At 36.1% G+C, this 67509-nt stretch overlaps 11 protein-coding genes and 1 long non-coding RNA gene across 25 annotated transcripts in view; 5 read left to right on the top strand and 7 right to left on the bottom strand.

Annotated features, from left to right (window-relative positions):
- LOC111803534 (kinesin-like protein KIN-14A) overlaps positions 1-15940 on the bottom strand; it is a 16010-nt gene extending 70 nt beyond the window's left edge. Inside the window, exons 1-23 of the mRNA XM_023687986.1 lie at positions 15418-15940; positions 14502-14625; positions 14154-14240; positions 13909-14079; positions 13662-13768; positions 11879-12010; positions 11600-11775; positions 10691-10852; positions 10185-10276; positions 8974-9125; positions 8246-8419; positions 7393-7539; positions 7147-7296; positions 6406-6477; positions 5287-5342; positions 4971-5196; positions 4369-4560; positions 4079-4270; positions 3358-3708; positions 2249-2347; positions 1690-1830; positions 1445-1603; positions 1-734 (exon numbers count right to left, since the gene is read on the bottom strand). The exon at positions 1-734 is cut by the window's left edge and continues 70 nt beyond it. Coding sequence (XP_023543754.1) covers positions 279-734; positions 1445-1603; positions 1690-1830; positions 2249-2347; positions 3358-3708; positions 4079-4270; positions 4369-4560; positions 4971-5196; positions 5287-5342; positions 6406-6477; positions 7147-7296; positions 7393-7539; positions 8246-8419; positions 8974-9125; positions 10185-10276; positions 10691-10852; positions 11600-11775; positions 11879-12010; positions 13662-13768; positions 13909-14079; positions 14154-14240; positions 14502-14625; positions 15418-15630 — 3831 coding nt within the window. The 5' untranslated portion in view covers positions 15631-15940 and the 3' untranslated portion in view covers positions 1-278. The remainder of the gene's footprint in view (positions 735-1444; positions 1604-1689; positions 1831-2248; positions 2348-3357; positions 3709-4078; positions 4271-4368; positions 4561-4970; positions 5197-5286; positions 5343-6405; positions 6478-7146; positions 7297-7392; positions 7540-8245; positions 8420-8973; positions 9126-10184; positions 10277-10690; positions 10853-11599; positions 11776-11878; positions 12011-13661; positions 13769-13908; positions 14080-14153; positions 14241-14501; positions 14626-15417) is intronic.
- A 3297-nt stretch (positions 15941-19237) lies between these two features.
- LOC111803891 (MADS-box protein SVP-like) lies at positions 19238-24458 on the top strand. Of its 6 annotated transcripts, none has more exons than XR_002816442.1 (11): positions 19238-19364; positions 19468-19618; positions 19722-19957; positions 20511-20589; positions 21262-21326; positions 21981-22080; positions 22156-22197; positions 22332-22370; positions 22458-22615; positions 22715-22790; positions 24347-24458. XR_002816442.1 is itself a non-coding variant. In XM_023688503.1 (11 exons), the coding sequence occupies exons 3-10, from the start codon at positions 19776-19778 to the stop codon at positions 22731-22733; spliced, it is 684 nt and encodes a 227-aa protein (XP_023544271.1). In that variant the 5' UTR covers positions 19238-19364; positions 19468-19618; positions 19722-19775; the 3' UTR covers positions 22734-22771; positions 24347-24458. The 6 variants fall into 6 exon arrangements, 4 of the variants coding, with proteins under 4 accessions (XP_023544271.1, XP_023544270.1, XP_023544268.1 ...); XR_002816441.1 differs by lacking the exon at positions 24347-24458 and adding an exon at positions 22900-23072; XM_023688503.1 differs by having other exon boundaries at positions 22715-22771.
- Positions 24459-25639: 1181 nt separating this feature from the next.
- LOC111803890 (O-fucosyltransferase 39-like) lies at positions 25640-29975 on the top strand. The gene is made up of 10 exons (XM_023688499.1): positions 25640-25914; positions 26503-26565; positions 26671-26752; positions 26880-26950; positions 27033-27121; positions 27225-27428; positions 27975-28242; positions 28740-28967; positions 29085-29282; positions 29422-29975. The coding sequence occupies exons 1-10, from the start codon at positions 25792-25794 to the stop codon at positions 29629-29631; spliced, it is 1536 nt and encodes a 511-aa protein (XP_023544267.1). The 5' UTR covers positions 25640-25791; the 3' UTR covers positions 29632-29975.
- Positions 29976-30069: 94 nt separating this feature from the next.
- Positions 30070-34663, bottom strand: LOC111803889 (uncharacterized protein At4g38062). Its single transcript, XM_023688498.1, has 2 exons — positions 34516-34663; positions 30070-33472 (listed from the first exon to the last, which is right to left on the bottom strand). The coding sequence occupies exons 1-2, from the start codon at positions 34520-34522 to the stop codon at positions 30330-30332; spliced, it is 3150 nt and encodes a 1049-aa protein (XP_023544266.1). The 5' UTR covers positions 34523-34663; the 3' UTR covers positions 30070-30329.
- A 2148-nt stretch (positions 34664-36811) lies between these two features.
- Positions 36812-41026, top strand: LOC111803923. Of its 3 annotated transcripts, none has more exons than XR_002816445.1 (3): positions 36812-37957; positions 38625-39028; positions 39209-39470. XR_002816445.1 is itself a non-coding variant. In XM_023688541.1 (2 exons), exons 1-2 carry the CDS (start codon positions 37504-37506, stop codon positions 39265-39267), a joined length of 513 nt encoding a protein of 170 aa, XP_023544309.1. In that variant the 5' UTR covers positions 36814-37503; the 3' UTR covers positions 39268-39470. The 3 variants fall into 3 exon arrangements, 1 of the variants encoding a protein (XP_023544309.1); XR_002816444.1 differs by lacking the exon at positions 38625-39028 and adding an exon at positions 39775-41026 and having other exon boundaries at positions 36814-37957; positions 39209-39392; XM_023688541.1 differs by lacking the exon at positions 38625-39028 and having other exon boundaries at positions 36814-37957.
- Positions 39460-39995, bottom strand: LOC111803925. The gene is made up of 2 exons (XR_002816446.1): positions 39903-39995; positions 39460-39809 (listed from the first exon to the last, which is right to left on the bottom strand). It is a non-coding gene; the product is annotated as an uncharacterized LOC111803925 (long non-coding RNA).
- Positions 40559-41022, top strand: LOC111803924 (protein SKIP34). Its single transcript, XM_023688542.1, has one exon. It carries the CDS (start codon positions 40585-40587, stop codon positions 40873-40875), a length of 291 nt encoding a protein of 96 aa, XP_023544310.1. The 5' UTR covers positions 40559-40584; the 3' UTR covers positions 40876-41022.
- Positions 41027-41693: 667 nt separating the features above from the next.
- On the bottom strand, positions 41694-42698 carry LOC111803474. Its single transcript, XM_023687894.1, has one exon. It carries the CDS (start codon positions 42515-42517, stop codon positions 41882-41884), a length of 636 nt encoding a protein of 211 aa, XP_023543662.1. The 5' UTR covers positions 42518-42698; the 3' UTR covers positions 41694-41881.
- A 323-nt stretch (positions 42699-43021) lies between these two features.
- LOC111803473 (methylmalonate-semialdehyde dehydrogenase [acylating], mitochondrial-like) lies at positions 43022-53000 on the bottom strand. Of its 7 annotated transcripts, none has more exons than XM_023687886.1 (21): positions 52911-53000; positions 52510-52658; positions 51726-52283; positions 51179-51273; positions 51017-51088; positions 50770-50931; positions 50607-50685; positions 50357-50511; positions 49033-49096; positions 48153-48232; positions 47730-47795; positions 47350-47400; positions 47110-47261; positions 46200-46290; positions 45846-45926; positions 45661-45738; positions 45475-45510; positions 45345-45388; positions 44935-45013; positions 44626-44674; positions 43022-44486 (listed from the first exon to the last, which is right to left on the bottom strand). In XM_023687886.1, exons 3-21 carry the CDS (start codon positions 52258-52260, stop codon positions 43372-43374), a joined length of 3084 nt encoding a protein of 1027 aa, XP_023543654.1. In that variant the 5' UTR covers positions 52261-52283; positions 52510-52658; positions 52911-53000; the 3' UTR covers positions 43022-43371. The 7 variants fall into 7 exon arrangements, with proteins under 7 accessions (XP_023543654.1, XP_023543660.1, XP_023543659.1 ...); XM_023687892.1 differs by having other exon boundaries at positions 43022-44477; XM_023687891.1 differs by having other exon boundaries at positions 51017-51085.
- Positions 53001-54597: 1597 nt separating this feature from the next.
- Positions 54598-55873, bottom strand: LOC111804321 (dof zinc finger protein DOF5.7-like). The gene has a single exon (XM_023689081.1). It carries the CDS (start codon positions 55647-55649, stop codon positions 54702-54704), a length of 948 nt encoding a protein of 315 aa, XP_023544849.1. The 5' UTR covers positions 55650-55873; the 3' UTR covers positions 54598-54701.
- A 3228-nt stretch (positions 55874-59101) lies between these two features.
- LOC111803046 (probable mannitol dehydrogenase) lies at positions 59102-61172 on the top strand. The gene is made up of 5 exons (XM_023687297.1): positions 59102-59335; positions 59689-59802; positions 59904-60417; positions 60504-60657; positions 60873-61172. Exons 1-5 carry the CDS (start codon positions 59238-59240, stop codon positions 61076-61078), a joined length of 1086 nt encoding a protein of 361 aa, XP_023543065.1. The 5' UTR covers positions 59102-59237; the 3' UTR covers positions 61079-61172.
- A 46-nt stretch (positions 61173-61218) lies between these two features.
- On the bottom strand, positions 61219-64921 carry LOC111803045 (rhamnogalacturonate lyase-like). The gene is made up of 11 exons (XM_023687296.1): positions 64856-64921; positions 64664-64742; positions 64435-64556; positions 63812-63862; positions 63565-63681; positions 63371-63490; positions 63153-63288; positions 62899-63069; positions 62401-62507; positions 62209-62299; positions 61219-62130 (listed from the first exon to the last, which is right to left on the bottom strand). The coding sequence occupies exons 1-11, from the start codon at positions 64912-64914 to the stop codon at positions 61336-61338; spliced, it is 1848 nt and encodes a 615-aa protein (XP_023543064.1). The 5' UTR covers positions 64915-64921; the 3' UTR covers positions 61219-61335.
- Between the last annotated feature and the right edge of the window lie 2588 nt (positions 64922-67509).

Raw genomic sequence — 67509 nt, 5'->3', positions numbered from 1 at the left:
ATTATGTCTTGTAATCGACATTTTGACAGTATTTCTAGAGAAGTGACATTGATTTGAACAACAATTACAGCCAATTCGACATGTGAAGTGTGAGGTAGATGTCTACAAATACAGATATTTTGCTTAGAGCAACAAAGACAACATAAATTACAATATAACAACTCTAAATACCGTGGACAACCTAAGGAGTTTCCTCAAAATAATGTGAACACACAGGCCAGGCAGCAGCATGTCAAAGTATACGGCTGCCGAAAGAATGGGAGGTACAAACTTCGTATTCATGGTCTTACATCTTTCAATACTCCCCCCTTTTCAAGCTCACCAACAAGATCCTTTAACGATGGGACTTTCATGGCTAGAGTTCTGTAGAGCCGAGAGTACCGTGCTCGGGTTCCATCTGCAGTTCTTGCCAAAGCAAGTAAGCTCAGAGCCTCTGGGAGCTGGGAAAATACTTGTTTGATATCCTCCAAGCTCATGTTTTCTAAAACAGATGGTCTGGGAACAACTCTCACAATTTCACCACCTTTTGGTTCCTGAACATGGGCATCTGCCTTGATGACCAATTCCGAATTGGAGTTTGCGCCACACTTGATGATAAAAGGTGTTGTTGAGCCTGTATTGAACTGCAGAACGTTCCACTGTGCTACGTCAACTTCTGCACCAGAACTCGAGTCCACTGACAGTCTGCGGTTGTGTGATGTTGCGTGATAGATGTCATCTTCTTCTGGAGTTAACTGCAGTAAATAAGATTAGAAAAAATGTTTAGATATAAGTATGATAGATCCAGGCTCCAGCTAATGTACTATAATCAATCCAAGATTTGAAGGAGCCATATGTCTTCCAACATCTGAGATAAAGTTCACTCTGTAATTGGTATTTTAGAAGTAAAAGAAAAGTGGTAAATTCGAGTTAAAGTTCTATTTCCAAAATGTTACGTGTTCGGAGGAGACGTTGAATAAGTACTGTTCCTATGAAATGTTTTGAAGTTGAGATCAAAAGAGAGGGAGGTGTTTAAAACAAAAACCAAATTTAAACTCACAAGAAATCCACCATAAAATGCTACAGAAAAAGGGAAGTAACAAAATCCTTTGATGCAACGACAAAACCAAGTCATTCATAACCAACGTATAGTTTAAAAGAATTGGACAAGCTAGTTTTTTATTGAATTATTATTGTTTTTTTATAATTACGACATCATAATGATGAGTGAAAGATCCCCCCCCCCCCCCCCCCCCCCCCCCCNTGCCCTGTTGTAGGCTTAAATAGTTCTACGTCAATGCCAACGAACAACTATTTGACCCAATTTCCGAATGAGAAGAGTCAAATTCAATTCAAACATAGATACAAAAAAGGAAAAGAAAAAAAAAGCCGATGAACTCACTCATACAACAAGAAAGCATGTAGTACAAACAATTCAATACAAAAATTTAAAAGATTCACATACCTCAACTATCTGACGACTATCTGTAATTTGCCTCCTAGCACACGGATGATCAATCTCAAGAAGAGAAGGCATCTGTTCTGTCAATTCATCAAGGGATGCAAGCAGTGCTTTTTTCTTACTTCTACTCAAGGCATTTACAGAGGCTTGTCTCCCAATATCCTGTTTCAATAAACATCTTTGTAAATGTCGGTTTCTGACACAGAAACAAGACAAGAAAAAATGAAAGACATTTATGTGTAGATTACCTTTACTTGCTTCAAAATGCCATCAAGGGAAATGAGAGAGGCAAGTCTTGCATCTTCAACAGCAGTAGAGGGATTTTGGATAGGTGAACCACCATCTTCCAGCATAAGTAAAGCTATATCATTTTTCATTTGTTGTAAAATCTGACAACATTAGTTTTACATATCAGAAGATGCTCGAATATAGGAAATTAAAGAATGAAAAAAGTTACATAGATAACATTGACAAATTAGCATTTATAGAAATGCCAAATCATCTGTAATTTTTTCGTTTGTAGTAAAATCTGACAACAAAAATGCAGATCAGAATATGCTAAAATGTAATCAAGTAGACTAAAGAAACATCGATAACATTGGCATTTAAGCATTAATAGCAAATGTTTATTTGCAGAATAGAACCAACATGGAAGAACAGGACATAGAAAGAAAGCATGAGAGATGAGTATTTGTTTCTTGCCACCAAACGTGGAAATGTGCTCTTTAAGGTGTTAAGCTTGTCACAAGTAATAAATGGACCAAGTATATAGGAGAGTGAAATAGAAATTATGAAGTTATGAAGTACCTTTCTTCTTTTATGATCGACTGACTCAAGAGCTGATCGCAACTTTGTAACTTGAGCCGCATCTTCTGCCTCTTCCATAGCCAAGGTACCAGCAATGTCCTNCAAACATAGATACAAAAAAGGAAAAGAAAAAAAAAGCCGATGAACTCACTCATACAACAAGAAAGCATGTNTAGAAAAATGTACGTAAATGTCCAAAATATCATGGTCTGTTTACCACTACCCTGTTGAGGTAGCAAAATCCAGCAGGGGAGTTAGATAGGAACGTAAGATTTATTACTCAGGTTCACACACACACACACACACACACACACACACACACACACACACACANAAAAAAAGAAGAAGAATCATCAATCCTCATCCACGTGAAGACAGGACACAACGTTGAAGATGCTACAGTGTTGCAAAAAATAGAAATCCTACTGGATGTGCTTAGGTGAAAAGACAAGAATGTAGTGGTATTTTCCCATGCAGCAATCATGAAAGAGCACCACTCTTGTTCTGAACAAGACAGCAATTGATATCGGGCAAAGTTTTTCTTTTGTCCTTGTACAATGTTCTTTTTTGAAAAATATGAACATAAAAACATTAGTGGCTTTAAACTCATGAAATATTTAAGACCGTAGGCAAGTAGTCCGATGAAATTTGAACAATAATATTCCAGTTGCATCTAAATGAATTTGAGCAAGTTTGATTTATTTATAAGAATTTGGTGACATTTGAAAATTATGATTTAGGCAGCTGAGAAAATAATGACTTTTCTCGACTCTAAAAAAATGAAAGGAATTTCCATCCTCGAATAAGTTGAGGATATTAAAATGGATTCCTATTAATATTGTGTGGATCAATCAATTCACACTGCTTATGATTTGCCATGTAAAAAGTCTAAGACTAGATCAAAAAACAAAACTTTTTACTCGACGGAAGTTATCTTTCAAAATATTTTCACAAGCAATAACACGGTGAAAAAATCAATCCAAGCATTTATTCAAAACAATTGACGTGTTAAATAGTAGTAAACTTAATAAGTTTTTGAAGACAATTAATGATGAGACCAAGATCCTTCGATTTTCCATGAAAAGATTCAAAATGAGATCAAAATGCACCTTCAAGTGCTGCAATTGGGAAGAATAGACCCGTTTTGTATACTCAGAGAGAAGCTGGCCAAGAGCATCGGTAGAAGGAGGCATTGCAGCACCAAGTCCACCCATCCACCCATCCATGATTGCTGTTGACAGGAGTTCTAGCTGACCAGTTGCCCCCCCTGCAGCATCGTCTCCAGTAACAGACAAATATTCAAAGTTCTCTATAAGCCATGACCTAATCTGACGCTGCAGCTCGCCAGCTGGAGTGTGTACAAATAAAGCAGCCAGAGCCTTATTTCCAACAGCAAAGCTTTTTGCATCCTCGTTAATTTCTCTCAGCTTTCCAGCTGTCACTTGCAGCCTCGGAGAATCCTGTCCAATACAGTTCAAAGTAGTGAGCACAGATGTATCGTAATAATATACAATGGACTTCCTGAAAATGTAGAAAACCATTATTTTCTTGTGTTAAGTAACAAGTGGAACAGAATATAGGAAGTTGGAAGCATATTATCCAGATGGGAGGGACCTGAAGACAGCGTGGTCTCATGATAATGCATTAAAAATTGTATCATGAAGTACTTCCCAATTCATCTCCTGCCACCAGCATGTGTGCAGGAATGCACATAACAGTTTTTCTTGGTATCTCTTTCGGAAAGAGAAAGTGGAATATATTCATATTGACTATCCCCATGCATTAGTTCAGACTGGTGGGAAGATAACAAAACGATGATAAAAACACTACCTGATCAAGACCCCGAATTTTGGATACTACTGATGAAAATCTGGACTTTTTTTCTGGCCTAAGATTCACTTTAAAGCCTTGGATCTGCTCATCAATATATCGCACGGGAGATCTTCCTGGACTGCTACCCCTGCTGGAGCTTCTACTGCGTCCAGTACTTGCCTTCTCAAGAAAACACTCAACAGGAGAGACCTGCAATAAAAAAGATACAAGGACTGAACATGATGCGAAGTCAAAGAAAATGTACAGCGGAGAAGAGAACGATGGAAACACATTAAATATTTAAAAACCTTGATGGATTGCAGCTCCGGTGACCTAGCAAGCAAAGATCTTATGTACAATATTCTAACTCGTGAAACAAGCATCGTGTCCATCACCCTTCTTGGTTCCATCTTACAGATGAAAGAGAAAACAGCATCTCTTATTTCAGCGAGTATTTCATGCTCCCTAGAAGCACCTGCTTTAATAACTGCAGCTAAGATCTGCAAGATTTATTTCCAATCAATTGACTAAAAAGTTCCTCTCATTATACTCCAGTGATATCATCAACCTCATGCTGGAAGGAAAGTGGTATAGAAAAAAAAAAAATAAATAAATAAAATAGGTAAGGAGACACAATAAGAACCTTGTACAAAATTCTATACTGTGCCTATGTCCCCACACAGCTCCCACCAGAGAAACGTAGCTCATGACAAAACTGATTTAGCACTACAGCTAATTAATGAAAATCTCTTGTCCTCAAATCAGAACCAGCTTTACTAACGCAGGTTTATAAATAATTGGTTTTAATGAAAATAAATAAATAAAGATACCGTTAATACTTTTAACCAATAAGACTAGAAATATGGATATCAATATTTAGTATCCCTTCTAAAATTAAACTTATATATACCAGCATTAAAAGCTTGTTTGCACCATCTGAAATAGCAGCAGGGCTGTCATACTGTTCAGGGTTGAAATCATTCAGAGCAGATGTAAGATACTCTCCTGCTGGGGTAGTTTTAACTTTATCAGAACCAGCTTTAACTAAGGCAAGATTCCCCTCAGCTTTGTCTACAGCTGATGGAGAAGGAACAATAGCCATCGAGCTCCCTTTACTCTTGTCATTGGTATCATTTCTGTTTCAGCAACCAGGAAGTTCAAAGCATATATGAAGTAGCAAGTAATTGAACTGAAAGCATTTACAAACTTCAGATTTGACTAAATACCTGCGAGGATCCTGAGGTTGAACAATCCCAGAACCTTGGGGTAATGTACTTGGCAACTAGAAGTCAAATAAATAAAAACACCAATATAAGTAATAGCTTAGTACCATACAGAATACTATTAATAATTGAAATAGCCCATAAAATACCATACACTAAATAGGCATGGTAACGCTACTGGCTAAACAAACCTAACTAGTAAAATTTCTCATAAGCCGAATGATTTGTAGAAATCCTGTTGATATAAATAAAATCCAATGGGCGATGATGATAGCCATAACTCTCTAAATAAAATTACACATTTCAAAATTCTATCACATCCCACATTGCTGCCGCTTGGTTGTATTGTTAGAACTCAAAGGCTCAATTGTAGAACCTATAGAACAGATCCTGTCAAAATAAGGCCATGCTGCTTTGTTGTATTATTTGTAGGATGACAGTGGAGGACCTCGTTCATATTCACCAGAGATGTGATTTCGCCGATGTTTGGACTTGTTTCTTTGAGGCGTTCGGCTTTTGTTTTGCCAACTCTCAAGGGTTGTTTCTATGACAATTTGAAAATTGTACTATCTTGTAGGGTTTTTGAAGCGAGGACAATAATAGAATCTTTAGAGGGCAGGAGAGATCTTCTGGCGATATTTGATTCAGTGTTAAAATCTATATTTCTTTTTGAGCTTCAGTGACAATGTCTTTTTGTAATTACCCTCAACATTTTATTTTTCCTTGATTGAAGCCCCTTTTTGTAGTTTGGCTTCCTTGCGTGGGCTTTACTTTTGTATGCTCACGTATTCTTTCAATTTTCTCAATGGAAATTCGGTTATTCATTAAAAAAAATGTTAAGCACATTGCCTTTGAACAAGCTACTGAAAAATGTCCTTGTATTCCAGTGTGCTCAACTATACGTACCTATAGTACAAAAAATATATAGAAACCCTTGAAGTACAGAGTAGCATGCTTCATGCCAAATCAACATAGGACACTAGCCAGACTTTTAGACAAATGGAAGCTCAAAGAGAACAACAAACCTTTTTATAAATGAACATAACTAAGCAGAAATTCAAGTATCAGAATCTGTTTAAACCTGTACCGGGGAAATTCAGATCTCGAAGAGATGATGTTTACCTGGGGTGATCCAACCAAAGTTGCTTTCTCTGTCAAGCGATCAAACAATTTTTCGTTTTCTTCATGTAATCTCTGCAAAAATAGCACAAATTCAAACCCCAGGTACAAAACAACTTGATTGGAGCATGAGCGTGTCAACTAGCTAATGAACTAGAAATTGAATTCAAACTAGTTAGATATTACACGAAAACATAAAAAATAGGCCAACAGCCTAAAACAATATTGAAGTACAGAACTCTAGGAATTTAGAAAGAAAAAAAAATTCCAGGGGTCAACATGCAATAGATGAAAAAGGCAGTTCATCTTATTATGTATGTACTCTTATCAGTGACCTATTAAGAAACAATAATTTAATCCAAGAAGAAGTTCAAATTTTATGGATTCACGTCGTCAAATCAATAGCTTAGGGACTATCGACAGAAAGGAATATATAATATATCTTTGATGAAAAACAAGTTGTTTAGGAGGAGAGATTAGATCCCTCTTAAAAATTTCGTATGACTTGTAATGAATTCTTGTTGGGACACTGTTTTTACTTCTCAAATTTTTATTTGGAAGGTTGTTTGGTAATTTAAAGTGTTTATTCTTGTGGGAGGCGATCTATACTCCTAAAGACAGTTTTCTTTTAATTGTTAGTTTGTATCTCTTCAAATATCAATGAAAGTTTCTTCTTCTTTTTCGAAAGAGAAAACAACATTCTTATCAAAGATATCAGCCAACATATAATTTCAGAGAACAGACCTCAATAAGAGCATCACGTTTTTTGAGCTCTTCTTCAAGCTTCTTGCTTACTGCAGAAGAATCCATGCCATCTCCAGTGGCCTTGGATGGTTCTGTGCTCAATGACGATCTGACTTCATTCACTTGCGACTCTATGCTTTTAATCTTTGACTACATGGACACAAAAATTATACCATTTCCATCACTTAAAAAATAATAGAGTTACAATTATTCAGGTCAAGAGTCCTGATATGAAAAAGAACCAACCTGCAAAATCTGAATGGTTGAATCTCTCTGTTGTATCTGAAGTTTCTGCTCTTGCTCCAAATGCAAGAGTTGAGCTACTTGATTTTTAAGCTGAGCACTTTGTTCCTTTTCTGTCTTAAGATTTTCTGCGAGTGAAATGTTTTCCACCTACATCAAATAGAACACAATTCAGCGATATTGATGCTTGACGTAATATGACACAACTAACATCAACGTGTGGACACAAAAGACAGAATTATTTTGAAATTAAAGCAAAAATGCTGCCTGAAAGAAAAGTTTAATAGAAAAACGAGACATCAAAATAGTCGACAGTAAGAGAACAAGATATAATTAGTTTCATAAAATGTCGATCAAACCCTTATGACAGAAAAAAAGAACATAAAAGGAAGACAGGATTCAAGCACTAAAAAGGGCTTCACCTGATGAATAAGTATACACGCCTCACTTCAGAAAAATATATGAGTAAACTATTACATTAATCTTTTGAACACAAGCATGGTTCAAATTGTACAATAGTTTGCAATGATTTTTTGGAGTATAACATCAGGCTGACCATCAATTGATATAAATTAATGAAAATAATAATACAATTCTTTTACTTCCGGTGGTATCTATAACAAAATGGTGTAAATTGTTAATCTATGCTTCAGTAGAAGGACATTTTTTATAAGACAGCCAGACTGAAAAAGAAGAAGATTTGTGTTTATACATCCCAAAACTCAAACGAACTCCATTATTCATCCTAAACCTTCCATTTCATAGTTGACATGTAAAAAGCAAGGTAGAAAAAGGAGAGACCAAACTGATTCCGTTGAATAATGTAACTGTGCAAGAAAACACATGAGTTAAGAACCTTTAAATCTGATTGCAGAGTAGAAGAAACTTTCCACGCCTTCTGAACTTCATTGAAGAGTAAAACACACTGGTCATTAGCATCTTCAAGTGCACTTTTCAGTCCCAAAACCTCTTGTTTTAGATCCTGAATTTCTTTTTCCTTGTCATATAACTCCTTACGTGCATCATTTGCCTATAAGAATTAGCAGGAATGAAATTGTGAACAAGACAGATGTACTCTTAAAATACTTCCATTTGGAGCCCACAGTTGCCCCACCAACGATGCAGGTTACATCATGTATTTTATTGTACTATAGATGTAAATATCATTTTCTTCTTCTTCTTCTTCTTCTTCTTTTTTTATTTTTTAAGTAGAAACCAAGCTTTCATTAGAATAAGAGAAAGAATACAAAAAGGAGTTACTATAATGAATGGTAGAATGATGCGTACTTTTACATATGCATCCTCAGAAACCTATTACTGCTTAATCAATCAAAAAGTAAAAGACCTTTTCAATGATATTTAGAAGTACTATTTAAGTCTTCAGATCAGCTCCTGAGCCTGGACCAAAGATAAACATGAGTTACTCTCCTATCTTATATCTTGTTTTTACTCCAATGTTAAAGTTATATCTTTCTCTTTGATGATTAATCTTCTTTCACAGAAGATTGTAACACACCAGGTGATGACAGTACTGAATATCATCTAGACATGTAGCCACATTTAATAAAATATATTCACACTTACAATATCTCTCCATTTTTTAATTGTATCTCGATTTCCAAGACTTAATACAGCATTCCGTGCTCTTGCAGAGAAGTTTAATGATGAAAGTGTCTCTGACAGATTTGAAGCATTTGGGCTGAGGTGGAGAATCATCAAAGTTTTTGAACTCCCGCCTACATAAATTGAACATATTAAGCAAAAGGAACCAGGTCTAAATCATTCCAGCAGCCTTTGGATAACAATATAGACCATTAAGTGAAAATTTGAAAGCAAAAGAAATTGCTTGGGATGAGAACAAGGCGATAAGCCTGAAAGAAAACTTTTCACCCAGTAATACGAGTACCACATAGAAAAACTTAAATACTGGCAAGGTAAAAGTCTGAGTGTGTCTCAACTATTACAGAGGAGAGAGAGGAAACAGTCAAATATAAAGCAACATGTAGCTTCTCCTGGAAGATGCCAAATTTTTTCTCACATCCAGAGTTGTTACTATAAATTGTTGGAGAAAAAAAAAATTATGATTTGTAGCACATTCTGCATTCAACTGTCTCTTAAATTCCAAATAAAGATGCATCCAGGATTATTACTCCTAGAAATGACGTGCGAGTGGACACAATTATTCAATTCTAAGGCAAAAGAAAACATTGGTTGGTCCTTCCTTATTTGTGACAAGGTTCGTTTGTGTCAGAATGCCTCTTTCACGCACCGAACTGTCAGCTCTCAAAAGAGCACGCACCAGAAATTGTGAAGTATAAACTATAGAAAAAATTTAGTTACAAGCTACAATCTTTATTTCAAAAAGAAAGGTAGACTAACGAAAAATCTTTAAGTCAAATTTCATAAGCTTGCACAATGAAACAAGGTGAGAAAAATATTAGAGCATTGAGAAACCATACTAACCTTGTCCAAACCTTATAGTGGTCACTAATCTAAGATATTAAAATCTTTAGAGTTTCCAAAAAACTAAACATTGGATATCAAAAACAAATAAGGAATCATACAATTCTTGAATATGGTGTCATTTTATAAACCTGTGATAGATATGAGACAAACAAGTTGTCACATACACAACATGCCCGTTTAAAAAATTATTTTGGCATCAAACATTAGCAACATGTGCAAGGTTTAGAAATAATATGAGGGATAACAGCGTGCACCCTCCATGCAACCGTAATGACATGGTTGATGATTCTAGCCCAAAACAACTTCATAAACCAAAAAGATTACCTTACCTATCGAATCTGCTAGTACTTTTGTGAGCACTGAATTTTCATATGGAACAACTTCCTTCTTAGAAGTCAAAGATGACAAAACATCTCCCAACCTACAAAAGCAGTATCACAATATCTGCAGTGAGGTTATTTCCAGAAGCCAAGAGGTAAAGATTTCTTCAATGAAAAGAAGTTGAATTCCATGGATCAACAACCACCATTTCATATTTCTACGCGTTCACCAAATCCTAATGTAATTCAAATTTGGGCCCACATTAAATTTAAATCAACTTTCTCGTTAAATTAAATATGATGAAAATCACAAGAAATATAAAGCTTTTGAAAAACCGCAGTCACTTGGTTTATTTTTACAAATTGCAACCAAAACATGATAGAAAATCTCAGAAATTAAAAATTTTCAAAATTGGAAACAATAATTCCATCCAATTAATAAAAAAGGATGCCTCAAAAATTAGTTTAAGAAAATACCCCATGCCCAGTGGGCTAAAAAAGAAAAGAAAATATACGCTGAAAGTGATTTCATGACATGCAGCAAATCTGTGACCCTCTCGCCACTATCATCTTCCGTAATTGAACTCTCACTGCCAGCCAAGTCTACAAGGGAAAGCTTGCTATATGTACTTTCACTGGTGATCAGATTGGTATAATATATATGTATTGTGGTGATCCTGTAATAGCCAAGTTTGAAGCCTTGTAAGATGGTGAACATACAAGCCGTGAAAATACTGAAAATTAGCATTGGAAAAAATTATGCAACCCCTCCACTCTAGCAGGTTTTTCTATCAAACTCCCTAGTAGACTTATGTCACAGTTCTTTCTAGAAAGAAGCACTAACAATTAAATATGGTTCCTTGTAACATTACAAACTGCAAGTTCAAACATTATAAATCAAAATTACATGATGGAACAATAAATATGTGCAAATCGTAAAATACAAATTAATTGATTGTGAGTAACAATTCCATTTGAATATTATATTTCACATAGTTTAGACCCATAAAAGAATTTCTGCACAAAATATTGAAATGGCAACAAATATCCATCTAACAGCAGTAAAGTAATTAAAATAATGAAACTTCAGTAGGTGGATCTTCAACCTTTTTCTTACGTTCAGAAAAAATCAAGACTCCACACATATCTAGCAGGAGATGCAAAACTCCATTAGGCAATAACTGACACATTCTTTGATAAGTATGACAGAGATAAAGTTGGGCTTAACTACCTCAACCCACGACCAAATCCCATCAAGCAGGTTTTCAAATAACCAAAAAAAAATTGCACCATTCAACATTGCATAGTTCTTTTTTACCCGGGCCATAAATAACACAAAAAAAAAAAAAAAAAAAAAAAAAAAAAAAAAAAAAAAAAAAAAAAAAAAAAAAAAAANATTCAAAAGAACCAGGTTCAAACCATACAAATGAGAAACATTCCACTTTGACGTATCATTTCCCCGTGCATTAGTTGCTGCTTTCAAAATTCTAGAGAACTCCAATGGGTTATCTACTTTTTCTTGCACAAGTCCTGCAAACAACTCTGGCGTATCAACGTGGAGATCTGAAGAGATGACTGATTCAGCGAGCAAATCCCTGATCTTCAAGAACATGAAAGGGCTTCAATAGAGTATTGCATAGAGCTCAGAGATGGAATCTAAAACTACAATGCAATGGAAAATGAAATTCACCAAGGAAAATAACCTGTTCATTATAGAGCTCGCAAACCGTAACAAAAAAATTAAATCGAGAAGTAGAGGTTGAATCAGAGTTGGCTAAATCAAATAACTCCTCAAAACAACGAGCATATAAACCACGGTCATGGCTGGATCCTTCCTGTGCAAGAAAAATAATAAATTGGAAAAAAAAAACAGCTCAACCAGCTCAATATGCTCAGAAATTGGCTGATAGTAAGATAAGAATGCTATACTTCAATAAACCTACATATGAAAGAAACAAACACTTACGGGAACAGAAACATTTGATAACCAAGCTCATTATGTGAAGAAGGTATTGGCTACTTATGACGGATAAAAAAAATGAAAACAAAACTACACTCCTAACAGTTAAATGAAAAACTACACTTCCCATTAACTCCAATTATGTGGAAAAAAGAATGGTAAACCTTAACCATTTGCAGTATGAATTTATGACTATGCAGACAGATGGTGGAGTGCTTGTTTGGTACTTTCATACAGATATTGAGGACAATCTTTCGGTTTTATGGTGTTCAGAAGTTGGAGAGTTCAAAGGTTCTATTTTGTGACTTAATATTTGCACACACATACTTTTAGTACATGTGGTTGGAGAAGATAGCAAGGTTTTCCAAAGATCCCTACGAAAAGTGAACAGAATAGTAGGCTGTAATAAGTTTAATTGCCACTCGCGGGATCTGCTGGATTAAAAGGAAAAATTGCAATTACTGTATTTTAGAAACGAGATCCCATTGGGAAGCCATTTTCTGAATCCTTGGCTTGATTCTAGATGATGCCTCATCTCCATCCCCTTTCTATGTGTACTCAGTCCCTTTTTTATCATAGTTCTTGAATTACTATCAAAATTAATATTGGGGAGAATGGAAAATTGTTGATTTAATGAATCAGAAATAATTTGATACACCATAAGAAGTACAAAGTTGTCTGTTACAAATATAACTTTAAATATACCTATCTTGCCCTTTTAGCTAAGATCAAGTGTGGAATAGTTTCTTAACAAATACAACTTTACATCTAAACCAAATTTGTTTCTCAACATTTCTGTGACCCTGACCCTTTTTCTTTTATTAACAAAATCAAGCTCAGCAATACAAATTCTAACAAGAGACTAATAAATGAATATTAGCTTTGTATTGTATTGAGATTAGCATCCTGCGGTGCTGGGAAAAAATTGAAATCAAATTCAACTAGTTCATAGCAAAGCAATTATATTTTACTACAAAATTAAGTTCTCATGTAAATCAGAAATGTAGTGCTGCAATATGATACGAAAATATGAAATTCTACTTAAATTAAATTGATGTTTAGAGTGAACTTTTGAAATAATATGTATTTAGTTGATTTATGGATGAAATACTACTTTAATTTATTTAAATGGATATGTAGAACTAATTAACAACAAAGGCAAGATCCTAGTACATCCTTACAGATAAACTCAAGACAACAAACACATGCATCTTTTACACTAAAGCATCAAAAAGACGATCCTTGCAAGATAAACAAAATTATAAACACAATTAATCTTCACTCCTAGGCATCAAGATACCCGTAGTAATTAGCATAACAACCCTCGCCCAAGAAAAAAAAAAAAAAAAAAAAAAAAAAAAAAAAAAAAAAAAANAAAAAAAAAAAAAAAAAAAAAAAAAACTATACACATTAGCAAATGCATAATGACACAAACAAGGGTCGCTATTAAGATGCATCTACATCAGTTGGCGAGAGAGTAAAAGGAGGGAAGAAACGAGTCAAACAGAGGGAGACAGGAGACCAACCATGGTGTGCGTCTTTCCTGAGAATGTTTGTCCATAGGCAAGTATAGAAACATTATGTCCATCCAACGCAGACTGTGCATAAGGCTGAACATCACTGAACAATTCGGCTGCACATGTCATAACAATTCAAGATACATTAATAACACAACCGTAGTAAACTATAATTTGCATTATTAAATAAATAAATAAATCACTGGAAAACACTAGTAGGACCAGTTGAGGTAGGGGGAACACACATTCCTTTCACCTTGTCCAACATGAGGCCCATAGACCCTGTCAAACTCAAAATCCTTTTTGGGGTTAGAGACGGTATCATCACCAGTGATGATGCGGACTGTGCTTTCATCAGGAAATTCAACCACAGATGGACCTTCCTCCTCAAATGGGGGTCTAGTTCGGCAGAAAACTTTTATGTTCCCTGAAATTAATAAACCAGTAATTGTTAGAACTAATTTTAGAGGTTGTCAAATTTATAAAGGAAAATGGGTGTACCTTTGGCTGTCAACAATTCATTAAACAACCTTCTTTTCTCATCGAGTAGTGGACCAATGCTCGCCTGAGTTTCAATGGCCACTCTATCTGATATCCAGATATGAGAACACTTAAAGAACCACCAATTATTGTATTTAAACAGGAATTTATAAAAATATATAGCCTTTGAACAAGGTAAACCAAAACCAAACAGATTTGCATGGTTCTCGTGGATATCGTCTCAAATTTGGAAGCTACAAACTACAATAATCTGTAATCTCATTAAATCGAGTAATTTACGTGATTTAAAATCTAGAAACAAGGACCTCAACATGGAAAATAAGTAAGCCGCAGTGCTCATTGTCTTACCTAGCTTACGGGTCTTCTCTGCAAGAACGCCGAGATACCGAGTAACTCGATCTAGTTTTGCATTCGAATATTCCTGCAGTTCACTTGCTTCTTGTTTCAACTCCAAGTAATCTTCTTTAGCTAGCTGTCAAAGTAAAGAACGAACGTCTTAACGAGTACAGGAGATGAGCCTTAACAGAAGTCCATGTGTAGCCTAAAATGCCTCCGAATTTTAAAACAAAAGACATAAAAAACAACATGAACAGGCGAGCCCATGTATAGAAACTCATATAGGGAATCAAGAATAAATTCGATATCTTGAGAAAACCTCGAATCTGTCTATTGATTGAGAAATGGATCTAACGCATAGCAGAGAAACGTATAAGGTGGATGTACAGACAACTTGAATAAGAAGGCGGAAATTCTTCGGTGCTTTTACATCGAATATTGGTGTTTAACCGATGCCTGAAAATGACTAGGAAATCGAAACCAAGAGCAGCGAAGATTCCAAGTCCTCCACGTGTGACCGCTTACAACAAGCACACACGGCCAAACCATGCATGCCTTCACTTACACATATGGAATTGTATCAACCCCGCAAAGATATTTATAGTCGATATATGGCCTAGAATCATGCTGCCATGTCCAACGAAGGAGCAAGTTAATCGAATTCACTAATGAGCAGTCCATTTCATCAAAATTCTTAGCTTGGCAATGGCAGCAATATTAACTAATACATCGCTGAACTGGAAATGCTTGGGACACTAAAACCGATTCACACTTCGGAGCTACTCATTTCAAACGCAATGTCACTTTTCAGCATCAAATTACAAACGATTAAGAACGAGGACGAGCAAAACTCAAGAGCTCACAACGAGAAAGAAGAAGAAGAAGAAGAAGAAGTTGATGGTAACAATTGAGAATTAAGTCCGGTTACCTTAACTTTGTCGTTCAATCTCTGAACCTTGGTGACCAGTGAGTGTTTCGGGAGCGCCAAACGTGGAGAAGCTGAAGACGACGAAATTGAATACCTCCGAACCAAAGGAGCGCCTGGCTTGAGCTGATCATCCTGCTCATAAGACGAAGAAGACGGCTTCCTTGGCTCAAACCCGCTTACCTCCCAATTCCATCGGTTCCTCTGCTCCCCCATTCTCCTCCGGCAACCCTAGAAGCTCAAATTTTTGGAATCCAAAGACGGGGTCGCCTCCCGGTCCTCCGTCTCCACCTTCCTTCTCTCTCTTCTCTGTCTGGCTTTGTCTCTTCTTCTCTGGTATCAGTGGTTAATTGTTCTAATCTTGTAAGCTTTTTAGCCGGTAATGTTATCTGCCCCGTTGGGAGCAATAAATGGAGGGAGTCGATTTGGTTTGTTACCCGTCATACGTTAACGCTAGACGACGCCGTTTTACTAACGAGGGAATTTTAATTTCTTCCAATTTTCTGAAATCGGAATTATGGGGACACAAACATTGCGCAACGCAATGCAAACTCTCCAGCCTAGCCGTTTCATTTTGCCACACAAAAATATTCTGCGCTCCTTATTGCTTCACGTCTCCCTATCATTCGTGATAAGGCCCAGCACGTGATCGCGCGTGTGGATTGCTTCCTTCGCTTCCCATTCTGAGCTGGCAACGTGGGTTCTTGCTTGGTGGGCCACCATGGGCCAACCTTTTTGGGCTTAATTTATTGTCTTAATGGGCGCGGGAGGGCAAAGCAGCCCGATTCAAATCGATCCTCTACTTTCTTTTTGCCTCTTTTGGTCTTTTTGTGTTTTCTTTTTTATTGTTTGCTTTTCTGCTAAGCTATCGTTTATTTGCTTTCGCCCATTTTTTGAATTAAGATGTAGTATAGTCTCACAAAAAAAAAAAAAGTGTCAGATTGGTTGCAGTGTTTGGTTAAATTAATATAATAAAATCGATGCTTTAAATGATCCATTTAAACTTTTAAACCCACATTCACAATTTAACTTAATTAAAAATAAATAAATTTAAGTTATTTATAAGTTTAGTTTAGTATTTTGAACTCTTCCAACTTAAGCCATCTATCACTACAAAAATTAAAAATAGAAAGCATAGTTACAAACATTATTAAGAGATGTACATTTACGGGCATGGAGAGAGCTTCCCCTTTTAGATAGAAAATGGGAAAGATATTTTTTCTGTTAGATAAATGAGGCCAATAATTAATTATTTTTTTCATTGGGCCTTACTTAATATAAATATATTTTTAAATATCTAAGTAAACTTTTTTTAGTTCCATTAAAAAATATTATTTAATTTTAAGACTTCAAAAGTCCGATATTTTTTAATTAACAAAAACTGTTATAATCTTAAAATTTTAACTTTTAGAATTTTAGAATTGACGTCAGATGACTTTACTAAATATATTGATTCATTAGGATTTTTTTTTTTTTTTTTTTTTTTTTTTTTNAAAATTTAAAAATAATAATAAACTAGTAAAAACAGTAACTACATAAAAAAAAATCGTGTGTATATATATATATATATATGAAGAATTAAATAAGTGACGGAGATGGATACCGGAGACGGAAGATGACAGCGGAGAACCCTACCAGCAAAACAAAAGTTGAGAATAACAGTACCGAGTCATGCGTGTCGTTCAGAGAACCGCGTCAGTCATAACTGGTGCGTGATGTTGAGATGGGAGGAGAGCGAGGAGGGAGAGAAGGCGTGGGTATCGAAGCCTAAACACACCTACGATTCACAATTACGGACAGTTCAGGAAGAGACACAGTCGTAGCCATGACAGTGAATGCTTCTCCTGACACACTTGCTGCTATTTCCCGGTAAGCAACAACAAATAAATAAATAAATATTAAAAATCACATTTTTATCTCTCATTTTCAATCAAATATCAATATATATTCCTAAAGGATACATTTATTATAATTGAATCCTTCTACTTTTTTGTTTTATAACAAATTTAGTTTATTAACTTTCAAATGGGTGATTTAGTCCTTATCTACAAGATTAAATAAATTTTATTACCTACATAAATCAATAAACTAGTTAATGGTCCATATATCTATAAGCTACCTAACTTACACTAACTATATATTTATAAGCTACCTAACTTAAAAAGTATAAAAATGATTGTTAACCTAAAAAATTATATTAAATTATGATTTGTATTTAATAATTATAACAATTATAAAAAAAAAAATTCCTGCTGGAGTGAAATTGTAACAGATTTAAAATTCAAACTCTTAATTGATTTTTCTTTTCGTATATATTTTTTATTTTTTAAATTTAATTTGTAGACAGTAATTTACGGGTGAGCTTTCCATTTTTTTTTTTAATTTATAATTAAAATTTAAAAATTAAAAAAGACACGAACCAATTCAAATGCTTATTTAAGAACCTTAAAACCTATAAATAAACCAATAAATTTTTTAGTTCAACAAAGTTTCGTCTAAATTACCCACTTATTGAATTTACTTTTTTTCAACTTGGATTTAATTTTTCTTTGTTTGTGACTTGGTTACTAATAGTATAGTTTCTTTATTAGGTTGGCTGTCTTTTTTTTTTTTCTCAAATGGTCCCATACTTTAATCATCATTAATTATTATTATTTATTACCCTTTTTTATTATACTGGAGTTACGTAAATTTCTATTAATCTAAAAAGAGAAAAATTAATGAATTGAAGAAGGTTCTTAATTTTCCGTTTTCAAGCCAGAGGCGACAACATTGATGTTAATACCCAAAAAAATTACAAATTAAAAAAATATACATTATTATTATAGTTTGGCCAATTAAAATGCTTTTAAAGAACCTTAAATCTATAAATAAACAAATAAATTTTTTTAGAATTGGCATGTTTAGTCCACCCATCTTAAATAGAGACTACTAACATTTTAATCACATAAGTTTTAATTATCGTCATTACTTATAGGTTTTTATGTTTGAATTTATTTATTTTTTTAACTTAAATGACACTCTAGTAAATGTATTTAATTGAATGGACTTGTTTCACATTTGGATTTGATTTTTGTGTGTTGTTTGGTTATTAATAGTATAGTTGTTTTATTAGGTTGGCCGTTTTTTTCTTTTTCTGTCACATACTTTAATCATCGTTAATTATTATTGTTTATTACCTTTTTATATTATATTAATAGAATTTCTATTAATAGAAAAAAATAATGGATTGGAAAAGGTTCTTAATTTACCTCAGAACGTTAAAGCCCACAAATTTCCATAATAAGTCTAATTAATTCCAAAGACCATACTTGTTTACAAATATAACAAATAAAAAAAAAATTAACAATCACCCATAAATCTATAACCATGATTAAATTTCTTGCTTATTTAGTATTAAATCTATCACTAATTTAAATTGTTTCATATATGTATCATATCATTCATACATTATATCAATAGAAGTTAAATTTGATTTATTTTCTATCGTCAGACATTTTTATATTAGGTGCACAAAATCTTAAAAATTTTCCATACTTCCAAAATCAATCCTTTATTTTAAATGTTGTGGCATGAATAGGAAGAAAATCAATAAATTTATAATAAATTAAAATAAAACATTTATTTTATATTACAGAGAATGAATCATATTTTAAAATTCAGAGAATAAAGTGGAAAAAAAAAATTAAAGTGGAAGGAGTATGCATCTGAAAAAAAAAAGTAAAAAAGAAAGTTAATTGGGGCAGAATTATTTGCACGGCCTAACAAAAGAAGAAACAAAAAAAAAGAAAGAAAAATGGCATTTAATTGGAATGGGTATTTCACAACCTCATCCTCAACCCTTTACGGCAAAGTTTATAGCAGCTGGAATTTTGCAGAAGTGGAGCTTTTCACTTCCTTTCACGCCTCATTGGTGGCTTTCCATATTTCTGAAAAACTAACCCTAACCGGTAAGTTTACGCTTTAAATTCCTCATTCACTTTAGTTTCATTTCCAAACATTTTTCACTCATTTTGATCCTGCGCAGATTTTATTTTTCCCTTTTTATTTCAGCTCATTCTTCTTTTCGATCTGTGACTACGACTCTTTCTTCCTTGTTCTTGTCGATCTTCCATCTCTGCAACTGCGATTGTTAAAACTCCCTGTTCTTCATCCCTCTTCAATTAGTTTCCAATTCTGGCTCGAATCCTTCATTTGTTCACAGGTCAGTTTGGCTTTTTTTTACTGTTTGTTTTCACGAAACTAGAAGTTTTTCTAAGCGGAACTGTTTTATGTGAACTCTTCTTATTTTCTCTCCCTCTTCTCAGTGTTTTCCATATCAGAAGCAAGGCTAGATTTAGAGATTGAGTAGCGAGGTTGAAATGGCGAAAGAGAGAATCCAGATCAGGAAGATCGATAACGCTACGGCGAGACAAGTCACCTTCTCCAAGCGCCGGAGGGGACTGTTTAAGAAAGCAAAAGAGCTATCCGTTCTATGCGATGCCGATGTCGCCCTCATTGTCTTCTCCGCTACCGGAAAGCTGTTTGAATTCTCCAGCTCAAGGTTTTTCTCTGCTTCTCACTCGCTCCTCTTTTTTTGGTAGAAACCAAAACTTTAATCGGTCTATCACGATTTCTGAGTTCTTCTGCGTTTTCTGAAACTTCTTTAATTCCATTTACAAAGGACACTTTGTTACTAAAAATGGCGAGAACCATGACAGAAATAAAAAACAAACTGCAGAAAACATGTGTATTTTGCTTGCAACGATCTTACGGAAAACGATACGAACACAAGAGAAAACAATCACTAATTCGATAATGGATATAAGAGGAAATTTTTTGAAAAGTAGCGCCTTATAAAATTTGTCATATGCCTCGAGCTTCGCCCTTTCATCAGAAACGAGGTTTATGGTAGCAGCGATGACTGAAATTTTGGGTCACTCAATTAAAACTTACTGCAGTTATTGTATCGAGGTTATGCTTAACTTTAGCTGTTTATGTTTGTCCATATATTTATTTACATACATCAGAGTAACAGACATGTGATCATTATCATTAATTTCTTCTTGTTTAGTCATCTGCTTCACTGACTGCTATCTGCATTTGACTTTCTGAAGCATGAAGGGAATCATAGAAAGACATAATTTGCACTCTAAGAACCTTCAGAAATTGGAACAACCATCCCTTGAACTACAGGTTTGGCGTTTCTTTCCAGATATTTCCTTTAAAAAATGGTCATCTTTTTTTTTTTCTTTTTTCCAACGGTTTTCAAAGGATAAAAATAATATTATTATGGAAGCCGAAAAACATCGATCATAATTTGTCATTTTTTTAATATGAGAAACTGCTTAATCTTGTCATTTTGAACCTGAAGCGGACTTATTTGTTTTAAGAATACAAATTATTATGGAAACTTATTAAAGAAAAAAACCCTCCCTTAAAAAACAGTTATTTTTACACTGATTTTTATTCTAAAAAATAGAAATCCATTTTAAAAGTAGTTTCTGAACAATGACCGTAGAAAACCACTTTTCTCATCCTGAAGTCTACTTTATATCCTGTTAAAACAGTAGCTCCAGATTTTGCAGTGAAATGGCATTTACTTGATGTCTTAATAATTTTTTTTAAGAACTCAACTAATTTTGATATAATTTATTATATTTCATTCTATGTCTTTAAATTTGAAATTACGTTCGAATCTCTAAAATATATTTTGAAGATTCCAGAAAGCGTATGCTCAGAAGAAGGGTAAGAGGCTTATGTTTTGCTATATTAGTATATTGAGGATGACTTGGATTCTTTAAACTCGGTAGTGGTTCCCATTCATTAGTTTGCTGAAACATTGCTTACTGCTGTCAATGATTTCAGCTGGTTGAAAACAGCAATTACACCCGACTAAACAAGGAAATTGCTGAGAAAACTCAGCAGCTAAGGTATTTACACGAGAAGTTTTGTTTTTGTTTAATTTTTAAAATTTTTTTGATTGGCGATGACTTTAACTTTTGACTTTACGAGGGGTATTTGTTTGAGTTGGATTCTGCAGTCTTTAAACCACAAAAATATATGGTTTTTTAATCACATTAATGGTGTAATTAATCCTTCAATTTGTTACGTTTTTTTTTTCTCTAAAAATATTTAAAGGCTGGGGACTTCTTTTATGGTTGGATGAGGCTATCTTTACGGGTTTTGCTTAATTAATTAATTAGTTGGATTTGGTTAGTTCGGTCGTAAATTTGCAAAAATTTTCCATACTCGATTTTGTTGTTAGATTCGAGTATTTTCGTGATTAGGTTCGAGTCTTCTCATAATTAACCTTTGCTGTGTTTTTATGATTATGATTGGACATTTCTTTTGTCCACCATGTTCGATGGTTAGGTATGAGTATTTTCTTGATTATATTTAGTCATGTTTTTTATATGATTTTTAGTGTGAGAAGGTATTCACTATAACACAAGTTCAAGGATTTAAATGAATGAAATTAAAATCAACTCCCACCTGAAATCTCATCACATCTTAGGAAATTTAGATTATAATGGTTTCTTCAGACTAATTTCTCTCACACACAGTTAAATTTGTTGACAATTTAGGCAGATGAGGGGAGAAGAGCTCCAAACATTGAATATAGAGGAACTGCAGCAGCTAGAGAAGTCATTGGAGTGTGGATTGAGCCGTGTGATGGAGAAAAAGGTATTTTCCATTTCACTGTCCATAAGAAAATCCCCTTTTCTTCTCCTCATATACAGTTTCGTTTTGATGTCCTAGGGCGAACGAATCATGACAGAAATATCTGATCTTCAAAGAAAGGTTAAGTACAGTTTCGTACTGCAAATCAAAATGCATTAATTTCTAGTATATTACTCGGAATATGAATGAATGTGCTATTTAATTACAATTATCAAACGAGGTGAAGGTAAATTCAAACTTTTATGTGCATGCAGTCGGCTGAGTTGATGGAAGAGAATAGGCGACTGAAACAAGTAAGAAGAATAACCCTTTCCGCTGCACTTTAATATAAAATGTGTCCTTTAAATCCCTATGTAACTTATAGTCGCGGTGGTTTACAGGCGCAAAAAATGAATTGCGTGAGGAACCTTGGCGTTGAGCCGGAGAATTTGGTCGTGGAAGATGGCCAGTCGTCGAACTCCGTCACTGAAGCTTGTGTCTCCAACTCCAATGGCCCGCCTCAAGATCTGGATAGCTCAGACACATCTCTGAAACTAGGGTAACCTCACTGCTTGAAAGTTTATTGCATCTATTTTCTAGTAATGTTCATTTAGACTGGTCAAGTTTTATATGATCGGAGTGGACCCAATGGTTGCAGGCTGCCGTATTCCGGGTGACGGCGACGGTAATGGCGATGGAGCAGGAAGATGAACAGGTACTGCAGCTAGCGAAAGGTAGTGTGTAAAAATAATAATACCCAATTTTTTGGGTTAGTTGAGTAATTGGAATCAAACTCTAACCCTGATTTTCTAATTCATGTGCCCTATTGAAATCTGAAAACAGGTTTGTTTTTTTAAGAATTCAATGCACCGTTTTAACGAATCAAACTAGAATTCGAGTGGGCTTGATGAAACCTTGGCGTATGCTATCAGTCGTACTTTTCCTGCGTTTAGCTGGAGACATATTGCCCTTGTTTTGTAAAACAAGCGTTGAGTCATAATTTTGGTTTAAACAAACATCGGTTGTTTATGCTTTTGAATTGGCTTGGTGGGATACTGCTACTGTGTACAAAATTGATGCCTTATTTAGATAAACGTTAAGACAATAAGAAGATTTAGGCATGTTATGTTTAAAGAAGGTGCATGTAATTATTAATTTTAAATTTTTTTAAAGCCGTTTTTAGTTTTGTTTTTATTTGTACATAATCTCCTTGTAAAAATTTAGTGCTAACTTATTGTCTACGGCTCCATTGGATGTGCTCGGAGTAGAAGTTTTGTATAAATGTATCGTCATGCTATAAGTATTTTGATTTAAGTTCTTTTCTTTTTAAGAGGTGAAATAGAATAATCCGGTTGAAGCGTAATGATCATACGTCTGTAATGCATTGTATGTCTCATAATAGGTCCTATTCTTCTACCCTTGATGACTATTCGTATCTATTACCTTGACAGCAAAGAAGAGTTCGATCCAATACTATAGTTTGAATTAGTAAAGATATTAGTAATTAATTAATATTTAGAGAATATATTAGTTAGAATATATCTTAGATTCAGTTAATATATATATATATATATATATATATATATATATATATATATATATATATATATATATTTTAGATTTGATTTGTAGTATATTTTATTTTATTTTTAAGATTTAGTTATTTTATATTTTTTATTTGTAAGTATTAGTTGGTATTGATAAACGTTGGGAATATAATGAAGATTGGATCCCAATTATATTTTCTCATTCTTAAGTTTCTATTGTTTGGCTGAGTAATAATNTGTTTGTTTGTAGGAACGAGTTAGTATCTTATATCAACTTTAGTGAATGTTAATGAGATTAAACTTTCCATCCAATTATATTTTCTCATTCTAAATCTTATATTATTTATTTGAATAAATATTTTTATATTTATTCACACTTCTAGGTGGTAGGTATTGTGTCATTCCGTATACTTCTTTTCTATTCCGGTGTCATAATATGTCAAGTTAAGTTTCTCACTTGCCATCTATTATTATTATTAAATTTAAATTTTGAAGTAATAACTTAATCTAAACTTAACTTAATGTAAATATAAAATCTACTACCACGGTAACTAATTATAAGTGGAATATCATCATCAAAGCTATTCACCTCTTTGTTATAATTGATGATTATAAAGGGAAATCCTTCTATTTCTGTAATTACTTAATTGAGCCTTCGTAATCGGGGCCTTATCAATTCATTGAGTTCTTAAATGACTTTACTTTGCATATGCACTAATAATTATTTCTTGGATGCTCCACAACGTTACTGTAGCAGCACGCAACCCATATCCAGATCCACTCGGAAACTTATAATTTCTTGAATGCCTCACAACTTTACCGTAGATTCACGCAGCGAGGAATTGTCAGTATTATCCTAATATGTAATTCTCTCTCTTTTTTTCTCTTAACAAGTTAATTAAACTATATAATAATTTATCTTCTGAGCTTCACATTGTTTTTAAATGCTCTTTCAACACGTGTCGCCTGATATTTTTATTTTCATTATTATAAAATTTAACTACAAATTCAAAATATCTCTATATATTCATGGGTTATAAAATTAAATTAACTTATCATATTTAATGCGTATGAATATAAAATAAAAAACAAATAAATAAGTTAATTCCAAATAGCATCCGTCCCTATAAACATTAGGATGGGACAGGAAACATAATGTCCCACTCCCTCACATTCACGATAATTATGACGTAACTTGAGCTTATGATTTTTTTTAATTCTCTTATATATTTTCTACCAACAAAATCTTAAAAGCTACAGAAATAGTTTTTGAATACTTATTTTTTCTTTAATTATATTCAAGAATTTAAATGTTTTTCTTTAGTAAGAAATTTAGAAAACTAAAAAGGAAATAAATGATTCATTCCTAGTGTTTGAGTATAGTTTTCATGACTTATTTTGATTCTCTGACAAATTTATAGTCTCTTACTTATACCTATCAATTATATTCTTGTTGATTAGCGTTCAGATTTTTCCTAACAAGCGGAACCGACAAGCAAAATTGAGCATATAATTCATTTGTGTAGCTGTAAGATCTAATACTATAGCTCATCCTAAGAGTAGACTGGCCATACACTGTTTACGACTATCCATCTTAATTCAAGATCTCATTAAAGTTGGTTGATGGAGAAAGGTACACAACGGGGATACGATTTTCATCTTAATTGTGGATATCTATCGAAAGTTCGTAGAAGGAGAGAAGTACAGAATGGGTGTGGAACAGTGTGAATAATTGCAGTCATCCGTCGAGAGCTGAGTGTCGGTGCTCTAGTAGGTAGCGATTAATGAATCCAATAAAGTGGACCATCCAAGCAGAGGGAGCAACGGGTCACATCTGTAATGGAAAACAAGCCTTCGTCCTTTTCTAGTTAAAACTTGAACACATAGGCTAAAGTTATTTTCGCCGCGTGATACTCTCTTTACTTTTAATCGCCATACCCACCTTTTATCTGCTTGGGCCCTCTCTGAAAGCGACACCCTTTCTCTTCCATCGATTCGTTTGCGAGCTGTACAGATGTCCATGTGTGTGAATCAGACGCCTTTTACTCTCTTATAACCCACACCCACTGCAATAAACCTCTCATCTCCTTCATTACAATCCATTTCTGCTTCTGGGTTTTGGGGTTTCGCATTCTATAGGCAGAACCCATCTCCGAGATCCTTGCGTTTTCGAGGTTTGTTCTTTGTTATGGGACTCGGTTATCAGTCGAGCAGAGCTGGAGCTCTGGTTGGTGGTTTCATGCTGCTTTTCTCCGTGTTTCTACCGGGTTTGTTTAGCCATTTGGGTCATGCTTCGCCTTCCACGTTCTCGGTATTTCTTTCCCACTTTTGGTCTTCCTCCTTGAAGCTTTTGAACTTTTGATCTTCTTTGTATTGTTCTGTGAAATTATTTAGGAAATGTGGATGTTTTGATTTTGTTGAAGGGTTGCCGTAAAGAGAAACCTTTATCGTAGTGGAGAAATGGAAATTTTTTCCCTCTTATAGTTAATGCTTTCGTTTACTCCTTTTTCCCGTCCAATTTTTTTGGATATGTGAAGACATAATTACGTTCCCCTCTTCATTTATAGTATGTCGGTATGGTATTTGATTAAGCTTGCTGGTGACAGAAAAGAAAACTTATAATGTTTGGTTCATAATTAGTTTAGCCTTAGGGGAATGGTACTCCGCAGGCCCATTATAAGTTCTCTGGTTAAATCTAAACTGATCGGCAGGCCTTTGAACGTATAGGAATGGTTATTTCTTCATCTCTATCTGTTCAACTTTTTTTAAAATCATAACGTTTTTTCCCCAGTGGAAGTATTATTTGTTAAAGTTTGACTTGTGGGTGTATTATGCACCATTATTAGGCCTTTCACGAGTTATTAAGATAATAATTGATGATTTAATCGGACTCTTGTAGGAATGGAACACTCCAAAGCCCAGGCATTCGCGCCTGCTGAAGAGTGCTTTACAACGCCAAAGTGTGGGTTTGTTGATTGATCATATAATTCGAAGTTGTTTTTTTATCTCCAACTACATTATCTTATGAATGAGAATCTAATAGAGTTAAATCCTATTTCTATGACAGCCAAAACCAGATCAGTCTGATTTATGGGCTCCTTTAACTGATGAAGGGTGGAGGCCTTGTGTTGATTCTTCAAAAGATTCCTGTAAGTTTTGAACCATGGACTTGTAGGTTTCAGAAACTCCCCGTGATGATTTGTACTTAAACATATCACTTACTGAACTTCTGATGTTTTTTATACCTGGTTTGTGCCATTGATCCATGTCTTGCAGCACTACCAGGGGAGTCTGAAGGATATATTCAAGTGTTTCTTGATGGAGGGCTGAACCAGCAAAGAATGGGAGTATGTGTTGGTTTAAACTTTTGTCGGCACATTTTTGTTGATAAGGCAGTCTTCAATTTTAAAATACTTGGTCCACATGCAGATATGTGATGCAGTTGCTGTAGCAAAATTTCTAAATGCAACCCTTGTGATTCCCCACCTTGAAATTAATCCGGTCTGGAAAGACTCAAGGTACTAACAAAATTTTCTCTGCGGGGTATTGTTCTATTCTAGTATATTTGAAAAGTGATCACGAGATTTTTTACCTTATCCTTTACTTTTTTGGAATCTGCAGTTCTTTCGTCGATATATTTGATGTGGATCACTTTATTAATGTGTTGAAAGATGACATTTCTATAGTGAAAGAGCTGCCAGCTGAATTTTCTTGGAGTACTAGGGAATATTATGCTACAGCCATTCGGGTTACGAGAGTCAAAACAGCTCCTGTTCATGCCTCGGCCAAATGGTATCTGGACAATGTCTTACCTGTATTGCAGAGGTTGGTATTGAAGCCTATCCATCTTGACCTTTTAGGACTGAAAATGAAGTGGCTTGGTTTCATATCTGCATATTCAGTTTCTCACTTCATTTATATAAATATAAAAGATGAAGCATTTACACAACTGAGAAATGAATTTAGGAACTTTCAATGTGAGATCTCACGTCGGTTGGAGAGGGGAACAAAACATTCCTTATAAGAGTGTGGAAACCTCTTCCCAATAGACGCGTTTTAAAACCTTGAGGGGAAGCCTAAAAGGAATAGCCCAAAGAGGACAATATCTGCTAGCGGTGGGCTTGAGCCATTACAAATGGTATCAGAGGCAAGCACCGGGCAGTGTGCCAACGAGGACACTGGCCCCCAAGGGGGTGGATTGTGATTACGTAACATGGTATACCTCATGCTTGGATTTGTGGATGTCTGAAAAATTTGAACGAAAGATTCAAAATCTTTCTCATGTTTGTATGTGCTATGAAACTTTCTGATTATTCTCTGAAACCTGTTCCTATCCTGGTTTTACATTCCTTTTCTATATTAATGATTCAGCTACGGTATCGCTGCCATTGCACCCTTCTCACACCGTCTCGCTTTTGAGAACTTGCCTGATGAGATACAAAGGTTGCGGTGTAAGGTCAACTTTCAAGCATTAACTTTTGTTCCTCATATCCGAGCACTAGGAGATGCTCTCATCAGCCGGCTGCGGTATCCTTCGAATAGGAAGGATTCAAAGGAGGCCAACTACCTAAGTTTGACCACTGATACAAATGTACAAGGTCCAATGAAGTTTGTTGTCCTACACCTTCGATTCGACAAGGTACAGCCACCCTTCCTTTCTAGGTGCCAGATTTAAGTGAAGTTCGCTTTGTGCCTCTTAACAATTCAAGTTGTCCAGTGTTACTATCTATTGGACATTGCCTTTCTACGTTATCTTGCTGATATTATAGATAATTAATTATAGTAATCCCTTGCATTCCAACAATAGAAGGCCTCATTGCTCAGATTTTATTTCGTTAATTATTGGGACTGACATTTTTGTTCATGAGCTACCACCATACTCTGCTCAAGTAAGCAACTGGTCGAATTAAGAAGTCCTCATTACAACTGCAGCGTATTTAAGGTCTTTACTTAGCTGTTCATACTAAGTTCTAAGTTCTAAGAACAGGAGTACTGGCCCATACGACCGGCCATTATGAAATCAAATTGAATGACTGAAAATTTGGATTGGTTGATCATATATTCTTCATTCTTTTTTTTTGCACAAATGTCGTATGAAGTTTCGCAGCTGCTGATTTCTTTATGTTCAACATGAAGGACATGGCAGCTCATTCAGCCTGCGATTTCGGCGGGGGAAAAGCTGAAAAACTTGCTTTGGCCAAATATCGTCAAGTGCTCTGGCAGGGAAGGGTCCTTAACTCTCAGTTCACAGATGAAGAGTTGCGGAGTCAGGGGCGTTGCCCTTTGACACCTGAAGAGATCGGTTTGCTGCTGGCTGCTTTGGGTTTTGACAACAATACCCGTCTTTATTTGGCCTCCCACAAGGTAGTTCCTTCTCTATATACGAATAAACCAACCAAGCTTGCTTGAAGTCTTTGGTTTGAAAGTGAAACTATTACCATTTCTTGGAAGTTGGAACCCTAAAGTGCATGGTTCTTTCAGGTATATGGTGGGGTGGCTAGGATTTCAACTTTGCGGAGTCTTTTCCCATTAATGGAAGACAAGAAGAGTCTCACTTCTGGAAATGAACTTGCCCAAATCAAAGGAAAGGCTTCTTTGCTAGCTGCGGTTGATTACTACGTAAGCATGCACAGTGACATTTTCATCTCGGCTTCTCCTGGAAATATGCATAATGCAATAGTAAGTAAACTTCTTGCTGATTCTTAGTCTGTCCAATCTTGCTAAGCAAACCTGTGTTTTTTGTACCAACACTTCCTGCAAGTGATTTATTTATTAATAAGATGATCATTCTTGTACTCTTTCTTGATATATTTTACAGGTGGGACATCGCACTTACGAGAACTTGAAGACCATAAGACCAAACATGGCATTGTTGGGACAGCTTTTCATGAATAAAAGCATAATTTGGTCAGATTTTCAGCAGGCCACTGTAGAAGGCCACTTAAACAGACAAGGACAAATAAGGTTGAGAAAGCCAAAGCAGTCAATATACACATATCCTGCTCCTGATTGTGTTTGCCACGCTTGAAATGGTGTTCTTATTGGGTACCACTTTCCGTCACTAAAACAGACCACTCTTAATGATTCTGCAACTATTGTTCGTCGGTAGTAATCTGTTGAATAAAGAAAAATTAGATTTTCCGATCAGTCGGCCTGCATCATTTGATGTTACGAAAATCCAGTGCGAGGAAGAATTTTCATAGTTTGTAAAGATATGGAGGTCTACTGGGAAGGCTTATGTCTTCTGGGGCCGATTCAGATTAATGCAGTATGTAGTGTGCTAATGTCTTCGGATTATTGACAGATTATCTTAATGTAAAGAATTGTTTGCAAAAATACATCACTTTTTGGTGCTGTTGTTTGTTTGATTAATTTCAAAAGCTGGAAAAGAGTTCTTGAACTTTTCTGCAAAATGGGGAAGAGAGACACAAAAGAACAACGAATCAATGGTCCACTAATAAGCAAATAATGGAACATCCAAGATGAGTATTACAATGGAAGAGAAATTTAAAATAAATATGAACATTGGCTCTGAAGTAAATGAAGTTGAGCCTGTTCTAATCAGTTCGTCGTCCAAAACGAGACGAACCTCAAACTACGTTAAAAGAAAAAGAAAAGGGTTGGTACTAATACAGATGAATTGTACAGAACAAAAGAATTTTGAAAAAAAAAAGGGGTTTATACTGTGCGACTCACGGAGTTGTGGCAACTGGTTGCAGTCTTCAGCTAACTGTTGAGCTCTCTAAAGGGCGATCTTGTATCAGACGAGACTTCAAATCTTTTCATTGAAGGAGAATTCACATTCTCTTTCAGCTCAGCCCTTTGACATTCATTGCCAAAAGAGAGCATTACCTTCTCCAGAAGGCCCATCAATTCTCTGTCTGAATTAGAAAACTCGCTGATATGATTGCCTATGCCTCCAATAATACCCATCAAGTCTTCCTTTTCTGAAGACAACTTCATCACATCGTCTACCAAATTACTCTTCTCACTCTTGAGCTCATCGATTAAGACATCTGAATATTTTAGCTTTGTCTTCAATTGATCCGTTAGTCTCTTCATTTCAGACTCTTTTTCTTCCAAACTTGCTTCAATCTTCATTGCCTTCTCTTCTGCATGACCCAATGATACTGCCTTGAGCTCCAGCTTCTGCTGTATTAGGCGAATATTATCCTCAAGTTCCGAAATCATCAGTTTCTTCTCTTCAGTTTCTAGAATAGCCAAAAACTCGGCGGCATTAATCTTCTCCCAAGCCTGATGGACGAAATTAATTTCTGCTTGCTTCTCTTCAAGCTCTGATGAAAAAGACATTAAAGTGCTGTTAAATTTTTGTTCCAGTGAATGTATTAGCTGCATGAGTTGTTCGATTCTTTTGTTTTTCTTTTCTACCATCTGAATGAGTTTCTCCTTCTCACGCTCAAACATGCTCTCGGCACCAATATGTGATAGCAAAACTACTTCAAGTTCTCGTCTCAGTGAATCTTGCTCCAGACACTCAACTTCGTTTTGGAGTTGTTCTAACTTCTCATCCTTCCCTCTTATAGTATGAAGAAAGCTATCTCTCATCGTCTGAAAGGAAGTTTCAGACTCCAATTCTATTATTTCAAGCCCTTGCTCCAGTAGCGTAACCTGTTGCTCCAGACTTTCAATCCTCTTGTCTTTCTCATCTAACTTCTCCATAAGGCTATCTTTCTCTTGCTTAGTGTTATCCCCAATATGGGCTTCTGCAAGCAGTGAGGCTTCCAACTCTCTACGTATGCTATTGTTTTCATCGAGGTCAAGTTGTAACTGTTCAGCAATAGATTTCCACATATGCATTTCAAAATCCATTTGATTTCCTTCACAGATTTTATCTTCCAGTTCAGCATCTGCTTCTTCCAAGGCATAACATGCTTCTTGAAGTCTCTCCATTGCATCATATTCTATTTGTGTCACTTGTTCTTCCAATAGAAGATAATCCCTGGATGATTCTTCAATTATTTCCATAGACTGATCAAGCTCTCTCAGCTTTAATTTGTACTGCTCTTCAATCATCTCCATTGACTTCACTCGAATATGGGTAGGTTCTTTTTCAGCAAGTTCAGCATTCGTCTCGCCCAAATCATTGCAAACTTCAAGTTCTTCTGCTGCATCATTATTCATTTGCAAACATTTCTCCTCTAACTGAAGCTGATACTTGGTTGATTCCTCAAGCATTTCTTTGTAAACTTCAAGTTTTTCTGCTGCATCATGTTTCATTTGCAAACATTGCTCCTCTAAGTAAAGCTGACACTTGGTTGATTCCTCGAGCATTTCCTTGTAGCTATCTATTTCTTTCTGCATTAGTTGAAGCTGCTCCTCATAAAGATCCACGGATTCCACTTTTTTACGCAAAGACGCCACCTTTTTATATTCTGCTTCAATATCTTTGTGGGCCTTTGCCAAAGCCGCATTCTGCACCTCCACCTGTTTCATCAATAAAGATATTTTCTCTTCTCTATCTTTGTCATGCATATAAACTTCAGCCATTTCTTTTGCCAGCTTAACTTGAGCCTCCGATATTCCCTGATTTAATACTAGTAACATGGCAGATAACTCCTCATTTTGCAACTTCAACTGCAATGCTGAAGAATGATGACTTTCCAACATTGCCTCAAGATCCTTCATTTTCGCTTCTCTTCTGCATAGCTCAGATTTGCAATCATTCAAGTTAATTAAAACTTCTTCCACTTGGGACGCCCATTCAATTTCTTTAGCCCTTAGAGTTGCAGTGCATTCGCCATGGGCAGTTTCCAAGCTTTGCATCTTCTTTTGCAGTTCTCTGAAAGAAGGTGAACCCCCTGCAGCTTGAATTTGTTCCTCCTGGAGTTCTTTGATGGCTGTTCGCAACCCCTGATTTTCTTCCTCCAGCTTTCGTGTTTGGTATTCTCGTTCCTTCATAAATGAATCTTTTGTTCCCAACGAACTTCTTAAAGTAGCAATTTCTTTATCCCTCTGAGCAGTCATTTCATCCAACTGCATTTTTACATGTTCACACTCATCAAGAACATTACCAAAGCGTGTCTCAAAATCAGTAACTTGAATCTGTAAATACTTTCGTCGACTCTCTTCATGGGCGAGGGTTTGGTTGCAGAGTTCTAACTTGTTATTAAGATCTTTTGAGATTAGCATCTGAGAATCCAACCTTGTCTGCAGTGAAGAGGTCCCATCAAGCAGGGTCCCTTTCTCCAGCTCCCACTTTTTTTTGTTCCCCTTCAATTGTTTCCGGACCTTCTCAAGTGCCTCTTCCAGATGCTTAAATTGCTCTGTTTTCCATTTCAGCTGATCTTTAAGCTTTGTAATTTTATTATTTAAATCAATTAGTATATCGTCTCTTTCGCCCTGCTCCATGTGTGCCAGCCCCTCTTCAGCTTCTGCATACTTTCTTTGCCAAAACGATAGATTCTCTTTGAGGCCATGAATCTCTTCTCTGAATTCAGACATCTTCTGCTCTTGATGCATGCATTTCTCATTCGAGTCATCCAAAGCCGATAGTAGACTCCTCTTTTCTTCTTCCAATTTTTCAAACTTCTCATTGGCATCAGCTCGAAGCTTATCATTGGCAGAACCAAGATGCTTTATTGCTGACTCTCTTTCAGCTAGACGTCGTTCAAGTTCCTCCAAACGTTTCTTCTCCATAGATAATTCTTCAGCCTTTTCATTTATCTCTTCAGCTTGCTTCTCAATTTTCAAATTCGCCTCCTGCAACTTAGCGAGCTGCTCGCTATTAACTCTTTTCAAGTTCTCAGACAAGTCTTCCTTCATCTTGCAATCTGCCCTAAGCTTCTCAATATCAGCTTTTGCTTCATCTAGTTCTTCAAGAATTCCATCCATATTCCTCAATTCTAAATCTGAAATTTGTGACGGATGAAGAATAGAAAAGCGTAAAATAGTTAAAAAAAAGTCTATCAATAAAAAATCAAAACAAATATACCAAGTTATAATAAAATCTCAGACAGAGCATTCGCATTCGCATTCACTGGAAACATTGGAATTCCTTGAGGAACTTCAGAGATTATTACAACAATCCGAGGGAATCCCAAAAAGAAAAGGCTAGTGGCCTGTGGATGTTATTCTGCATCTTCTAGGACTAATTAATTACCAGATTCGGATAAAGCGAAAAGGAAAGAAAAAATTCCGATTGTTGCTTTGATGTTTTCTTACACATTCAGTTTTGTTCATGTTGTTGTTATTATTTTATAAATTTTTCCATGATCATTTTCTCCGTATCCAAGCGAGAGTGGCATTCCAAAAAGAACAAAGAAAATTCTGATACCAATACCTGTAGATCAAAAGTTTTAACAGGCAATGTCAATTGAAAAGATATCTCTGGGGTTCTAAAATATCAAGACCCAACGTAATTTTGGGAAAATGGAAAGACCTACATATATGACAAGGCTAAACTCAACCTAGATCTGTTCTAAGCGCAATAACATTCAAATCGTTATTACTTAACAACTCCGTTGAATTAATTCCAAACAACTGGGGCATTAAAAAATCTTTCCTGGAAATTAATGAATTGCGAACGCAAACATTGATAGCTTAATCCGAAAATATCAGACCGGAAATCCTGTTCCTCATGACCAATGACCAGATAACGCAACAACCTCAAATCCAAATGAATTAAGATCAAATCTTAATTTTTCCCGGTAGAACAGAAAGTCATTCAAAAGGAAAATCAACCCCAATCTACTTCTAACAATGACGAACCCCTAAAGATCTGGTAAACGAAGAACATCAGATGAAAACATATAAATCAATAATTTCAAAAGCCATTTTCATGTTTAACTGCACAAAAATCGAAGAACCTAAAAACCGCAATAGTCCAATATTTCCATAAACGCTTAACATTTCAAATTCTCAAAAGCCAGGCAAAAAACGAAGCAGACCGTACCAGGCATCAAAATAAAATATCTGGCGCTTGATTTAGATTCAGCGCAAGAACCGTTGGAATTTCAGGTTATTGTGAAAGAACAGGAAGAAGTAGGTCAGAAACGATGAACAGAAGAGAGAGAAATAAGAAAGGGAGAAAGTGGTTTCTCCAAGTAGCCGTTAAAAGGACCTTTCCGGATTTAAAATAAAATGTGTTGGCGGAGATGGACGGCGAAGTCCCGATCCATATTGAAGCGAACGAAACGCTGTCGTTATGGATCAAATGGGACTAACCGTTACAAGGGTGTTCCATTGGGCCGAAAAAAACTGCCCATCAGCCCAATTCTAATTATTGCGATTTGCCAATCCAATTTTCATTTTGGGCCTACGGCCCATTAGATAATATTAATCCACTTTCCCTTGCTACGATTTTACAAAAATAACTAAATTCCATAATGATTTTAATTTGGTAAAACTCTAAAAGAAAATACTAAGAAATAGTAAAAAAATAAAAAATAAAAAAGAAATTTAAATTCAAGGGTATATTTGGCACTTTCAAACATTTCAAACTAATTCAAGGGTTTACTATTTTCATTGTTTCCAAATCCAAAATTTCCCAATTTAATATTAAAAGCCTTGCTAATATACGTCACCTATTTTTATATATTTCCATAATAGCCAATGTATATTCTTGGAAGTCTTTTTTCTTAACAAAATTTTAAGGGATCAAATCCCTAATTTCCAAACAATTTTTTTTTTTGTATATAAGTCATGTTCTAATGAATAATCCATTTTTTTAAAACAAATCTAAAACAATTTCCTACACAAAATATAATATCGTTTTTAATTTGTTATACTTAACACAAAATTAAGTATATTACGTATAAATAAATATTTATATATAAAAGTGGAGTGCGCCCGGAATTGGGACGGAGTTGGGGTCGAGGATGAGAATGCAATACTCATTTAGCTAATGAGAAAAATATTTACCTACTCCCTCCCATTTTCAATTTAAACGGGATTCTTTCTCGATAAGGTCTAATATTTTATTAATTTTTAAGAAAAAAATCAAATAAGATCTATTTCTTTTTATAGGCTGTCACGTTAATAAAGAAGGAATCTTGCTTGAATCGTTAAGCATGAGAATGTTGAAATGGATTGTATTTTCAATCACTCTTATTGACATTATTAGGTCACATGGCAATGAAAGAAACAATAATAGCAAATATCAAACTGGCTTCCAATTTTGATTGCTTAGGGGAAAAGAGTGTATTAAAGTTACCCAAAAGAATCAAATGAGGGGTATTGTAGTAATCTTATGATAGAAGAAAAAGGCCATTCTGATTTGAAAGAAACCAAACCAAAAATTTTAAATATCTTTTCCTCAACCTATTATGGGATCTTGTAGCAGGGAAGTGAACCCGAACTGGAGTGGTTGAGAAGTACCGTTGTTTGAGTATCATTTTACGAGTTCTTTCATTCTAACCTTTACTAAGTTTCATTCAAGTTATGTCTTGGTCATGGACTGATCAACCTGGTTCGGATCTATAAAAATTCGTTATTGCTTATAAATGACCAACTCAATTATTACAGTGAATACATCTACCATTTTTAAAATCTGTCTTCTAATTCAAAATCGTGGTGTAACTAACGTGTATTCTCTCTTGCTTCAATTATAAGCTTCCATGATTAGATGAAGACAAAAGAAAGGAACAGCTTTGACAAAATATGTTAGTGGATTAATGTATATAATTATTATCTTAATGTGTGGAAACAACTTTTAGACTTCTGGTTGAATATAACCCATTATTTTCGAAAATAAAAACACTATCCCTAATGGAGAGTTCGGCAAATAATTATGAACGTTCATTCCCCTAAGGCATCAATTCTTTGAAAATAAAGGATTTAAAAAATGTTCGAAACTCATTTAAAAAATTATTAAACATTTTAAAAGGTTGTACATAAAATTTAAAAGATTTAAAACATGGTTATAATTTAAATATCAAACCATAATATATTTAAACAATTTGTTTTAGACCTATTATTAAAAAGATAAAAAAAGGTAGAAATTCGAGAGAGCAAGTGACTAAAGATTCACCGTACACGTTGCAGTAATTTAAACATCCGTTGCAAAGAGTACGTTGATTTGTTAACCCCACGTCATGATATTTGGACGATTCTGCTATAATAATGTATTTCCATGGTAAATCAAATTAAATGCCTAATTCCCATTTTAATATTATTATAATTAATTAAATTAACAATTAGTGATTGATCGAGTTAGAAGCGGAGTGGAGCAATATAATTGACTAAGGAATAAAAGATAACTATGTTGAATAAAATATAAGAGACTTTGTAAAATTTCATTGTAAATTGGGCGTTTAGTTGTGGGTGGAAATGCTATAATTTGAGGGGAAACAATCTGCTTCTTCGATTTCTCCGCTCTGAGAGATTTCAGAAATCCCAAATTCTTGTTTCGAGGTTTGAAGTCGGTGTTCAGCGGATTTTCCCCATTTTGTTTTGAGTGGCGATCTAGCGAATGACGGGCGATCTCGGTTTTCTTATCCGATCAATCTTTTGAACTCGATTTATTTTTTTGTTGTCGTTGTGGCTCGCATTTTTAGAGCAACAACTGATATATTCGTAGAGGAGTGGGATAAGATTCTTGATTGTGTCTGGGCCTGAAAGTGACTTCTGAGCTTTTGCAAATAGCTTGAGTGAACTTTGTTTGGATGCTTTCTGGGTTCTGAGTAATTGGAGAAGAAATTTTGGAGAACTTTCATATTGATCGTTTGAGATCTAGATAGGAGTTTTCGTAGTTTTTTCTTTTTACTTTTATTTATTTATTTATTTATTTTTAATTTTCCATATGGAGGTTACTGATCAAACAGGCCCCATCAGCCACTCCTTTCCATTTTGAGATTCTACCTGTAAATTTTATGGGGAAAACCTCTTAGTTTCCTTATTAAATTTTCCCCCAAAAGTTTTTCACTCGTCTGGAGCAGAACCGATGGCCGTGTCTTTCAGCCGTTTTTCATTGTGGTTTTGGAAGGGGAAGGAGAAAGAGTCTGTCGCAAATGGGGCGCCTTCAAATTCTTCCTCCGAGGTTGGTACTGGTCTGAGAGAACCGGAGAGTCTCAAGTTGAAGAGGGTGGACTTGGGTTCATCTTCAAAGAAGGTCAAGAACCAGAAATGGCGAAGTAAGAAAGAAACAACGAGGATTGACTGGGAATACGATTTTCTGATTGTACCACCTGGCGGTGATGACATGCAAATGCCTGACTCTGCTGATGAGGCCGATTGGTCTATTGGTTGGTTGGAGCCTCACGGTCCTGGCTTTCAGAGTGATGATAGTTTTGCCGTTCTGGTCCCTTCCTATAGCAATCGTTGCAAAGAGGTGGTGGAGGGTTCAAACGTCGAGCTTTTGGCTGCCATAAAAAACCTTCAACATGAATTCTCACCTGGTAAGGCCTTCTGTTTGTGGTCTGCATTATACTGTTATTTGACCCAATGCCTTGTGTCTGCCATTAGTTTATGAATTTTCCTACATGATCTTTATATGAACATTCTTTGTGATCTTTATATGATTACTGTTGTAGCTGGGATATAAAGTATTGAATGGTTGTTAAGAGACACCATTCCTAAAATTTGGGAACACATTGATTGGGCATGTTTTGGAGCTGTTTTCAGTAATGTTGTTTGTTTTGTGTTTCAAGACAAAACTGACTTGTAAAGGTTAAGGTTGTGATTTCAAATGAACAACAACTTTAATTGGTTTAAAAGAGGCTACATGGTAGAACAGATACAAGAACAAATGAGTTAGAAACAACTTTTAATAACAGTACTTGCACTTGTTTTTCTTGAATCCTTGTATAAAAAAACAGAATGCTTCTCAAAAGAGCTACCAAACAATTCATATATGTTACCAATTGTTGTGTTTTCTCCCTAGTCCTGCGCCTGCTGGAATCAAGAGGCGGTGGATGAATAGCCGCAAGCCTGCAATAAGTCATTGAATCTTTTCTCTGTAGGAAAAAAACAAGTTTTTTTTGTTATATATTGTAGTGGTCTGGTCTCTATCTCATCTCTTGTGTGCATATCATAAGTTACTGTTCCAAATTTCATGATTTGAAGGAAGCAACATCAGACAACATTTTGGACCAGCATCAGATTTTAGATTAAAATGAAAAATCATGGACCTAAGGAAACATATGGTGGTGGCAGCTGGTCCGCGTAGGGCGATAGATTTACATCCAAATTTCTCCTCTTTGATGTGCTGTTTGGTAACATTTTTTTTTCTTCTTCAGGAAGTTTCTATTGAAGTAGTAGTTTATGTTCTGTTAATCGTCTGTTCATATGTTATGGAATGAACTCGACATTCGTTTCTGGGTGCGTGTGTTTCTGAACCATGCTTCGTTCTGGACTTTGTTTTTGATCCAAGGAATGAGGTTTTTAAGTTGCAGAAAAATGAGTGGCGTTACAATTCCTTACAACTATAGAGTCGGGAGTCCTCAGATGTAATAGCTTGATGATGACCAGTATGTTCCCAAGCTGATAAAGCTGAATCCTTTATCATCAAAATCCTTTTTCTTATTTCAATCTCCTAAATTAAGTAATAATGAAAGGGAAAGGGCAAAAGAGAGAAGCTTTTTTTAAATGTTCTTGGAGCTGATGAATACCTTCAACATCAAAGTTTGAATGTATCTTATCTTATGCAGAGAGCAAGAAGTATATGGAACTGTGGCTTTCTTCTTCCCTGCAAATCTCGGAAACTTGATGTGCTTTCGGCGACGATGATGAAGGGCAGGTTCTCTGATTACCGCAAAGTTCAACGTCATCTTGAGCTGAAGTTTACAAATTAGACGAACTCAAGTCTTGTTTTGTGCATATCGTGTAAACTTGGTAAGATCTTTCTTTCCTATTAGCATACATAATTTGATTGACAATCTGGAAATGGATGGAATGGAGATTTTCTTTTCTTTTCTTCTTCCCTTTTTGGATACATTATAAGATAAACAATCCATATTCGAACTGCTACCATTTCAGTTCTTCGTGTTTCCTATAAATATTTATAAATGCAACATTATCCTTTTGAAACTCTCTGATTTATTTCTTAGTGGCTTGTTCATCTCACCTTCCAGCTCCTTATACTTTATAATTCAAATACAAAATAAAAAATTTGCATCGCCGATTGAAAATTAGAGGAACTCACGACTTTGATCTGATTGTTTTTCACCTAACCAACGAAAACGCTCGATCCATCGATGCAATCCTTTCATCTCAGCGTTACATTCGCCTCATCTTCAAGGCATTGCAAGTCTGCAAACACGTGGGGGAGGTTTTCAAAATTGACCGTGTATTTCGATTGGAAAAAGATTCAATCACGGAGATTACTCGTTCTGGAAATGCTACCTGGAACTAATTTGGATTCGTCTGTTCCAGTAATGCAATGAGGAGGAGTGAAGATTCTGGCGAGTCTCGCCGACTCTTCCACCAGTTGAGAAATTTGTTTGTCGTGCTGTTTCGGACTCACAATCCAGTCAAATCAACGAAAGCACCAAAACCTGACAGAGATCTTCCCCGTGATTAATCGAAATTTAGATGTGAATGAGAAGAACAAAAAGGAGCGAATGGAATTACCAAATTTCTAGCTCCGATGGTGCAGAAGCGATTAACGACAATGATAAGGACGAGGTCGGTTTCACGTCACGGGACAAAACGAAAGGTTGTCGACTCACCGGAAGACGAGAGTCAGGGAGGGAGAGGACATTGGTGACGTTGAGACGACGCCTAATTGGGAGCTGTTTTTGTTTTTGTTTTTGTTTTTGTTTTTTCGATTCACTCAATAGATAATTTTCTTACAAAAACAAAATACGTCATTGTCTCTATCAATATCCAATCTTATTATTCTATTTACGCAATCTTATTATTATATTTACTTCTGTAAGAAAGTAAGATTTCCAGACCTCAAAAGGCATCATATTCATCCAAAAACCGCAGCAGAGAAGCGATTTTTAGCTGCCCCGACTTGTTTATCCAAAAACAGGTCCATCGCTGCAAGTCAACCACCGATTGTTGAGTTTCAGTCTCCGCCATGTGTAACGGCCACCACCGATCTTTGTTCAGAGGTACCATTTCTCCTAACCAGACCTCCGTACCGGAAAACGGCGACGCTTCCGTTGTGGACAATCTACGGGGTCGATTAGCGGAAACAGAGTCGCGGCTGGCTCAAGTTAGGGCTCGAGAGGCGGCGCTCAGCCGACTCTTGGAGGAAATGAAACGATTAGTTTGTGTGATGGAGATCCTCGAGAACTACCTGAAACGGCGGTACAGAGACCGCCAAGAATATGTGGTTCGTCTCCTCGCTCCTGTATCTCGAAAATAGAAATTCCTCTTCTTCATCGCTGTCTGTAATCTTAGCGGTACCAACCGAAAACTCGTTTTGATTACTTGCTTCTTCGTTCTTCTTATTCGCAATTCTTGTTGACTATATTCTCCACCAAATCTATGGATTTATTTATTCGCTCTTGATTTCACTTGTGAATGGAATCGTGGAATTGATCCCATTAACTCATTGAATCGAAGGAAACTTTGAGGGAAGAGCATTTTGTTGTTTCTCGATGCAATTAGTGGCAATTTTCTACGGTCCAATCAGGCATATTGTAGTTACTTCTGAGACTAACATTGGTTTCAAAGGATTTATGTATGGAGGATTGAATTTGTATGGGTACATGTTCTTGTTCTTCCAAAAGAGAATTAGGGCTGATGGGTATGATAAATATTGAATGTAAGTGGTTTGAATTAATGAAACAAGGCTATTACATAAGGGAGCAGGGAAGAGGTTGTAAGAATTGAGAAATTCGATAACTTCCCATAATATGCCTTACATTTCCCACCTCCAGAGTCCACACCATCTGCTTTCCTCCTCATCTCATCCATCGCTTCCATGCCTGTCCCCAGAATGTCCTACTCAATACCCCACCAGCTTCATCCAATTGTGACTTCGACAGCAAGATGAGGTGGCCATGAGAAATGGGCCGAGGTTGGGCCCGATGAATGAGGCCCAGGCCCGAGTATATACCTGAAGTTGTATTTTAAAATTGTACGCAAAATGAACATTTAAATTATTTACTATCAATAATTTTAAAAATATAAATTCTGTATGGGTAGATAATGAATTATAATAAAAAGATAAATATTTCATAAAATTAATTTTACACTAATACAATTATCAATAAAGTATTGCAATAAACAATGCTCTCAAATTAGATTGATTATAATAACTGATTATCCATAGGCCCATTTGGAAGAGCACTGATTATCCATAGGCCCATTTGGAAGAGCACTATTATCCATAGGCCCATTTGGAAGAGCCGAATACAAAATGGGACTTAATTCAGTCGCCCCAATGCCTCGCGAGCCGGGGCTGATTCAGGATCTACAGTTAAGGCCTTCTCAAAAGCCTCTCTGGCCTCATCTTTCATTTTCTTCCATTCGTAACATTGGCCCAACAAACAGAAGGCCTTCGTGTCATCTCCGCCCAAACTCACCGCCTGTAGCAAGTCTTCCACCGCCGAGTCGAGTCGTCGTTTCCGATTGACGGCGATTTTCAATTCGGCTCTCTTGACCAACGCCTTAGCGACCTCTTTTTCGGATAATGACTTCAAGCACGGCGGCGAAAGTGCGACGTCGAGAGATTTAAGTGCGGAGCTCTGGTGACCCATGTGATTTAAGGCTAGGGCTTTCAAGATGTGCGATGCCGGATCTCTAGGCGAAAGCGAGAGTGCTGTTTCGGCCTCGTTTAGTGCCTTCTTCGCGTAGTCCATCGATTGAGATTGTTGAGAAGTAGATCGTGCTCGAGCGAGTAGATGAGTTCCCTCGAGGAAGTGGCGGCTGGATTGGAGGATCGCTCTGTTCTTCAGGCGGACCTTGCCGAAAGCTCGCTTGGAAAGTTCTCGTACGGCTAACATCGTCGCTGCTGTGAGAATGAACAGGGCTACTTGTATCATGGCTTCCGGCGACACCATCTCTTCGGAGACCTGAATCTGTGGTTCCCTGAGCTGAATCTGAAATCTGTAGGGATTTCGAACTCGGGAGAATTAAAAGTTCTTCTACAGAACAGAAAAATTCCTAAAAAGTCAATTTCCAATTTGCATTGTCCAAATAGTCCACGAGTCTAAGCATAGTTTATAAAACAATAATTTAATATTGTATATTATTATTATTTTAGCATATACGCGTTTTTTAAAGATTTTGTGCTGCCGTGACGCCAGGTTCGGACGGCTTCTACTCTTGCGTGACGTCCGTTTCTCTTGGTATGGCTCTTCTCGGCGAAGACGGTCGGGGCTATCAGTTAGCTCGAAAGCTCGAGACACTTGGTGTATGGCGGACATGGCTCGGCGATTTCAGCAAGACACAATGGGAATAATTTATAAAGTTGACAGAAAATAGGTGAATAGAAGCTAAATTTGCTAAGAAAAAATAATTAATCATAAACTAATAGTAGAAACTAATTTTAACATTCATTAAGATATAGTAATATGGAGACTATATTTAGACATTTGAAAGTAATGGGCTAAAATAGAAAGAGTGTAAAGGAACTGAAATTATTTAAACTGGGTGTACAAGAGAGGGAAAAGGAGGGTAAACTCTTACTCTTGGCTTGGAATTACCAAGGTTTAAAACTAAAAACCCATATAGCCTATTTGAGAATCAATGCATGTAGACCAATATAGTCCAAGAAGCAATGGCTGCTGAGAAACTTTTAGATCTAGAAAACAGGACGAAATCAAGTTAATGGCCTTGAACGAACTTCTCCGAGAGAAAAATGGTTAGTAATTTGTTGATAGGGGGAAAACTGGGAATTTGGCTATCCTAGGTACTAGTGTTCGTATTTCTTGGATGTAGGCAGTGTCAATGATGCTCCTTGGTCTTGAAATTCATCTGCTGACACTATTGGCCCTTGTGAATACATTCTCTCAGATAAAGCAGGTGTGGGAATGCATAACCATTCCGATTTTGGTGGCATGCCTGCATTTCTATAACCTAATGGAGGTATATACATTCGTTCTGAAGTGGATGTTAAAGATTCAACTTGTTGAGAAGAAGCCGAAGCCATATTACCGTCCCTCTCAGACAAGCTAGACAAGTACATTCTATCTGATTGCAAAGCAGCGTCGGTTTGAGAGTCCAAGCTGATGTGGTCTTTTCCATCAGAAGAAGAAAATAAGGGCGTATCAGTTCTCCGCAATGTTTGACTCATACTGTCGTTCAGATGGGAAGTTGCCAGCATATATACTCTTTCTGATGATTGACACATGCTGTCGATTCTTCGAGATGGAACTGTACTATCACTTCCATGGGTAATCAGACAATTACTGTCATGAGATGTAGGCACGTAGAATCCCTCTGCTGCTAAAACGAAAGCAGGAGTAGTTCGAGATGCCTGCCCTTTGATCCTCTCAGAACTGGATGGAATTGACTCGGCCCTCAGGGATTCGCTCCAATGACATTTCTGAGATAAGTACATTCTCTCAGATGATCGGGATGTTGACACTGACATAGCTTGGCCAGGCAATTCTCTATCACCTGTTAAAAGCATAGCAGGAGACAAATCTTGGTTGGATATGTCCCCCTCTGATGACAAGGTAGAAATCAGGGACAGTCCCTGACCGTGCAAATCCCTATCAGGAGTTGGCGGAGAGGAGGTGGCTCTTTCATTGGCTAAATCTGTCTGAGATATTCGAGGGTCTGGCAGCAGTACAGCATCGCTAGGTGAATCCCTCTCAGATGTGGAAGGCAACGGGGGTAAACTTCGGTGCCGCCCACCAGGTGAATCTTTCTCAGATGTTGAAACTAACGTGGAAGGTACAGTACGGGATCTCAAATGTCTCTCAGATGGTGAAGACGCCGTCATTGAGACTCCAATGCCTGCTGAGTTCTTCCACTGTTGAGCCACTCTTTTCAATTTGGTGTAAAATTCCAGGCCTGCCTTATCTTCAAATTAAAATTAAGACAGTGAGAGGAGAAAGTGATGGACAAAACAAATGAAGGATAATATTGCAAGACAGAAAGGAGGAATCAAAGTTTGAACTGAAAAAGAAAACTTGATCAACAGCAGAAGATGGCTTCAAACCATTAAAGGAAGATGGCAAGGGAACTGTAACAGCAACATTGATACCAACCTGAAATGGATTTAGAAGGGAAAACAAATATGAAATTATATTTAGGAGAAAGAAACCGACACTAACAGAATAAAATATGCTAGGTATATGATTACGATGTGAAAAACAGCTTAGAGCTTCCATGAAAATGCTCGAAGTCCAAAGGTTTCACTCAACACTCTATGGAGCAAAACATAAATAATTCAAGCGATCTACATGGGCGTCCATCAACCGAAATCTAAATGGATAGAAATTTGTATCACCAATAAACGATCACTAACCATTCCCACTTCCACTTCACTCTGAAATTTCCTCGCATAAATGCCAGAAGTTGTGAATATGGAAGCTCCATTTCGGTTCCTGAAGAAAATTGAGTAGTTTAAACGTATATCCAGGAAGCCATGACAAAGGAGGAATTTTGCACGTGCAACACCTTATCATCAAAAAAGAGTCAACAAAAAAGGGCCTACAAATTTACTTCTTCAAGGAAAGCAGCTTCAAGAAGCTACAACCAACATCAAGATTCAAACGAAAGTACTACAAATTTAAAATAGAAAAAGTTAAAATTCAATGGCGATTAAGGAATACCAGAGGTAAAATGGGTTATGGAATGCAGCACCTCAATGACTATAAAATGGTTTAAGTATGCCATCTAAATACCACCTCAGTTTAGTAGAGTTAAAAGAAGTACTTGTTTCTGTTTACAATGGATATAGCCTCCTCTAGGTTGTCAGCCTGCCGGTAAAACCAACAGAAAACAATAAGAAGCCTGATGAAGACAACGTGCAATATTACCAATGGGATGAAAAACTGGGTAGTACCTGCATACAAAGGAGAACTGGTCCAAGAAATTCTTCCTGACGACACAAAATATTGCTGTTAAAATTAATGTACCAGAATGCTGTCAAAATAATGAAAACATATTAACTTCAAGCCTCTTATGCTAAGAGATTTAGATATCAATTACATCCCTTTAGAATAAGTCCAACAGAAAGAGAAAAGAATACCTTGTAGCACTCCATGTCCGTTGTTACATCAGATAAAATGGTTGGACCAACAAAATTTCCATTTTCATATCCTGGGACCTACCAAGTATTGCAAAAATCTTATCAACACCAGAAAGTTCTAAAATTCGTCGAATGTAAGGTAGTAGAATTTATTTAACAAACTCATAATAATAACAAGTTTGTACCACAATATCTCTACCGTCAAGCAGAAGTCTAGCACCATCTTCAATGCCACTTTGAACTAATCTACAAAAACGATCTTTCACCTGTGGATTTTTTTTCCAAGGAGAATTAATTTAATAGTTGAAACGATAGTGCATCTACATACAGACATGATGTCCCACCACCAGAAGTACAGACAGTTGAATACGATGGACTACCAGCTTCAATGGCAAAGTTTCAGATCCAAATAAAAGTTAGAATTTAGTCTTTGCCGAAATTATCAAAGAAATAGAGACGCAAAAAAAAAAACTCCTACATGTGCAAACCATAGGTACCGTAACCAAAGGAAAACTAAAGAGGTTTTTCTGAACACATACCTCTTTGGTAATTACAGGACCAAGGTCAGCATTGGGATCTGTCCCCACATTCACTTTAAGTGCTTTGGCACATTCCACAAGTTTTTTTTCCCTGGAAAATCATCGTAGAATACCAATAACTACAAAACTCATATGCTGATAGATTTAAAGACTAAGGACCGTAACTGAAAAGAACATTCATAAGTGATCGAGGAACAATACTTGACAAGCTATTGGTCAACATGCCATCCGTAGGTAGAAGCAGACCGTCCAATTTTTATAATTTTCACAATACCGAAGTTACTGTTAATTTGTTGTTTTCTGAAGTTCAGTGAAAATCTAATTTACAAATAGAAAGAAGGAAGAAGTCCAAATGCAGTTGGGAATCAAAAAGCATATGTTGCATATTTGACACTTGTAGAAATGTTGTGAGGCACAACAGTTAACAAAAGTGGTTAAGCTTCATAATGCACATACTGTGGAGTAAACGGATTCCTGCACCAGCAAAACACTTAGGTGTCACGTGGCTGTCTAAGATAGCTTTTTATGACTACGGTAATGATTTTTGAAAGCTAATCTTCTTAAGACATACTCTCACTCATAGGAAACCAATCTGGCTAAGCTTGCAACCACAAATTCATACTCTGATTCTTATAAAATACATCTTTTCCCAAGGATCTTAAACTTGAAAATTAAGATTAAAAAAAGTCCGGAATAGTTCATAGCAGGTAGATACCAGAACAAGAAGCTCAAGACCAAATCTCAACAAACTGGGTACTACAAGGATAGGCAAATAGAAAAGTGTCCATAAGACGACGAATTTTGAATTCGAATTGTCCAGAGATGATGAACTCAATCAATAAGACAATTTCCAGAAGGAAAGAAAAGGAGGATAAAATAAGGATTGCGATGAACAAAAGAGTCACTATACCATAGAATTGAACTCCCAACGGAGACAACAATGTTGATAGCCATACATGTCTGTCCAGAAGTACCGAATCCAGCATCAACCAGAGCATTTAAAGTAGCCTCCATGTTAGCATCAGGCATAATAATTGCATGGCTCTTGCCTCCTAAGTGGGACTAAGCAATCAACATAAATATCAGCCAAATTATTCAATAAAACTTTTACCAAAAGAAACATAACAGTAGATGAACAAATAGGATTCACCTGAACTTGCTTTCCCGTAGCAGCGGCCCTAGCATATATGTTCTTTCCAGCCTTTAAATAAAATAGACAGTAAAGTAAAAAGAGAAGAAAATAAAAATTCAGAATAGTCGACCCAAACATACTAAACTTGCAAGAAAGTTTTCTTTTCAATCATTGACAAGAATGAAATATATATGCAAAGTGTTTCAATCATAAAGAAAAGTAGTCATAAAATTTGAACATAAAGGAAATTACATGAGAAGTATTCATAAAACTAAAGAACAGCTAATTAAAGAAATTTATATGTGCTCTTACCAATACTTGTTATGGCCCCGTCAAATATATCTAATTGCATTTTGTCATTAGGCATTTCATGTCTATTAATAAAGAGAAGCACTTACAGAACATGAACTGGCAAAAGATATGGCTTTTATGTCCTCATCGTCACATATATAGTTTATGATATCCTGACCAGAGAATTAAAAACAAAAAATGGGGATAACACGAATCAGAGATAACCGACTATGAAGTAATACATGAATGAAAAGAGTAAAATCATACATGAATGAAAAGAGTAAAATCATACATGAAATGAAAAGAGTAAAAAACTCAAGCGTGTGCCATATGGCACATGCCAACATGAAATGAAAAGAGTAAAAAACTCCAAACAACAGAAGGTGGGAAAGTTAACATTGTTTGAAATAATAACATAACATGTTTGTTATTTGCGTAATTAACTACAATTAATAGAAAATTAACTCAGGAAGTATGCCAATTAGACGCCAATCAAAAAGAAACAATGGCTCCCTATTGAACCATCTTACATGGGTTCCATGAACAATATTTAGAACACCATCAGGCAAGCCAGCCTCCACTGCTAATGCAGCTAGCAACATTGAAGCCCCTGAAACGGATAATATAACAGACCGCTAAAGACTGTGATGTGCAGGATATAAATAAAAAGCATTTGTCGCTAGATTCATACATTATAAAATGACAAGAAATACAATGCTAAAAAACCTTTGGATTTATGTTGACCGTAGAAATGCCAAAAGAATTAGACCAAAATAAGTTTACATATATTTTATACCATACAATCGAGGAATGGTATCTACATGAAGAGTGCCAAGTTTCATTACTATCATAGCGAACCCCCCACATGAATACTTTTGTTGCTAGCGAAATTAAAAAACCAACGTTTCCAAGTCCCAGATGGTAAATCACATAAGATAGCATGCCACTTATTCTGCCTAAAACCAACGGTTATGATAACTACCACGTAGCCATACCATGGATGTGAGGGATGCAGTCAAGTCCACATACACATGAAAATGCACTCCATACTAAAGATTTAGGGACATCTAGGAGTATAATTACAACATATAAAAGATTAAGATACAAAACCTAGGTATGCTGGATGTGCATATTATAATTATAATCAATCTGAGCTATCCTAACCAACTCCAAAATCTAAGAACCCAACATTAATTATCAAAGCTTATGCCAGCTTATGTAGAATCAACTTACCAATAATAACATTTATACTATTTTTCAATAAACTGACTCGATTTGGCAATTGACCAACTGGATGTGATTGGCAGCAAAAATTAATAGGAAAAAAAACGAATTCATTTCTGCTGCAAATGTGGGAACTTCATAGACCAAGTGCACTATAACGAGAAAGAGATAGGTTCTGAAACATACCCGGGTATGTTTCACATGGCTTAAGAACAAATGTATTGCCACATGTAACTGCAATCGGGAACATCTGCGTTGTAAGGATAACATTCTTAGCACTCAGCATTCCAATTTATTTTATAAATTTGTAAAGCAAAGATTCTCAAGTACATGAAAGAACTTGATAGAACATAAAACTTAGATTAAATTACAAGGTTGATCTCTATACTTTTCGAGTTGGTCTCCAAACTTGAGAAATCTACGAGACGCTTTTTTTTATTATTATTATTTCAAAGACTCATAAAAAACAAAATTGAATGTTTAGAGATCTACTAGATTATTTTTTAAAGTAGAGGGGTCTATATTAGACACAAACCTAAAAGTTTCAAAGTCAAACTTGTAATAACCTAAAACTTTAAAAATATAATCTATAATATACAAATGATGCTATAGGAGAAAAAACTCAAATGGTCATTTCGATCTCATTTTTATACCAATGCCTGTATTCCCTTATTTGAATCAAAAATAATTTTAGACAGATGAAAATTTTGAAATATAAGATTAAAGATTTCATATCATGTCCAAGAATTATCTTTTGATTCACAAACCTCACTTAATTGTCTCATTAAGATAATTTCATTGAAGTATTACTTAGTAAGAAAACAAATTATCATATTTATTAGTATTTTAAAAATAGCATTGTTTTTCTTTCATCAGTTACACTTACATAATGCTTGCATTATTTTTCCCATATCTCTAAGAGTGGCTTTCTTGTGAATGTTAGTCTCATGCACCTAAATTTAACGTTTTCTTTTTATATATAAATTAGTCGTGTTCTTTTATACATAGGATTGAAGGCTCCCCTTAGATTCAGCTCATCTCCCTCCTCCAATGTTTAAAGAGACTCCAACCACCCCCAAGAGACACTAAAGGTTTTTAGTTTTAAGGTTTTCATATTTTCAAAATAAGAGCATGAAGCCAGGATCTTGGAGGGTAACTCTAAACGTCCCAAGCCCTAACCACTAGGGCACTTCTCGAGGCCATGGGAGTAACTTAGTTATGTTGATTAATATGTAGTTATAAAGTATGATATGTAGGAGGTGGGTATAAGAAGAAAACAAATACATACATGAATATATAAGCCAAGCATTTTCTTCTAGAATCTATGTGTAGTTCAAGATTCAAAGATAGTAGCTCTAATTTGTCACAAGAGGAAATGGGTTAAGGTTATTAATTATGAAAACAGATCGTTCTAATGTATTTATACAGATACGCATAATACATTTATATCAGGTAAAAATATTGAATAAAGAAGTGTCGATAGAATCAAAGAGAAAGCACAGGGACATACCCATAAGGAAACTGTTGCTGGATGGTTAAAAGAGCAGATCCCAGCACAAACACCTATTGGATCTCGGATGCAATACGAGTCAATTCCATCAGATGCATTAGGGACGAACTCCCCCATTTGCATAGTGGCCAATCCACAAACATGTTTAACCACCTCTTCAGGAAAAACAGAATGCAAATGAGTGCAATCTTTTCATATGTGATCGCGTGATGTGATGATGCACAAAGATAAAATAAGTGAATATACCAACCTAAACCACAGATGATATCATTTTGAGCATCCTTTAATGTTTTTCCCTGTTCTGTGACAATATTCGTCACAAGCTTATCCTAATAACAAGAATTCTTGCCATATCAAAAAATCAAGGTTTATATGTTTCAAATGATTCTGAAAAGGAAATGACTAATACTAACCATGTCTCTGAGGATGAGCTTCTGGAACTCAAACATAATACATTGACGAGTAGAAATCGGTGTGTTTTTCCATGAGGGAAAGGCTTGTTTGGCTGCATTAACTGCGGCCTTAAACTCTTCATAGGTTGTTAAAGGAACATGAGAAACAACTTCTTGTGTTGCCTAACCCAAAAGTAGAGGGCACACCATGATTGACATGTAAACCCCCATCTATGAACAAATAAGTTGTCTGAAATATAGAGCTTACTGGATTGATAACATCAACCACTGGACAGTTGTGCGAATCCAAGAACTCCCCTCCAATTAAATTAGGAACCTTCTACAATTCAAACAATTACTCATCACCTTTGAGTCCGTCAAATATGTGTATATATATTGAAACAAATAAAATAGAAGTATAGGACCTTACCAGCTGATGTGTTTGCTTGACCGTATCCCCGATAACAGTATGACTACTATTTGCATGAAGTGAAATATTAGGTCTCCATGACTTGAAATTCTTTTCTGAAAAATAAAAATTAGGATTGCTTAAGAGACTTGAGTTTCAGAAAAGAAGTCATGCTCCATATTACAAAAGTACTGAAAGTTAACGTTCTCATTTATCATATCTAATTGTTGAACCAAAAATGGATGTACAGTAGTATGAATAATCATGATAAGAATAAAGAAATTCAAGCTCTTAATGCCACCTAATAAACTAAAATTGCTCCTCCGACTTTAAATTAGGATGAGATGCACCTGAGGAAAAGAAAAACCAAAACCAACCATGTGGCCAGAATAGAGAAACATTAGGATTTAAGAAAGAAAAGGAAATTAAAATAGATTGAAAGTTAATTGTATAGACATTTTTAAAGAAAGAAAAGAAAATCAGATTTGATTGACAAGAACTTATTCATTAANTCCCACATTGGTAAGCAATGAATCTTTTCCCAGCAAAGTCAGATACAAGTTATAACCTGATAGATTTCCTTGGCGAATTTTGGCTTTGAGGTTGTACAAATGCCTTGGTGTTGACTGCAAATCTGGATTATGTTGTTTGAGAGCTTTAAGCACTTGGCGTGGTTTTATACCAGCTTCAGTCATCAGTTTTATTTGCCTTACTTCATCCTCAGTAAAGCGGCGACTGTAAGGATGCTCTGACATGTCTTTTAAGGGCTCGTGGTTATGGTCCCCATTTTTAATGGTAAGCATCCAGGCATCATCTTCCTTCTTGCCAATTGCTTCAAATGGGCAATTTATCAAGCGTGAGCTAGCTTTCCTTTTGCGCCGACTCTCGTCAATCTTACGCCTGTTACGGTACAGACCTCCTCTATCACAACCAAGGATGACCCTTCTATCTTTCCTAGACTTCTTAATTGTTACCACATATCCCTGATCAGCACCAAAGTCACGAACATACTTAATGAGATCTTCACGATCATCAAATCTTCCCGGTTGAGGAGGAAGCATCTTCTTGTGTGCAACCAATCCTGTTTGACTTTGAGTACCCATCTTACAGATAGTAACAATTCAATCTGATGGGAATACAGAACAATAAGAAATACAATGGCGAGGAATGAGAAATGTGAAACTTTTAATCATTAATGATTTACAAGAGAGCAAAATAAAAAACTAAAACAATGGAATCGGACCTAACTTCTAGACGACACTGCAAACAACCATAAATAATAACCATGAATAATCCCGTAAGAAATTACCAGAACACAGCTTAAAAGGGAAGGATTTTGCATAAACAATTACCAGACAATATTCCCACCAATTTCATTCAGCAACCTAAGCTAATACTTGGAATTTTAATCCACTTAGCACCTCGTGAAATAGTTCGTAACAGCTACAAGACGAGTTGAGCTTCACCTTAGAAGACAACGAAGTTCATTTGTGCACCCTTACTAGCAATTCCAAAGAAAAATAAGCATATTAGAATTAGAACAAAACAAATAAGAAACTTCACAACGACGGTTCCACTCGGTTTGCGCAAAAAAAAAAAAAAAAAAAAAAAAAAAAAAAAAAAAAAAAAANGTAAGAGGATATAGATCCGTCGGACTAGCACTACTTTCAGTGAAGCAATTAGTATAATTTCATGATCACAAACAGAAAAAAGACCACAAATTAGAAATCTAGTAGAGGAGCAAGAGAAGTACCTCATGAGGGGGAAGAAAAGTTGAAGTGAAATTTTGACTGGCGGGCTGGAAACTGAAAATGATCGGGAACACTCCCGGTTTTTTTTTTTTTTTTTTTTTTTTAAANCGCCCTTGCACCGGAGTTCAGGGACGGGAACCAGTTCCACGCGATTGATTAGGTCGCGTGTGAGAAACAAATCGAGATCAACCATTGTGGAGCTTGATGATTGACAAGTGTCTTACACGCGCTCCGTTGAAAGTGGACGATTGGATACTTTAGATCCTAGGGCTTTCTTCGGTGTGGGTTTTTTTAGTCAATCGCTATCCGGACAAGAGAGTTTTTTTTTTTTTTTTTTTTTTCTTACCATAATTTGTTTCGAAACTATTTTAATTTTTAAAAATTTTAATTAATACTCTTTTTCAACTTTTTAAAAATATTTATTGTTAGCAGAAGATATAAAAAATTAGTATCACCTTCTAATTAATATTTTTTTTTATCATCCATCGTCTAGAAAAAATTATATTTAGTACGACAAATGAAATAATGCAACCGGAGCTTGAATGGGGCTTAAATGGTTCAATTTTGTCTGTCCAAACATAAAATAATGACCTAGCTTAACTTAAACGATAAAGATGAAAAGTCGAAACTAAATTTACAAAATACTTTGATATAACATGCTAATGCATTGCTAGTATAATATGTTTCATTATTGATGCATCAATAATATAAAGACTTTATATTATGTATTTCAATGACATAAATATTATTGATATGATATTGCTACATCAATATTATGCTTGAAACAAAATTTGAATAAAGGTTGATATACTAATGCACAAATATTTTATATTTGAAATTACATTTTGATGAGCATGTGATATATCATTGACGCGCTATTGAAACAAACTACTTATATATTCATCAAACACCACTAATACACTTGGATCGCTATTGAACCATCACTGGTATACATATCATCGACATACACATCATTGATATACTCTATATTAAGCACACGATGATATACGCACACTATTAGTATGATATACTTTATATCGAGTATATAAACAACATAAATACATTACTTATATTATATAACAACACTATTTAATATAACAAGTTGAATTAACCAAAATTTAATCTCATATATTCGTACAATAAATTTAGATATTATTATCTTATTGTATTCCTAAAACAAGTATTAATAGGCTTTTAATACTAGAAATAAATAAATGAATGGTATCCGTAACGGATTAATCCTGAAGTCAACCAAAAAAAGGAAGAGGGGGAAGGTGTTGAAAAGGAGCAGATAACGCGCGCTGGAAAGTATAAACGCAGCTCACTGCAATGCGATGCAATGCATGCATGCATGCATGCAACAACAAATCCAAAAGAAAAACGTTACAACGGCAACGCCACGACGCCGACACGTCCCATTTCTCGTCGCGACAGCGTGGACTGACAGCAACATCTTTCATCGATGGATTTAATCTCCACCGTCCATTTGAAAAGGGCTGAACTGCAAATTCGGCGGTACTATTCATTTTTACATTGTGTATTAATTTATTTTATACACCACACGAACATTCGAAATTTAAACAAGTTGAGAATTTATCGAAGGTTTCTTCATGGATTCAATTAATTTAAACACTCGAAATTTATTAAATAATTTAAACACCATTTCTTTGTATTTTCTAACAAACAATCGCCAGAAAATTCATCTCAATACATTCATCACTTTAATATCCACATTTGATTTTATCACGACATTAATCTCTTGATTTCTTTACGTGGGGGGGTTACCTTCAGGTCTACGGTAAATGGGTGTACTGATGCAAATCGTGCCACTCTCGAACACCATCGCACCCCGCCGCAGCGCTGTCACCGGAGTTATATCCCGCTGCCGCTGCACCCGCCGTGCCTGCCATGATTGAGGAGGGTGCATAAGAATCCCCAAAGAACCACTCATCGGCAGCCGCAGAATCTCCTCCGGATCCGACCACTGTTTCTTTTCTTGCATTGTTGAAATCGGAAGAATTGAAAGCATCTGGTTTGGAGATCTCGAGATTCCGAAACGAGCCTGGGTTCAGTTCTTGGGCGTGATCTTCAAGTGGGATTGGAGAGGAAACTCCTCTGTTTTTATCAGTGGCGGGACTGTTGTGTCCGCCCAATAGCATAGCCAGCCTCTGTTGCTGCAGCTTCCAGTGGAGGTCTTGATTCATGGAGCTCAAAGATTCGATGGAAGACGCGAGACTTGTGTCCAAATTCAGGGAATTAATGAATCCGGTCGAAGGATTCATGGAATTTGGGCTCCTCGATTGGTCGAGAGAAAAAACTCCAAACTGATCATAGAGACCAGTCGACGGAACAGGGGAGAACCCGGAGGTTTGATTTCCACCTAGCTGACTCGATGCAAACCCGTTGACGAAGAAACCCAACCGGCCAACTTCCGGGTTGGACGAACCGGAGTCGTCCTTGGACGTCTGAAGCCTAAACGACGATGATGTTTTGACCTTCTTGTTTCTCCGACAGCCGCCGCCGACAGGAACGTTGCGCAACGCCCCACCCTTAGTCCAGTATCTGCGGCAGGTCTTGCAGAAATGCCTAGGCTGAGTTAGGCTATAGTTGTTGTAGTAACAGAATTTGGTATTGGGCGAATCGCAACGAGGACATTTGAGTGCCTGCTGATGATCTGATGTCGGCTTTGTCTGATCATTTTTGGACCGGCAACCCCCGACCCCTGCTTTTTCCGGCAACATCTATCGAATTCTTGATTCTCAATTGGAGACAGAGCTTTTTGGGAGACAAAAATGGAGGGAAGAAGAAGAAGAAGGGGCAGGAAATAGTTGGAGGGGTGCGGTCGGGGTTGTTGAGTTTCGTAGTGAAGATGGCAAAGGGAAATAAATGGGGCGGGAGTCATGCATGGGAAACAAGAGAGGGAAGAGAAAAAGAAGGCTGATGGCTGCCTGTGATTTTCATCAAAGAGGAACCCGTCTGTGATTTTTAAATTAAATGGGTGAAAGTTGGGTTCTCTTTTTATATTTCTCAGATCTGAATTCTGAAAGGAATATACATATTAATCCCATCCAAAAAAAAATAAAAAAATTGATCATCTTCATTTGAGATTCATTGAATACTCAAATACATTTGGTGAACCTTGCTTCCTAAAATGGTTCTTGGATTGTGCGTTTCAAATTACATTACACAACAAGTTTATAAATTCATTTAATTTTTCAAATTTTGAAATACCATATTAAATCTTCGACTCTGAGATGAGAAAATGGTATTAGATAAAAGTGTTATTTATAATCATGCAATGTATGAATATATAATACGTTGAGTAGTGGAAAGCTGATATTATAAAGAAAATGGGGGAGAGTTATGAAGCAAAGGTGGTGTGGTGTGGTGGGTGTTTTGGGTAAGCCCAGCAGCGGCAGAAGAAGAAATTAAGGGGAGCAGAGACGAGGTGGTGTCAAGTTCTGGCACTCCAAGCATCTTTGTCTATTTCCCTTCCCTTGTACAGTCCCTTTTCAACCCAATATATGTGTCCCCCCACACCCCTCTCTCTCCCCCTTTCTATCCATCCATCTTGGACCAACTTTACACGCGCGCCTTACCTTTGACAATAGTTTTTTAACCCGCCCATTCATTTTGGTCCCACTCTTCCATTCTAGTTTAATTATTAAAAGGGCTGTGTTCTTCTTTTGTTTTTTTTTTTTTTTTCTTTTAATTTCGTAAATACTGTTTCAGGTTCAAGCACACAGCTAGCACATATTACATTTTGGCCTAACATTACTAAAAATACCATAATTATAGACTAGATTTGTGATTTTGAAGGTTTAATAAGGAATACACATAAAGTTTAACAGAAACAAATTATTATATTTGGTCTGTGCTATATCAGGTTTTTATTTATAATTTGATGTAACATCCACTTGTGGAATGGTGGTAGGAGACATTATTTTGATGTTAATAATTGTCTGAATTTAGATGGATACAGAAAGAAGAGGGGTTGGAATGAAGATGATCGATCGCCATCAGCCTGCGATGTGAGACATGGGATTCACACACTCGCGCACTCTTCATTGCTTAGCTTTATCCAATGGGTAAACTTTGTGTGTTTTGCTCTCGGTATGGTCGCCTTCCAAGAGTAGTACGGCTAGGCGTGCTCTGACTCTGCTTCTGCAATTGCCAATAAACCCAACCCTCTCTGCCACGGTGCTCTTCTTCGTCTCCTCCTCCTATCCCATTTTGTTTCAATCTGGCGAACACTTTGACATACGGATTATGGGAAAAATATCATTTGGGTAAGGTTCATAATCAATTCAAAACCTATTCAGATCATTTAAAATCAAATTCGACCATAGTTCTTTGTTTTAATTCCCTAAATTTTCTAGCTTTCTAGCTTTAAGGCATTAACCCAATTATGGCAGCGACAAAGCTTACGACAAGCAGCTTCTCACATTCATCCAAGACGCAGAAGCTCCTCATCACATGCTTTTATTGCGGAATTTTATGGCACAGGGTGTTGTTCACAGCCAACCCTTTGTTTATGCTAGCCCATCCAGAGACCCAAGAGGATTCTTGGGTATTTTTATTGGGCCCAGATAGCAAATACGAATTTTGATTTGCGAAGGCCCTTCGACATATGCCATATTTTCAATGGGAAGCATGTGGAATGTGTTGGCATTCTGGATTCTTCTAGTCTTCTAGTTTTCTGCGGACACTATTTCAACTTAAGCGTTCATACTGGGGAGTGACGTGTAGGACATTTTAGCATGTGAAATGCGGGTTTCGGCGTGCTTTTTTGGTTGACTCGCACACCGTCAACTGTGCCAGATCATACAAAACTGTCGGTTCCCTCGTACTCGTACACACACTGTTTTTCAACTTTTCTTAGTCATGACTAATAACAAATTATGGAAAATTTGCCTTTTTGGTTGGATTTTTATTATTTCAGATTTTGAAATAAAATTTAATCTTTTTTTTATCTTTCAAATGTTTAAAAAATAGATGTTCATTCTTAATTTTAAAACAAAATTCTATAATTTAAATGTTTAGTTGCTTTATGTTATACAATTATTAGTCTACATTTAAATTATATTAATGTTATAACAAATTAAATTAATTTATATGGGACTTGCGGGGTTGGTAAGTTGCACCCATTTTACGTTGGTAATTCGTATAATTGCATTTATGTAGCTTTATTAATGTCAAACGGCTAAGTTTCCAACTTAAGGACTGCACACCACATTTTTCTCTGTAAATTCTCTATCTCAATCACCATTTTAGTTTCCAAATTTAGCACGTTTAGTTCAAAAAATATATGTATTTATATCATATTAAATGCTTTAAAATCTTATTCTAAATATTCATAACATTATTTTATTCAATACAAAAAGTGAGGATTTACCGGTCAAAAAAAAATATTTACAAACTAATATTCACGCGTACATCTTAGTTAATTAAATTATAACTAAATTTATTAGATACGCCCTCAACCTGGTAAATTAGTATATAAATTGGACCATATCCCTCTAATGAATATCAAATTAAGAGTTGTTACCCCTTCCTCCATTATTTAATGCTTTTTATTATAATATGAAAAAAAATCCAAAATATTGCAATTGCCACCCCTAAACTTTAGAGATTTTATAATTATAGCATTGCATTTAAAGGTAAGTTGTTAGTAGAATCTCATAAGAAAACAAAACTCAAAAAGACAGGAATTAGGAAACACTTCTTTAAAACAAACCTAATTATTCCAATACTAAATTTTTAAATACAAATCTCAAACTTTTAAAATTATTTTAAATAAAAATAAAAGGTTAATACTTATGAAAATTATATTCCAATCACTCCTTTCAGTGATCAGAAAATAAATAAATAAAGAATATTATTATAAAATTAAATTAAATTTATATTTGATGGTATGGTTAACAAATATTAATTAGAATTAGAATAAATTTGAGTTCCCAATAAATTCGAACTACTTTCACTCAGCACGAAGCTGGGTCCAGAAAATTATGTGTGGTGGGAGGGAAAGTAAATGTCTAAATCAAACCGACGGTATCAGCTGAGCTCACCCATTATGTCAGCTCGACCCGACCCGCACCAGCCCAGCCCAAATGTGCATTTTTTCTTTTAATAGAAATTTATTATTATTATTTTTTATTTTCAAAAAACGCAACAGGCCATTCATTATAAAGCCGGCATGTATCTTTGCGAAAGCATTCATTGGCCTTGAATCTGCAACTGCGACCAAGCACTCCTCCATTGCTGAAGGATCTTCCACATTTTCGTATTCGAGATCTTGTTTCTGTTGCCGTGTCGAAGGAGAGATCACGATGGCGAAATCACCGGCCGAAGAGCACCCTAATAAGGCTTTTGGATGGGCTGCCAGAGATACCTCCGGCGTTCTTTCTCCATTTAATTTCTCCCGAAGGTTCGTCTTTCTTCTTCCTATTTCTTTCTTTTCCCCCATTAATGTCAAGAAAATGAAAGATCTGATTTCTTGTGTTCTTAAGACGGTTAATTTAGTGTGTTCGTTAGAAGCGTCTGCATGTCCCTTTACTGTACTGCTACTCATACTGCCTTGCCATTGTTTTAATGCCTAATCCCTGGTTATGTTTATTTTGATTCCACGAATGTGGGTTGGTGTTCTTGTTTTTATTTTATTTTATTTAGAATATTCCAGGGATTTAAATCTACGTCTTCTTTTTTAGAATATTAAATGGACAATATGAATATATATATATCTTGTGTGGTTGAAGTTGAACCGAGGAAATGTGGTTGCAGAGAAACAGGGGACAATGATGTAGCTTTTAAAGTTCTTTACTGTGGGATATGCCATTCTGATCTTCACATGTTGAAAAACGAGTGGGGCAATACCATTTACCCTATTGTTCCTGGGTACGTCTCCTTTTCGGTCTACAGATTTGTATCAGTCCCTTTCAAGATAGATAATGATGTTCTAAGTTTCAAGTGTGGTGGGTATTGGTTTGGATTTGCAGGCATGAAATCGCGGGTGAGGTAACAGAGGTTGGAAGCAAAGTAAAGAATTTCAAGGTTGGAGACAGAGTGGGCGTAGGATGTATGGTTGGATCCTGCCGCTCCTGTGATAGCTGTTCCAACGACCTTGAGAACTATTGCCCAAAAATGATTCTCACCTACTCCGCCAAGGACTCCGATGGCACCATAACCTACGGTGGCTACTCCGACTGTATGGTCGCCAACGAGCACTTCATTGTTCGCATTCCTGACAGCATCCCTCTGCACGCCGGGGCTCCGCTGCTTTGCGCTGGTATCACGGTTTACAGCCCCTTGCGATACTATGGACTTGACAAGCCTGGAATGAAAATCGGCGTGGTTGGCCTCGGAGGGCTTGGCCATGTAGCTGTCAAATTTGCCAAGGCCCTTGGCGCTAAGGTCACTGTGATTAGCACCTCGCCTAACAAGAAGCAGGAGGCTATTGAACGTCTTGGAGCTGATTCATTCTTGGTCAGCCGTGATCAAGAGCAGATGCAGGTGAGAATTGAAAGGATCTCATAAAAAATGAATTGAATTTGTATGGCTACTTTTGTTGTGTTTTGATATCATATTTTTTGGCGTAGGCTGCTAAGGGGACGTTGGATGGTATCATAGACACAGTCTCTGCCTCACATCCCCTGCTTCCTCTGCTTTCTCTTGTGAAAACACATGGAAAGTTTGTTCTGGTCGGTGCACCAGAGAAGCCTCTCGAGGTCCCAGCCTTCGCTCTTATTGGGGGTATGTAACCTATTATTAGCTAAACCCTGAAATCCTTTCCATAATAGCTAACCCCTGAAATCCTTTCCATAATAGCTAACCCCTGAAATCCTTTCCATAATAGCTAACCCCTGAAATCCTTTCCATAATAGCTAACCCCTGAAATCCTTTCCATAATAGCTAACCCCTGAAATCCTTTCCATAATAGCTAAACCCTTTGCTCTTACAATATGCAGGTAGGAAAACACTGTCGGGTAGTTGCATTGGAGGGATTAAGGAAACGCAAGAGATGATTGATTTTGCGGCCAAACACAACATAACTGCGGATGTTGAGGTGATTCCGATAGCCGATGTCAACACCGCCATGGAGCGTATGATAAAACAGGATGTCAAATATCGATTCGTCATCGACATTGGCAACACAATGAAGCCTAGCACTTAAAATGACCTATCTGAGAATTTGTCGCCCTTCTAATATGGATGTATTGACAGAGCATTAGTTGATGTTCTTCGTCTAATAAATCATGTTTTGGTAATTGGGTTATATTAATATATTTAATCAACAAGATAAAACAGAGAGACTGGCTCTTTAATAATCATTAATCAAATGAATGCCTCGTAATAAAAAAATCTGTTAACTAAATCAAAACTAGCCCAAATTACAAGATTAGTGCCTAATTGTGTAAGTATTTGCTTTTTTTATTGTACGCCTTCGAACCGTATGTAATCGTACATCACTCCTTGAAAGGGACCCATATGTCGTCTCTGTGTAAGATAGATAATGTTTTCATCCTCGACCAAATATCCACTTGGAACCTTGAAGTTGAATAACCAATAAAGCCCATGAATCCCATGTCTAGCAATGGCGTTATCTCTTCCTGAGGCCCAATATCCTGTCGAGAAATGAGCCCGTCTGGCCAACGGGTTGTTGAACCGGATTTCGACCACCGCCTCGGTAGTGGAAGCCAAGGCCAACCGAAGCATATAGTTCCCGCTCTGTTTGGGCCCTTGAAGACGAAACACAATCTGCCACGTGGTTGCTTGGTAGGTACCGAAACGGGTGGCTCTGGTGACATGGGCGAAGAACCAATGTCGGCGGTAGTCATCGGTGGCGACGTTGTAGACTAGATCTTGATGGGGAAACAATTCGGCGTAGCGCTCCCAAAGACCGTACTGTCGAAACTTATCTGGGGAATGGATATCAGAATTGTTGTAAAAGCGATTCATGAGGGTGGGCTGGGGATCCGGTATATAGAACTCGGCGGCTGTCCGGTCTGGGACGCCAATCTCCCACAGAGTTGGGCCTTGTCTTGGAGGGTCGTATATCAGTAAGCCGAGGCGGGTGGTACTCCCCAACGTGACAGTGATGTCATTAGCGTACTTGTAATCACCGATGACACCAGGTACCCATGCGTATAGATTGTAGTTTCCAGGCCTTATGTTGTTAATTGAGAAATATCCTTGCCCATCTGCCCGTGTCCAAAATTGATATCCCTGTCAATGAAAATGAAGACAATGGTCAATTACTTCCATCTAATGGAAAATACAATAATTTAACCATTTATAGGTGACCTTGCTTTCTGTTTGCCAAGACCCCAATTCCCCGGGAGCTGCAAGGCCAACATACGCAGAATCGCCCCACATCAACCACTTCTTAGCATGTCTGCCAATATAAATGACGTCCACACGATTTTATTGTTAAACCTTAAAAAGACAGAGACATGAAAAACACAACATAAGGAAGTAAAGGGGAGAAAGACGAACCTATCTCGGACTAATAACCGACCGCTTACGGTTCCTCTTTGGTTTGAGGATGGAAAATCTGTGGATCCAACAAAGCTGTATGGCCACTTACTTGTCTCTATCCTCATCTGATTTTAAAATATTCCCATTTTTCAGTTTCCCCTTTTATCCTATAAATAAATGTCTAATCATAAAAATTTTAAAAAAAAATACCTGGTTTTTAGCATCTTCCCAAAGTGAACCGGGTCCAGAACCGACCGGATCCGAGTTTAGATAAATGAAGACCGGTCCGAATACCTTCTTCCATGCCTCTCCCACTCCAAATTTCATGTAGTTTATTTTTTAGTTGTTTTGTTTTAAAGTTTTATTATGTATGTTTAAGTCCATGATATCGTGTGTTATGAATTATTGAAATGAATGTTTTCACAAAAGAAGGTCATTCATATTATAGCGACTCTATTTCAATAGAAAAATAGGGTCATTGCAGTTGGTATCAGAGCCCTAGGTTANAGGGCTTACGGAGAGGGTGGTGGGGCCAACGTGGGAAGTAAGATCTTGCTTGACGGGCCCCGCCGTGCGGAACTCATCACTGGGCGTGATCATCCAGAACCCCACGTGTGGGTTCATCGACTCCCATCCATGAACCTTATTCTCCATATTCTCTAGGGAGTACTGGTACTTATCGTCCACCTGCACCACACCCAATCATTCCCTCAATTAAAATCACACATTATTATCCCAAATTATACTTCACAAAATTTAATGTTTCACACCTCCCCTTTAAGGTTAGAATTGATGGGTTGGGTTAAGAGAACCGCCTCCCGATAAGCCAGAGGATGCCCGGTCTCACGGTCCCTTGCCGTTGGCATGATCCTCCGTCTGTCGTCCGATACCACCATGTAATGAAATCTGACCGTTGATTATACAGCAAAGCATAAATATAAATTATATTTCAAATTAGGAGGAGAAAATTTAACAGCACAACACCAACTTTTTCCCTAGAATTTTGAAGACAATTCGAATCTGATCAACTTCAATTCGAGGCCATCCATCCAAGCGTTCAAATATGGCATATGCATAGAACCCAGAATCGCCCCGTCGGAGAATATACCTAAAAATTGTAACTTAATTAATATCATTCATGTAACTTAATTAATTATTTTAGAAATAAGGAGAAAGGAGCACCTTTTGTCTATGTTCAAAGGGCAGGAAGAGTGGGAATTAGGATTCCATGTTTTGGTGAATGAAAGCTCTATTTGGTCGGCGGTGGCCGTAATCACTTTGAAATTCGTCGCCCTTACTCTGTAAAGGCATCCTTATAAAGTGAAATTATAGAATATTTTCATTGTTTTTTTTTTTTTTAAACTATAACCAATAATGTAAAAAAAAAAGAGAATATAATTCAATATATATATATAAATTCAGTAGTTACCTGTCAGTGGCACTACCTCTATTTGGGCGGTTCCAAACCACGTCCCAATATCTACACAACATGTCAACCATAAGAACATTAAAAGGGTTAATTATTATTTCTCATAGAAATAATCATATTAAATAAACGAGTTAGTTGGTGCAACAACCTAAACCCACCTCTAGCAATTGTCCTCAAACTCTCCCTTTCGAACATTCCCTTAACATTTTTAAACGTGTCTGCCACAATCCATACTATCGTTCTCCACTCCAACTAACGTGGGATTTCACAATCCATACAATTTGTAAGAGCTTAAACCACAATCCATACCATCATTCTCCACTCCAATCATAAATATGAGATCTCACCATCCATACCACATTTGTAACAACCTAAGCCACAATCCATATCATTTGTAACGGCATAAGCTCACTACTAATAGATATTGTTCTTTTTGAACTTTTACTTTCGAGTTTTCTCAAAAAAAATTTAAGACTCGTCTAGGAAGAAATTTAAACATGGTTCCTCTCTCCAATCCTTTTTTTTTTAATTGAAATTATTTAGTTAATTTAACAGCGAATAGATTAAGAATATATATATATATATATATATATATATATATATAAGAAAATAGAGAGAATTACCCTCTGTTATATTGTGGGTTGCGAATTTCAAGTAGGTTATCAATAGCATTGTATTTTAGGGCAACAACGTTGCCTTCTGGGCTGGATAAAGTGATTCGAACTAACCCATTGTCCATTACTACCTGAAACCAAAAAATAATTACTTCCCTTATTTTGAAATTTATTTAGCGTCAAATATGGTATAAAATATATAGGCGTAAAAGGAAGAATTTGGTTAGTAGATAATCACCTGTCCACGATTCTCCCATTCTAACGTTACATCGCGCCACAACATAGATTCATTGTTCTTCGCCAACTTTCTTACCATTCTTCTGCAATTGATTACAACTAATCAAAATCAAGATCAAAATCAAAATCAAAATCGAAATCAAAACAACAACCAAAAATCAAAGAAGAAGAAGAAGAAGAAGAAGAACGTAACCGTTGGGAGGAATTGTTGTGGGCGAGGGTTAAACTGAAGAATAAGAAAAGAAGCGGCATTGCTGAGAACCCAAGTTTCCAGGTCCAGTATGGGCGCTGCCTTCTTGCCTTGCCTCTCTTCTCCATTTGTTCCTTTTGCCGTAGCAGTTTCGAACAACGACGTCGTCTATGAACTTCATCAAAACATTTATACAAATTAAACCTTAAATAAACAAAACGAAGCTGTAATTGATTAAAGTAAATAATAAATAAATAAATAAGGAGGTTACCCCAGACGGCAAAAACAGAATATTTGCAAAACCAACAGAGGAGAAACCTTGTTTTATAACTTTAAGGAGACGAAATGTGGAATATGGAATGTTGTAAGATATAGTATAAAAAATCTTCATATTTGGAAACTTATTTAATATATACCACAACATATTCTTATTTTATTTTATTTGGAACAAATATAAATTGGAAATTGGGTTGTGGTGTTATACCAATATTTGACAAATTTGGAGCGGCAGGTGGCATGCACGTGGGATAGACACACACATTTTAAAGTATTAAATGGGTAATTCAATTCGGTGAATTTTCTAAATTCTTTTTCTGCAAATTACTTTCCCCCCCTTCCTCCAACCAACCAACTTTCCATCTTTCAACCATAAATATATATATATATATATATAACATAATTAAAGTAAAAAATATATTATGCAAGGGTATGTGTATGGAAGGAATGTGATGGCAAATACTAAAATAACTTTATTTATAGAGTACTATTCAATGTTAATTAATTTTATTTAACGCATAACTAATTATGAGATAATCCTGGAACTATATTCATTCATTTGCTAGACTTTAACAACTTTACATAAACAATTAGGTTAACACCCACTATGGAGATTAATTAATTACCCTAAAACTACAACCATTTTGAAATGTTCGCACGCCCGGAATGGAATAATATGAATTAATTAATTAATTTTGTAAAACTTATTATGATACGTTGAAAATTATTGCGATTGGTTAATTAAAGAGATAGATCACGAGTTTATAAATAAAAAAATACATTTTGAAAGCATTGAGAGTCTATGATCAAAATAGACCATATCATACTGTTGTGGAGGTCAGGATTTGTAGTATCATAATCATACGAGTCAATGTTGTTTTTAACCTCTCTTGACTTTTTAACACCGTGCAACCTAATCCCAACTCTAATTGTGTGTTAAAAAGATATTCCAACCCTTTTTCTAATCTATACATTATATTCTCCACCAACTAAATTTTATTGACTTAGGTTGCTTTACACATCAGGCAGCTAAAATACGCCTAAAATTAGGCAGCTAAAATACGCCTAAAATTATCGGTTGTTTTTATTTATTTTTATATATATATATATATAGCCTAACCTTCTTTCGGTAATCAAATTGGGCCTCAGCACTCTGGCCCTTTTTTATTTTGAAACACAGAGTCTTGGAAAGGACCCAATCCAGTTTGGGTTGAATATGGGTTTAATGTGCGAAGAACCGGGTCAACCCGACCCAAACCAAATACACTAAAAAAAGAGAAGAAAAAAAATAAGAGAGCTAGGCCCAACCCGTGTGTTCCTCTTTGGTTCTCTCTCGGTTAGCGGCCCACTACCCAGCGCACCAAGTAGTACAATGATCATGTCCTCATGCTCCTCTATCCTCGTTTAACGCTATGTGAGTGACAACTGATGACAGAAAGCTCACATTAGTACCGAGTACATAGTACTTATACTCCTCGCCTTGCCACTCGATAGTCGGTTTTGCATCTTCTTCGTTCTTCCTTCGGTTGCCACAATGCTCCTCCTTGTAAGCTCAGGCAAGACGCACATGCACAGTTGCACAGTCGTCCTTAATGACTCACTGACTTAGTCAGCACCTCCTACCTTCCAACTTTTGAGTTCTTCTTCCTAGTTGATAAGCACTACAATATTAATTAAATACTAAATAGTCTTAATTTTAATATTAAAATGAAAATGAAAATGAAATTAAAACATTTTCAGGAGTGGATGAAATAGACATTGAATACTAAATTAATATAGAAGGCTCACCCCACTGTACACAACTATGGATCTGTCCCTATGAGAGTTATGATTAAAAAGAAGCGTCACGTGCACATCTGGAAAAGGAAAAAGGAAAATAAAAAAAAGTATATATATGTAATATATATGAGCACAAAAATCCAGAAGTTGATATTGTTGGGTTAGAGTGTTATATGATTTGTTGATGATTGACACCTGTCTGGGCTCTCCGATAGAAGCAGCAAATTGGGAGTATTTTAATGAGGAATTTGAATTTGGGTCTCCTTAATCCACAGGCCCTCATTGGAACTTTCAGCCACACACCGAATCTTATTGGCCAAACCAAATCATCTTCACGTGCTCTCACCCAATAGGAATTCGAGTTCGATCACACTCACCACAACCCTCCATCATTCTATATTCCTCCCTCCCTCCCTCCCTCCCATCCTCTTAATAACTATGCCATTTTTTAAACAAACATCCTCTAATTTTCTTAAATTTTTATAATTTTTATAATTTTTTAAAATTTTTAAAATTTAAACTTAATTACATCAAAATGAAATCTTTATTAATTGCTTTACTTTACTTTCCCCAAATAGTAACTTCCAAGTTCCAAAAAGGGT

The sequence above is a fragment of the Cucurbita pepo genome, chromosome LG10 (genome assembly GCF_002806865.2).
Source record: "Cucurbita pepo subsp. pepo cultivar mu-cu-16 chromosome LG10, ASM280686v2, whole genome shotgun sequence".
NCBI classification, from domain to species: Eukaryota; Viridiplantae; Streptophyta; class Magnoliopsida; order Cucurbitales; family Cucurbitaceae; genus Cucurbita; species Cucurbita pepo.
The sequence above is the reverse complement of the archived record's forward strand: the minus strand, read 5'-3'. Positions and strand labels throughout refer to the sequence as shown.

Excerpts from the sequence above, each read along its gene's own strand:
- LOC111803473 (XM_023687886.1), bottom strand. The coding sequence starts at position 52,260 with ATGGGTACTCAAAGTCAAACAGGATTGGTTGCACACAAGAAGATGCTT. Across the intron at positions 51,274-51,725 it reads TCGCCAAGGAAATCTATCAG|AAAAGAATTTCAAGTCATGG; the intron begins GTTATAACTTGT and ends TTTATTTTTCAG. Across the intron at positions 45,739-45,845 it reads TTGACGGTAGAGATATTGTG|GTCCCAGGATATGAAAATGG; the intron begins GTACAAACTTGT and ends AATACTTGGTAG.
- LOC111803891 (XM_023688503.1), top strand. The coding sequence starts at position 19,776 with ATGGCGAAAGAGAGAATCCAGATCAGGAAGATCGATAACGCTACGGCG. Across the intron at positions 20,590-21,261 it reads AACCATCCCTTGAACTACAG|CTGGTTGAAAACAGCAATTA; the intron begins GTTTGGCGTTTC and ends CAATGATTTCAG. Across the intron at positions 22,371-22,457 it reads AGAATAGGCGACTGAAACAA|GCGCAAAAAATGAATTGCGT; the intron begins GTAAGAAGAATA and ends GGTGGTTTACAG.
- LOC111803046 (XM_023687297.1), top strand. The coding sequence starts at position 59,238 with ATGGCGAAATCACCGGCCGAAGAGCACCCTAATAAGGCTTTTGGATGG. Across the intron at positions 60,418-60,503 it reads GTGATCAAGAGCAGATGCAG|GCTGCTAAGGGGACGTTGGA; the intron begins GTGAGAATTGAA and ends TTTTTGGCGTAG. Across the intron at positions 60,658-60,872 it reads AGCCTTCGCTCTTATTGGGG|GTAGGAAAACACTGTCGGGT; the intron begins GTATGTAACCTA and ends TACAATATGCAG.
- LOC111803924 (XM_023688542.1), top strand. The coding sequence starts at position 40,585 with ATGTGTAACGGCCACCACCGATCTTTGTTCAGAGGTACCATTTCTCCT.
- LOC111803890 (XM_023688499.1), top strand. The coding sequence starts at position 25,792 with ATGGGACTCGGTTATCAGTCGAGCAGAGCTGGAGCTCTGGTTGGTGGT. Across the intron at positions 26,753-26,879 it reads TGATTCTTCAAAAGATTCCT|CACTACCAGGGGAGTCTGAA; the intron begins GTAAGTTTTGAA and ends CATGTCTTGCAG. Across the intron at positions 27,429-27,974 it reads GTCTTACCTGTATTGCAGAG|CTACGGTATCGCTGCCATTG; the intron begins GTTGGTATTGAA and ends TTAATGATTCAG.
- LOC111803923 (XM_023688541.1), top strand. The coding sequence starts at position 37,504 with ATGGCCGTGTCTTTCAGCCGTTTTTCATTGTGGTTTTGGAAGGGGAAG. Across the intron at positions 37,958-39,208 it reads TCAACATGAATTCTCACCTG|AGAGCAAGAAGTATATGGAA; the intron begins GTAAGGCCTTCT and ends TATCTTATGCAG.
- LOC111803045 (XM_023687296.1), bottom strand. The coding sequence starts at position 64,914 with ATGCCGCTTCTTTTCTTATTCTTCAGTTTAACCCTCGCCCACAACAAT. Across the intron at positions 64,557-64,663 it reads AATGGGAGAATCGTGGACAG|GTAGTAATGGACAATGGGTT; the intron begins GTGATTATCTAC and ends TTTTGGTTTCAG. Across the intron at positions 63,682-63,811 it reads AGAGGTAGTGCCACTGACAG|AGTAAGGGCGACGAATTTCA; the intron begins GTAACTACTGAA and ends ATGCCTTTACAG.
- LOC111803474 (XM_023687894.1), bottom strand. The coding sequence starts at position 42,517 with ATGGTGTCGCCGGAAGCCATGATACAAGTAGCCCTGTTCATTCTCACA.
- LOC111804321 (XM_023689081.1), bottom strand. The coding sequence starts at position 55,649 with ATGTTGCCGGAAAAAGCAGGGGTCGGGGGTTGCCGGTCCAAAAATGAT.